Below are 71,875 nucleotides of genomic sequence, written 5' to 3'. Positions count from 1 at the left end.
CTTATGATATTTGACTTTGGTATCAGAGTAACACTGGAATAATAGCAAGAGCAGGGGAGTCTTACTCCTATTCTGCTTTTTAGAAGATTATTTAAAGGACTAGTGTTAATTATTTTGTAAAGGTTTAGTAGAATTCATCAAATCACTGGTGAAGCTAACTTGTTCTGGGCTTTTCTTTGCAGGAAGTTTGTTTTTGTTTTTGTTTTGTGACTAATACAATCTCTTGACTTGTTATAAGTCTATTTCTTTGTGAGTCCATTTTGGAGGTTTGTATCTTGCTAGGAATTTGTCCATTTTATGTGAATGTCTAATATATTGTCACACAGTTTGTCATGGTATTCCTTTATAATCTTTTTTCTTTTTGAATGGTCTGTGTTAATGCCCCCCCCCCAACTTTTATTCCTGATTTAGTAATTTGAGTCTTCTCTCTTTCTCTCCTGGTCAGCCTAGTTACAGATGTGTCGATTTTGTTAATCTTTTCAAGAAGCAATTTTTATTGTGTTCATTTTCTCCGTTGTTTTTCTGTTCTCTATTTTATTTATTTCTTCTCTATTGTTTACTTCCTGCAGCTGCTTTGGCTGTAGTGTTCTTCCTTCTCTAGTTGCTTAAGGTGGATGGTTTAGTTATGGACTTCAAATATTTCTCCTTTTTAAATGTAGACACTGATGGCTGTATATTTCTCTCTGAGCACCACTTTCATTTTATCCCGTAAATTCAGGTATGTTGCATTTTAATTTCCATTCATCTCAAAGAATTTCCCAATTTCTTGTGATTTATCTTTGACCTATTGGTCATTTTTTAATGTACTGTTTACTTTCCATATATTTGGAGTTTTCAAATTTCCTTTTGTTACCAATTTCTATTTTTTTTTCTATTGTGGTCAGAGAACATACTTGGCATGAGTTTCACCACTGCAAATTTATTGGGACCAATTTTGTGACTTAACATATGCTCTACCATGGAAAATATTCTATGTGCATTTAAGAGGAATGTGTATTCTGTTGTTGGGTAGAGTGCTCTGTAGGTGACTGTTGTCATTGTTTCATATTGTTCAAGTTATCCATTATTTTGTGATCTTCTGTCTAATTGTTCTAATCATTATTTAGAATGGAGTGTTGAACTATTATTGTTGAATTGTCAGTTTCTCCCTTTAATTCTGTCATTTTTCTTCATGTATTTTGGGTCTCTGTTGTTATTTGTACAATTGTTACATCTTCGTGATGGAGTTTCTATTTATCATTATAAAATGTCCTTTGTCTCAAGTAGCAGTTTTTGTCTTTAAGTCTGTTTTGTCTGACATTAGTATAAGCACTCTGGCTCTCTATAGGTTACTGTTTGTATGCAATGTATTTTCCATACTTTTATTTTCAAACCATTCGTTTCTTTGAATCTAAAGTGTGTCTCTTTTTGTTATTATATCACTGGATCATGTTTTGATCCACTCTTCCATTCTCTATCTTTTAATTGGAGAGTTAAATCCATTTACAAACCTGCCTTCCCCACTGGAGATGACAAGAGTGGAGCTCTGGTTTTCCCTTTTCTCTACACAGTGTGAACCACTACTCACTTCACTTCTTGCCAGGGCAACTTAAATAAAACTGGCAACCAGCTAGTTATGTAATTTGACTGTCACATTCTCTCTCTGGGACTCAGCTTTCTTATTTGAAAATAACTTGGGACAGACTTTTAACATTCTTTCGACCAATGTGCAAATGACACACTGCACACCTGTGCAGAGAATGGCCTGACTCTAGACGTCTCCCACTGGTCCTGTGAGTAGAATTGAGTGGAGAGACTGAAAAGCTTATAGTTTCCTGATGGGCAAAATAATAGCAATTCATTTTCACTAGGCCCAAAATAGTCCAATGTATCATCTAATGACCTCAGGTTGCTTCCAGTATCTCCCACAATGTTTGTACCCAGAGCATCAGGTAGAAACCTGAGACTGGGTCTTTTCCTTCATGCAGGCCCCCGATGTGAGTCACCAGCACCTGTCACTTCTACTTGCCAAACACTGGCCCTCCCGCCTCCCTGCTGCCACCTCTGCCTCATTCCTGCCTTTCTCATTTCTCACGCTCCTGCTTCCTGTCCCTCTGCCCTCTCCATATGCCAATTGATGCACTGTCACAGCACCCCAAAAATCCTTCCAAAATGGCCTTCGTCATCGCTGCCCGCTGCTGAATACTCTCTGCAAACTCCAGACCCTCCTCGGCTTCCTACCCAAGGCCTCCATGATTAGACACCTTCCCACCTGCCGGGCTCATTGCTTCTCCTCCGCATTCAGTTCCTCCACCAATCTATCGCAGTTTCCTAGAAACAGTGGGCTCTGTCCAGCTTCTCTCCCTCTGCACCAGCTGCTCCTCATCAAGAGCCCCACTCCCCAGGCTGCAGTTCTTCAACCACTGTGCTTGCTCCTTAAAAGAATTTTGACAAAGTCATGAAACTTCTCTCACATATATTTGAGGTAACATTTAACTTTCTCACACAAACATATAATTTTTCAGATATTATAAAAACTGCCATTTTAAAATAAAACTATTACCTCTCTCTAGAATTTATGCAATAGAAAATAAATACTGGCCAGTTGCAGTGGCTCATGCCTGTAATCCCAGCACTTTGGGAGGCAGAGGAGGATGTATCACGAGGTCAGATGTTTCAGAGCAGCCTGGCCAACATGGTGAAACCCTGTCTCTACTGAAAATACAAAAATTAGCCAGGTGTTGTAGTGTGCACCTGTAATACCAGCTACTCAGGAGGCTGAGGCAGAAGAATCACTTGAACCTGGGAGGCAGAGGTCACAGTGAGCCGAGATCACACCACTGCACTCCAGCCTGGGCAACAGAGTGAGACTCCATCTCAAAAAAAAAAAAAAAAAAAAAAGAAAGAAAGAAAGAAAATAAATACCACAGCAATTTAAAACTTACCATTATCCATTTTAAAAAAATATATGAGCAGTATGTAATCCCAGCACTTTGGGAAGCCAAGGCAGGTGGATCACAAGGTCAGGAGTTTGAGACCAGCTTGACCACCATGGTGAAACCCCCTCTCTACTAAAAATACAAAAATTAGGCAGGCATGGTGGTGCACGCCTGTAATTCCAGCTACTTGGGAGGCTGAGACAGGAGACTTGCTTGCCAGGAGGTGGAGGTTGCAGAAAAGAAAAAAAAAAAAAGAATACATGAGAAATCTCCACCTTAACAGTCAGAAATTTTACCCCTTCTTTTCTTCTACTGGAACTCACAGTTCAATTCTACTTCTGTCGTTGAATTTTATTCTAATGTCATAGAATTTTATGCTTGAAACTACCTTATTATCATCTCATAAAATTCTGGAAGAGTAACATGGATATCAATTGAAATTATTTTGTTTCCTATGACCAAAAGGCTCTAGATGTTCAATTTTTTAATTGAGTTATCATGACAATGATCATTAATTGAACAATTCAAGATATATAATAAAAAATTGATAAATTATTATATTAAAAAATAAGATTGCATTGGGCATGTTTCTTGTAATGAGATGATTTTGTGGTTGTTGCTCTGTTTCTTGAGTAACCCACGTATATGTCCCCTGGATCAAGAAGTGGACAGCAGGGATAGCAGGTGCCCATGACTGGTGCAGTTGTCTGGAGAGAGCTCAGGGTTCCCCCAACCCACCCCTGTGGTTCATATTGATATTGACCTTTACTGGGGACCTATAAATTGTATTTTTGTCTAGGGCCTTGCTGTAGATGATTAGTGCTTATTTTGAGAATTAAGCAAGGGAGACCTCATATCAATTTTATTCTCACCTTTGTTTTTGTGGTTTTGTTTTACAGCGGAATACACTGAGAAACTTTATTCACATCTAAGAGTAGGTGAAAATTTTGTTATACCAATGGCATTCAGTTCTGAGGCTCTTTCTCAGTTATAGCCATTAGATCTGCCCTTAATTTTGTTGATAGCAAAGAATTAGAAACCACCTCCCTTAGAAAGGGATTTGTTTTCCAATCATTCAAATCATCATTGCTCAGTCTCTTGGAAGTCTATGCAAAGGGCACTATTACAAGACTCTCAGAGGACCGTATACCAGCGTTTCCCTTGTAGGCACTTGGTTCAACCTGCTAAGAGAAAGCGCTGGATATTATCTTATCATATGCTTTGAATATATTTTCCTGAAGACCTTGAGGCTGAGGCTTAGCCAGCCTGAATGATGGAGACGCCACCCTGATGACATGCTTGGAAAGCCAGCACTGCAGCTTCTGTTGGCACAATTCAACTGCCAGATGGGACTCCCTCCCGGGTGAAGGCATATGGCGTTTCTCAGCTCAAGCAAATGTGTGAATTGCGTGTTTCAAGAAATAGCATAAAAATCACTGAGAAATAAATTGCAAAATGTATCTTATAAGAAAGTTGACTAAAATCAGTCAATATTAAACTGATAAAAATTGAATATAATAATTCATATTTATTTTATAATAAGTTGTAAAAAAAAACAAAGTAAATCTAAATACTATTTGTTATTATTGAATGTGGTATAATGCCATCATGTTGTAAAATTATTATGTATGATATAAAATGTGCGATAAAAGCTTTAGTAAGCCTGTGGCAAAGGTACATTTCTGGACATTTTGGGTTGTTTTGCTAATTTTGAGAATAATCAAAATCATCTACTAAAGTCATAAACAACTTCAAAAATTTTATGGGACATAATCAAAGTTTTTCTTTATACTTAAGAAAACAGAAGGTAAAAGTGTCAAAGTACTAAGGGCTTGAACTTTTATGTATAATTTTATTTTTGTTAATGAGAAGAATACAGTAAATGTTTATTTTGATAAAGATGAGGATTGACTATAATTAGAATAAATATTTCAATCTATGGTGTGATAAAATGGGTTTTCACTTACTTTGGAATAATGCACACACAATTTTAATCAGTGAATTTTACCTTGTATATCTTGAAAACATTTAGTGATCTCCCCTCACCAAAATTCCAGTGACACTTAACATCATAATCTTCATTAAACTGTGACCCCTACTGCTCTGGCTGTTCAAAGACACTTTTCTTTCTGGCCAATGGCGTATCCAGATGACAAACGTGGCCAAGAGCAGGGGAAAGCTGCTCCCTTTAAATTAGTCAGGGGAGCAATTGAGCCAATGTTTTTTACTGAGGTTTTCTCTGCTATGCTCCCACAGCCTCTCCCCCAAGGGCACAGTAGTCTTTGGCAATTGTCTGGGCATGGAAGGGGCACGCTCACTAAAGGACGACTTCATCAAGCCCTCTGCTCTGCTCTGCTCTGTGATGTGTCCAAATTCAGAACATCCCCACACTGGCCCCTCATGGATAAGGTTTAAGGCAGGAAGGGCCCAGCTGGGCTGGAGTCCCTAAGTTAATCTGCAGCCCTCAAATGGCCCTGCTCTCCAGACGGGCAGAGTGAGGGATTTGAGGCAGCATTAATATGGAGCAGGAGAGGAGCCTTTGTGTCTCCTGGTGTGATCATGAGGCAGGTCAGATTCAGGAAGACCAGCCTGTGGAAGCCCAGGCTCTGGTGAGTTGCCAAGAAAAGCCTGAGAAGCCTGTGTACCCGGGGAGTCAAGTAGCCAGATGACAGTTCACATCTCCTGCTTGTTTTCAAATTAACATGGAATCCCTGTTTCCCTCCAGGCCAACATTGTCTCAGTATCTTACCTAGAACCCAGTCAACACTCAAGAAATGTGTGTTGAGTTGAAAAGTGTTAAGTGAGCTACCACTTGCTAAGAGAAAGCCCCACCCAGCCTTTGGCAGGGGTCTGGGTTTGGAGCCTGAAATAGTCTCAGCTCTGGGGAAGAAAGAATGACATATCCTCTCTCCGGTAGGTTCTAAGACCAGCCCAGACTTTCCCAGGCACAAGCTCAGAGCCCTCGAACACAACCTCTGGTCTCTAGACTGTGCGTCTCCAGGGCAGCTAGAAGCATCCCCCCTCCTCCCTGGAGGCTGATCAGCGCCTGGGGACATCTTCTCTCTTGCCACCAAGCAGCAGGCTCCAGACTTGTCAAACTTGGCTTTTCTGATAAATCATTCACAAACTTTCATCCCCACTGGTATCTGCTATTTGCTAATTGAATAATTAGATATAATTAATAACATCATACATTACCATAATTTTACATTATAGGTGTCAAGAGGACATAATTTAATTAGAGGTTAATGTTTTGGGCTTGGAATCAGATGCTTAAGTGAACTACATGTAGCTTGTGCTTCTGCCAGCTGGAGAAGCATGAACTGTGCCCTTTTGATTCATTCTGCTGCGTTTCTAAGGTCTGGAAAAGCAGAGAGGGAAACACATTGATTTCTTGAAATTTGGTGGCTGAAGAGAAATTCCCAGAAAACAGCATTGATGTTTGTGTATGTGTCTGAACATCTGTTGCAGCTCTGCCTCATAGAGGATATATGCTAGCTACTCTGGGGGACACAAAAGACCCCATCTTTATGTCCACAGCCAAGAAGGTCAAATAAGGCTTGCACAGAAGTCCCTGCAGCAGGAAGTAACAAGTGACAACCTCCATTGTCACATGGCTGAGTTATGACAGATTTGCAGGATGCATGCAATCAGGAAATCATGTGCTTTCTGATAAGAATGACTCTGGAATATACTGCTAAGTGTAATTTCTAAAATTTATAACTTGCTAAGACTTCTCCTGTAATAAAATTTACAGGTCAGAAAAGAGAAACTGTCAAGACATTAATCATGATGTCAGACTTAGAAAAGATGGCTGTTAGAGAGATCACGATAGATCAGTGGTGTGGGAATTGAAAGGATGGGGAGGCTGCCCCTGCGTGAAGGTGGGAACTCACAATAGCAAATGAGGGAGCCCCAAGTCAAGAAACCCCTTTTATTTCCAATGCATCTCGGAGCATGTCTGCTGTCTGTGTATGAGTTTACTCTCTGGGTTTGATGAATTGACGTCTCTGGTGAGTATGGTCAGTGCTGCTATCTGGGCTGACCTGATCGTGATAGAGGACTGTATTCTGAAGGAGCCTTAGATTCCCGGTTAGCACTGCCTGCTGCTTGATCACCTCCAGGTTCAGTTGTGAGGCACAATCCATCATGTTAGGTCAGGGTTCTTGATGGCGTCTCAAAATCTGAGTGTGGTGCAGAGGGCTCCCCAGCTCAGGAATGACCATCAAGAGGTGCCTGTCCCCGGGCTGGGGCAGGAGAGTGGCAGGTTCAGGGTGTTGCCGCGGTGAACGCTAAAGTGAGAGGGAGTCATGGAATTTCCTAAGAGGTTGGTGGGCCGGCTGAGAAGTGAAGTGGTGTCTGTGCTGCATGAGGAGCTATGAGGTCAGGCAGGGAGCCTAGAGCTAGTTCAGAGGAAACACCAGCAGTGCCAGTTCCTGCCCCGAGGCAAGAGGGATAACCTTTATCACTGAATCCAGGCTACAGAGTCCACAACAGGCTTTTGCTAGAGTGGAGACAAAAGAGACTCCATCCTGGATGCTGGTTACATGCTGACTTCTGGTCAGCCCCAGTCCCAGGAATAAGTCCCGATTCTACTGTATTCAATTTCCCTTGCGTAAGAGCATGTCAACCTTGATGCTACCATACAAATGGCAGGCTCTGACACACACAGCATTCTTTCCTGTTCTAGGGGGCTGCCTTTCATCATCTCAATAGAGCACATACACTCTTTCCCTATGGTATATAAGCCCTGGGTCTGAGGAGTGACAGCAGGGAGGTCTACTTGTCTTGTAGCCTCTCAAGACTCTGCTTCTGTTCGAAGGTTCTAATGAATCACCCTATACCCACAAACTGGATTTGCCTGCCTCATCTTTTGGTTTCCTGGCACTTCTGGCATTTTGGGGCTGCTTGGCATATTCAGCCCTTCCATGAAGTTGATTCAGAACCTTAAGGGCATGTCCAGATGTCTCATGCACAAATAGATGAATGGCTTTGCTAGTTAGGAACGCACCTGGAAGGAGGCCACTGAGGAGCCTTCTTCAGGTCCCACAAGGCCTGCTCATGTTGGAACTCCCACAGCAGAGGGTCTTTCTGAGAACTGAGTTCATAAAGAGGTATCATAACCTCAGAAAAACTTGGCACCCATTGTCTGCAATATCCAGTTAACCTAGAAACCCTCTCCATTGTTGCTGTGAGGGTTCTAGGACAAGTCTGCATAGTCTTTTGTCTATTGGGAGGGAATGCCTTTCCCTCTTCTGGTAGGCCGTGCACTAAATATCGGAATGTGCTCTGACCATTTTGTAAAGTCTTGACTGTGGACCTGGGAAAGGCGGGAGGGACTTCAGTGAAGCCCTGGGGTGCACCCGGTCAGGTACACTGTTGTCCTCCAGGTGAAGGAAGAAAAACTTGACTGATCTGGGGCACACTGAGAAGAGCCGACCAAAGCTCCACTGCAGTGAAGCAGGTAGCTGCAGGAGGAACCGATGGCGGGATGGTGTTTGGGTTAGGAATTACTGGGAAGTGAGAAATGACAAACGTGTCAATGCCCTGAAGTTTTGAACACATCGATTTCTCATCCATTCAGTTTCTTGGCAGGACAGGAGGGTTGTAAGGGTGAATGCAGGGCATGGGAAGGCCTCTGGCCACAAGGCTTTTAACTCTAGTTTGAGCCTTTCCTTCATTCCCAGCTTCATGGGATAATGGAGAAATTTTGGTAACCATTTGGCAGGATCTATCTAAATTTTAATAGGTTCTACTCAAATTAATTCTGTATGTTGGTGGAAGTTTTAGCCCATAGAGTATCAGATACAGTGTCAAAGTCTTTATCTAGGGCCCACATCTGATGTGATAGAAGGGGCAAAAGTAGAATGAGAACAGACACAGCTTGATGATGAACAAAAGAGTCCTCTGGGACTGCAGGAAATTGTCCCTCTGGTGTGCAAATGTTCTGTTTGCAATGTGAATGTCTTGCTATTAAATTTGCATAGATGGGATCACAGAACAGGAAAGAGTGTTTTTAGCCAAGGACCCAAAGGTTATACAGTTCAGGGCCAGGAGCTCAGGAAAATCCATGGGTTATTTGAAACATCAGTCACTTGTGTGGTGTGTTTGCTCTGAGATGAAGGTTAAGCAAAGGTGGCAAATGTAGCTTAGAAAGAGCAGCTCCTGCATCAACCAGGAATAATGAAATGGACCATCTATATGTGTCAACTCACCTTGAGTATTTAAGGTAAGAGCAAGATTTTGGGTGCACCCTCATCTAACTAGATTTTCTGATTTTTCTTTGTCTTGCCTTTTCTTTTCCAAGATGGGATGATCTTTATTCCAGATTCTCTTTTGTTTACATATCTACAAGTATCCTTATCAGTTTGTCAGTTGGCTGGGAGTGGGTCACCCTGCTGTTTGATCTGTAGGGCCATGCATTTATTTTGGGTCCTGTCTTGCTTTTGTTCTAAAGCCTTTTCAACATGCTCTGCCAACTGTTGTAGTTCAGGTGAAAAAACTGCCTTTCTGTTCTAATTTCTGTTTTTGAATTACATATACAAATTGACAAAATGAGATGAAAGAGCTGCTTTCCCATCGCCATCTTCTTTAACTCCCAAATGTAGCCTCAATATATTTTCTAGTTTAGTCTTAACATTGCCTATATTTTTATATTTTATATATTTGCATGATATAATTATGGTCCAATAGATTTTACTGGAAATGTTTCAGGCATAGCATGTAGGAGACCTAACCCTAATTTATAGGCCCTTTTTGGACCCTCGAGCTTATTGTGGAAAGAGGGATCCTATAGGTCCATTTCCAGTTCAGTCCAATCAGCTCTTACCATCTAAGATTTAGCATCTGAGACTCTGACCAATATGTGAACAACCTGACATAGGTTGGGTCACTGCACCAACCAGGCTTCTCCAGGGAAACAGAACCAATATGGTGAGTGGTGAGTGAGTGTGTGTGTCTGTGTGCATGTGTGTGTGAGAGAGACAGAGAGAGAGAGAGAGAGAGATTTTAAAGAATTGACCTGATAGATGATGGAAGCTGGCAAGTCCAAAATCTGCAGGGTGGGCTGGCAGGCTGGAGACCCACGCAAGAGGCAATTTTGCAGTTCAGTCCAAAGGCCATCAGCTGCATCATCCATCTTGCTGAGGAGGTCAGTTTCACATTCCATTTAGGCCTTCAACTGATTGGAAAAGGTGCACCCACATTAGGGAATACAATCTGCTTCACTAGAAGTACACCAATTTGAATGTTGATTTCATCCATAACAACCTCACAGAGACAGCTAAAATAATGTTTGACCACATAAATTGGGAACCATGGCACAGTCAGGTGGACTCATAACATTAACCATCACAGTGGCCCTGGGTCCTATGCACCCAAAAGTTTCTCTAGGAATAGTTGCTGGCTTTGTCTAGGTTTAGGGGAATCCTCAATTAGAGCTGTCAATTCAGCCTGGTTCCCAGGTTTACATTCTACAGCTGTCAGCATACCCGGCTTCTGGGAGCAATAAGACTTTGGAGACAACAATTATTTGGGGGGGTCATACAAGAGTCATTGGTAAAAGCTAGACAGACAAGGACAAGAGGAAGGAGGAGCTGATGGGGGTGCAGAGGAGAGGGGCCAGAAGGAAAGTAAACAACGAGATATTCATACAAGGGACTGCCACACAGCAACCAAAAGAAATGAACCATGCTACACACAATGACAGTGAATCCCACAGATACCAGCAGGGCAAGAGGTCAGAAACAAGAGATAACACACTATATTATACCACTGATATGAGGCAAAGGTCAGGAAATCCTACACGTTAGGGAGAGGCTTTAGAATAGTGGTTACCCTGTGGCAAGGGGGTGCTGTGGACTAGGAAGAGACATGACTGGTTCCCAGGGGACTGTGTGCTCTATGTCTCAAGCAGGTGGTAGCTACATGGAGTGGCAGTTATGTGGGGTGGTAGTTGGGGGGGGTGGTAGTTATTCAAGGTGGTAATTACACAGAATGGTAGTTACATGGGGTGGTAGTTACATGGGTTGGTAGTTATTCAAGGTGGTAGTTGCAGGGTCATAGTTACATGAGATGGTAGTTGTTTGAGGTGTAGTTACATGGGGTGGTAGATCTTTGGGGTGGTAGTTACAGCGGTTAGTAAATATACAAGGTGGTTGTTACATGTGGTGGTAGTTACATGGGATAGTAGTTACACAGAGTGATAGTTACATGAGGTGTTAGTTATTTGGGGTAGTGGTTACGTAGTTGGTAGTTACTTGGGGTGGTAGTTACATAAGTGGTAGTTACATGGCATGGTAGTTACATGGGGTGGTAGTTATTCAGGGTGGTAGATACATTGAGTGGCAGTTATGTGAGGTGGTAGTTTTTTGGGGTGGTAGTTACATGGAGTGGTAGCTATGTGAGGTGGTAGTTATTTGGGGTGGTAGTTACACAGGGTAGTAGTCACATGGGGTGGTAGTTATTTGGGTTGGTAGTTGTTACATGGGGTGATAGTTATATGCAGTGGTAGTTGTCTAGGGTGGTAGTTACGTAACGTGGTAGTTATGTGGGATGGTATTTACACGGGGCGGTAGTAACATGGGGTGGCAGTTACAAGGGGTGGTAGTGTGAACCCAGAAAATCTGAGACAGGCCTCAGTTAATTTAAAAGGTTTATTTTGCCAAGGCTGAGGATGCGCACCTGTGACACAGCCCCAGGAGGTCCTAATGATCTGTGCCTAAAGTGGTCAGAGCACAGTTTGGTTTTACACATTCTAGGGAGACATGAGACATCAATTAATATATGCAAGATGAACACTGGTTCAGTCTGGAAAGGCGGGGCGACTCGGAGCAAAGACGGGAAGACTCAAAGTGGGGAGTGGGCTCCCAGGTCGTAGGTAGATAAGAGACAAATGGTTGCATTCTTTTGAGTTTCTGATTAGGCTCTTCAAAGGAAGCAATTGAGCATTTATCTCAGTGGAGCGGAGGGGCGACTTTGAATAGAATGGGAGGCAGGTTGGCTCTAAGCAGTTCCCAGCTTGACTTCCCTTTAGCTTAGTGATTTGAAGGCCCCCAGAATCATTTTTCCTTTCACTGTAGTTACATGGGGTAGTAATTACAAGGGGTGGTAGCTACATGGGATGGTAATAACTCAGGATGCTGGTTACATGGGGTGGTAGTTACATAGGGTGGTAGTTGTCAGAGTTGTAATTATATGGATTGGTAGTTATTCAGGGTGATAATTACAATGGGTGGTAATTATGCAGGATGTTAGTTACGTGGGGTGGTGGTTATTGTGGGTAGTACTTACACAGGGTGGTAGTTATTCGGGGTGGTAGTGACACAGGGTGGTTATTCTGGGTGGTACTTATTCAAGGTGGTAGTTACACTGGGCTATAGTTAGAAGGGTTGGTGATTATTTGAGGTGGTAGTGACACAGGGTGGTAGGTAGTTATTCTGGGTGATAGTGACACAGGATGGTAGCTAGGTGGGTTGGTGGTTATACAGGGTGGTAGTTATTAGGAGTGGTAGTCACACGGGTGGTGGTTATAGGAGTGATAGTGACACAGGGTGGTGGATATGCGGGGTGGTAGTCACACGGAGAGTGGTAGTTACTCGAGGTGGTATTCGGAGTGGTAGTGACACAGGATGGTAGTTAGGCGGGTTGGTGTTTATTCGGGGTGGTAGTCAGTTATGGGGGTGGTACTCACACAGGGTGGTGGCCATGCAGGGTGGCAGGCGGGGTGGCAGTCACACAGGGTGGTAATCAGTTATTGGGGTGGTAGTCGGTTATTGGGGTGGTGGCTATGCGGAGTGGCAGTCACATGGGGTGGTAGTCAGTTATTGGACTGGTAGTTATTTGGGGTGGTGACTATACGAGGTGGCAGGTGGGGTGGCAGTCACATGAAGTGGTAATCAGTTATTGGGGTAGTAGTCGGTTATTGGTGTGGTGGCTATGCGGGGTGGCAGTCACATGGGGTGGTAGTCAGTTATTGGACTGGTAGTTATTTGGGGTGGTGGCTATGCGAGGTGGCAGGTGGGGTGGCAGTCACACGAGGTGGTAGTTATTGGGGTGGTGGCAGGCGAGGTGGCAGGCAGAGTGACAGTCACACGAGGTGGTAGTCAGTTATTGGGGTGGTGACTATGCGGGGTGGCAGTCACATGGGGTTGTAGTTGGTTACTGGGGTGGTGGCAGGCGGGGTGGTGGTTGTGCAGGGTGGTAGTTATTGGGGTGGTGACTATGCGGGGTGGCTGGCAGGGTGGCAGTCACATGGGGTGGTAGTCAGTTACTGGGGTGGTGGCTATGCAGGGTGGCAGGAGGGGTGGCGGTCACATGGGGTAGTAGTTATTGGGGTGATGACTATGCGGGGTGGCTGGCAGGGTGGCAGTCACATAGGGTGGTAGTCAGTTACTGGGGTGGTGGCTATGCGGGGTGGCAGGCTGGGTGGCGGTGGCGCGGGTGCAGCTCTCCAGTTCTGTGCACTTTGTCATTCCCACTGGTGCGCTTGTAAATGTTTAATAAGCAGCTATCTGGGCAGGAAAGCTCTAGTTTGCAGTGTCTGCCCCTTCTGAGGTGTGACTCCTCTCACCCGTGGCTGCTTCCAGGCTGCACATGTGAGGTCCATGAACACAGTTAGGGAGGGCCGTGGATCCACCTCACCTCGCGAGTACAGATGCAGTCAAATGTCAATGAACCGGAAGTGACAAGTTTGAGTACTTTCCCTTCATTTTAATACAATTCATTTAATTGTAAGTTTTTAACATTTAATTTTTAATGATGCCTGTGTTAACTGGCTCCCAAGACCCCTGAAAATTTAGCACTTAGGTTTCAGGAGCTGGAGCAAGCTGGCTCCAGCATCCACTGGTGATATCTCAAGGCAATTACTTAAGAAACAGAATTTTTCCTGCTTAAGAGTTGAAGGAACAAAGGCAAGTGCAGAGTGAAGAAATGAGCAGGTGACCAGCTCTTGTGAGGAAAGGAGAGGAAGAGAGTGCCCTGAAGAATCTGAGCACTGGAGTGGACACGGGGGTCTCAATGCCACACCTGGTTCGCACCTGGTTGAACTGTGTCTGCCCGCTGCCGGCTTGAGCTCGCGGGCCTGCACAGCCAGAGGCACGCACCCCTCAGAGCTGCCTGAGATGGGGGTACGTCCCTCCAACCAGTTACCCAGCCCCGCGGGCCTACCATGCTGAATCAATACTGGTATCGAGTTTACTAATTATGTATAGCAATAATAAGGACAAAACATTCATCGATAGCAGCAGTTCACCCAGAATTTTTTATACATACACAGTATCAAGTATTCTGCTTTACTGTGTCAGAAATTTTAACCCAGTATTTTTGAAATCCAAAGAGCATCTTTCAGACAGGCCTTTGAAGTGGGAAACAATATAAAAATCCCCTGTAAAGCACAGGTGCCAAGGTTAGTATCAGAGACATGGCAGAAGATGATTCCATTCCTCCAGGTGGTGGTTGCCTTTGGGATGTGGCTGCTGTGGCTGTTGATACTGGCAGAGGCTGTGCTCTGAGGAGTCCAGGAGGCCCCTTTGAGGGCTCAATCGATTGGAAATACCCCCAGCATGGATGGCCCAAAAATGGCAGCATGGAAACCAATGCCCTTGGTAGAGGAGGTCTGGCTGAGCCAGAGATTCATGTTCCCGAGGAAGCCCCGCGGCTCACAGGAGCTGATTCTCCATATCACCCCACTGTGCCACCCTCCACTGGGCCTCCTGCCCCACCCGCCGCCTCCCTCATCTCGCAGACGTGGCAAGCATAATACAGCCTCTTTTCCGCTGCTCATCTTCTTAAGAGAGGACTTCTTCGCTGCAACATGACTGTTTAATGACTGTCTACAGGAGAGAAACAGCATCACGGCTGGGTAGGGCTGAACTTCGGGGGAGTCCGGGCATTTGGTGGAATTCTGCACGTTATCCTGTGTGCAGGCAGTGGGTACCAGGGTTTGAAATACAGGGATTTTCCTGTCTGTGATAAAATACCTCTGACTCTACAGGAAAGCAGGCACACTTCACTCAATCAACATACTAAAAAGTATAGGCTCTGGCCAGGAAAATTAAGCCTCTTTACTCTGAGTAGCCGTCCTCCTAGTCAGCTCCCAAAGGCAGGCACTGGCTTGCTCTGAAGGCAGCAGATAAACAGACAGTACATTTGGGTACCATCCGAAAGATAACTGGCCATTTGCTTAATGCTCTCAATTTCTATTTCTGGCTCATGGATGTTTTCTCTCATTTTTTCTCGGCTGAGAACCCAACAAGGGCTCCACACTGAGCTTCAGTAGGGCAGGGCACTGAAGCCATTTCCACCCAACACCAGCCAGCCAGGGGGAGCTGCCTGCAGCACTGTAAGGAGGGATTGGGGGCTGGCCACAAATATGGCCTCAGTCTACCCTCAAACCCCCTCCCAGCATCCTGTCCATTGTTGTTGCCACCCTCAGACCCTTAGAGGACCACTTGAGGTCACTGCAAGCATGATGATGGCCCAGACACTTCCAAGACAGGCTGAATCAGAATATCTGAGCAACTGTGACACAGAAACCTGCATTGTAACAAACCCTGGATAGATCTGAAGTTTGAGGGCCACTGGGCACCCCACTAGAATGCAAGCTTCCAGAAGGGAGGGACTTCGCTTTGTTCATTGCTATCTCCTCAGCACCTCGGGGATAGCAATTAAACATTTTCAACAATTAAACACTTCTGGAAGGCACCTCTCCAGGGGAGAGTTCCCTAACCTTAACCATGAAGGGCCGCTGATCAGGTTAGAGTTGGCAATGTGACACTCATCCTCCCACTCCCCAGTCCTGCTCAGGGCAGACATCACCAATCAGTTACAGCAGTCTTAATGCCTACAGCCCGAACACCACCACCCTGCATTCCAGGCTGCCACAGCAAACCCAGCAAAGTCAGTTTTGAGAGAGCTCATCCTTGCCGTCTGGGAGTCACCGTCTTCCTGATCCTTCCCAGTTCGGAGACCCTGTAGACATTGTGATGAGGCTTCCAAACTGGCCCCACCACATGGGGACACCTGCCAGTGGGCGTCTTGATGCTGCTCTGAGGAGGGCAGGGCCTGGGCCTTCCCTGTGAGAAGGAGGCTTTCTGGTCATCACAACAGAACGCAAACAGTGAGGGGCGAAGCCTGTGGCCCCAGAGAGCCACTTGCCTGGCCTTAGGAGGCCTCCACGTTCCCATGAGTTTACATCACGGAGAATGAGAATCTCTGGCCACATATTTAAAGTGGAAAGCACAAACGATTATTGTGGGCATTTGCTCAACATGATTTACCAGCCCCGGCCTATTTTGTGCCTGCCAGGCGCTGTTCTAGAAGCTGGGGACACAGGGTGAAGGTGGTAGGAAAGCTGCAGCCTACAGAGGAGCAATGCACTCAACAGACTTCTCCCTGAGCCACAGGGACCTCATCGGTGAGCCCGGCAAGGATGCCATCCATTGGCCTCTGTCGGCCATGGAACTCACGAATTATTTATATTTTTTCTTAGAATTGTAACTGCATTCTTAATAGTAACTCACATGAGGAAGAAAATATTCTAGACTTTGCTTTAACATCTGATTCTCCCTTTAACCTGTCCCATGAAAACTGAGCCTGTTATTGGATTCTCCAGACTGTTTTCTTCATGGGAAATGGGGATAAGAATTTCTGCCTGCTGGGGAACCGAGCACAATGTAACTATGAAAATGCTAAAAATATACCGTGTTTCCCAAAGGAGTTGAGATCACCTAAAACAAATGACATAACCACAGTATAGTCAGAAAGCAGAACTAGAGTGTGGAAAATCAGGACCTGGGGAAGAAAGACAGAGACACTAATGGGCTTTAAGAGGTTGAGCAGCAAAACCCAAACATCCTTGACATCAAGTGATGTCCAATTAATGAAAAGAGGGAGATCCTGACAATATACCCGACACAGAAAGTTCTTTTTCCTTCCAAAAGATAGGTTTGGCATAAGAGGAACATATTTCACAGAGTTTATGAAGGATAATTTGTCTCCAGAAGTTTCTGCATGTGCTCAGCCCTCTGTGGCAGCAAATAGCAGTTGGAATATTTGTAATTCTCTGCAGAGATCTTCAGAAGACTCAGCCCTCTGTAGTATGAACTGTGAATAGTGATAGAGAGAGATTCTGTTTGTCAAAACCAACCAAGGGCAGGGACTAGCCCCAGATGAGCTGGTGTGGAGGTGCAGAGAAATGGAGTTTCACTGTGGCCATCAGAGGGATTTCTATTTCAGAAGTACTTAGAAGAAGAATTCAATCTAGGTCAGAGGGCAGACTCTGGAGAGGGGCTTTCTGGAGAGGTGGGGGAAAGGCAAAGACTTTGTTCAGGGACCCGTGAGTACCAGCAGTGCTTTCTCTCACCTCCCCTTCCAGGTCTGGGGTTTGCTTTTAGAACAGGGAGGACCAGAAGCAGGTAGACATCCAACATTCCCATACACAGCCACGTAACGTGGTCAACAGCACTGTCCTGCTGAGCCGCCCCCGCCCCCATGTGCTGGGCTTTGGGATGTCCCTACCATGGGCACATCCCGTCAGTCCGCTCAGGTGGGCCACTGACCAAACTGCTGGCCTGCTCTCTTCAGAAGTGTCCAGGCAACGAAGGACAGTGAAGGCTGAGAAGGCACACTCCAGAGGCAACATGGACAGAGCCGCACGGCAAGCAAAGGTAATACTCCAGGCACGCAGGGCTCCCAGACAGGGGAGAAAGGCTGATCATTGGCATCTCTGAGAAAACTGACAAAGAATGATTAAATGGTAGTATTAACACTAAGTTTCCTGAGTTTTGATCATTATACTGTGACTATGTGATAGGAAGGGCTCTTGCTCTCAGGCCATATTGTGAAATATTTAGGAATAAATAGCATGAGGACTCCAACTCTCTCTCAAGTGCATCAGAAAAAAAAATGACATTAGCTACGCACACAGAAAGTGATGCTGGGCTGGAATGCACACGGTGGGTGAATGAAGCTAAAGGGTATAGAGGTAAATTGTCTTAAACTTACCGAAAAGTTGCAGATTTAGGACAAAGAGCTCCTACACTCTCTTTACCCTCATTCTCCAGTTGTGTACTTTTTGCCCCACCATTTTCTGTGTGCACATATGTAGTATTATTTCACATACAATTCTTATTTGTCAATTATATCTCAATAAAACTGGAAAAAATTGTTGAGAAGGCAGATCTCATGTGATCTCTTACCCCTCTCCCCAAAAAAATGACAGAGAAACTACAGCCCTCACCCAGGCACAGGGTGCGCTAGGCTCACCAGACGCTCTGGCAGAGAAGCACACCACCAAAGTACAGGCAGGAAGGGCCGAGTCAGGCAGGCCCAATTCCTTCCCAACACTCCCCAGCCTAATAACTCAGCCTGACTCCCTGGGGAGGAAGGAAGACACCAGTGTGTTACTTCCAAAAGTCACGAGGGAGGGAGAAAGGCCATGACGATGTCTGCAGCCATCACCAAGGCTCCATTTCTAACAGACAGCTCTGTCTCCGCCAGCTGGCACATCGGTGGCTCTCTATAGCCTAGAGCCAAGCTGTCTGAGGTCTCTCCTTATCTCCTTAGGAATGCATGCTTTACAGTGAGATGACCAAGTCTAATCCTTAGCTTTAATCAAGTTCATCCAGTGCCCCAGGGGATAGGGACAGCGTGGGAACCATTTAAATCACACAGGCTGCTGTCCCTTGGAGAGAGTGGGGATGGGGGAATGGGTTCATTCACGAAGGTAATGCTTTCCCGCTTCATCCATGCTGCTGCAAATAGAAACCATCATGTATATAGGCCACATTTTCCTTATTCACCGTGAAATAAGCCAGACACAGAAAGACAAGTATCACATGATCTCATTACACGTGCAATCTAAACAGACTGAACTCACAGAATGGAGGAGAATGGCGGTTAGCAGGGGCTGGGCTGAGGCGGCGGAGGCGGAAAGGGGAGCTGTTGGTCAAAAGGTACAAAGTCAACAGTTAAGCGGGAGGAATGGGTTTCACTGACCTAGTGCACAGACAGGTAATCTTAGCGAATAAAAATGTATTACACATTTTTAAATTGCTAAAAGAGTAGATTTTAAACGTTCTCAACACACACACACAATACTCATGTGAGGAGGTGGCTCCGCTAAGGCACCCGCAAGCACATGCACACCTCGCCATAGCACACGCCCCACAAACTTACACGATTACTATTTTCCCACTTACTTTTTAAAAAGAGAGGAGAGGGCTTATGATCCTGATAGCATGCACATTTTGTGATTCTGAATGTGATTATACTGATGAAGCATAAAGCACTGTTTACTCCGTAATAATCCACACACGCCTTGTCCCTTGGACACCCCAGTGGTATGGGTGAAAAAGGCTCTGAACACCCAGGCCCATCCAGACTTGCCTCTTGCGGTAAGGGTCATGGCTTATCTTCCCAGGAAGCAATGCCACAGCATCCAAAAGTTCGTTAGCAAACAGCAAACGATGCTGAGTCAGGGAGGTAGGGGGCTCCTCCTTCTGAAATGAATAAAAGACTTCCTGCAATTGCTGTGCTTCAAACGTCAGGTACTGTCTCTGTTTACCAAGGTGCTTAAAGATTGCTCATTTTCTCCAAGTTTCTAATAGCATAAATTATCTTACTGCTCTAAATAGATTATAATGTATTATTTCAGATTTTCAGCAACCACATGCATTTAGCAGTTACACATATTAGTGCTGCCAAGTGACTTTGAAAGATAAATACTGGTGGTTAGAATAATGCCACGCTCGCATTTGTTTTATTAAACAGAAATCCAGATCGCAATGGCTCTATTCCAGTCCTCTACTCCCTGAGTGTCCAATTAACTAGAAAAATACACTTTTCCTCATTTAAATAGAGTCTGCTCCATATTAATTCCAAGGGGGTATACATTGGTCACTATTTTCAAATCCTGTAATAAATATGGTGGAGCCGCTGTTTCTGCTGGTGCCCTGGTGACTCCCCAGGCTCATGGCTCCCAGCGCTGCACAGGCCTCCTGCAGCCCCTGGAGAATCTGCCTGAGGGCTTTCCCAGCAATGTGGGGTCGGGACACAAGCAGCCCTTAGCTGATTACAAGTGGGAATTGGAGGGTGAACAGCCCCACTTCCTGCCCCTTGGGCTGGGAGGACCCTGGGGTATTATCTACCCCTCTCCCCATGGCTGAACCCTAGCTGCCCACAGCTTTGTCCTGGCTCCTTCCCACTCCCCCTACCCTCAGGAAGGTTGGAGCGTCCTGAGATCAGCTCCCAGAAAAGCTACTGAGAGGTGACAATGTGCTAGCAACCCTCACTCTCAGCGCCTCCTCGGCCTCGGCGTCCACTCTGGCGGCGCTCGAGGAGCCCTTCAGCCCGCCACGGCACCTTGGGAGCCCCTCTCTGGGATGGCTGAGGCCGGAGCCGCCTCCCTCTGCTTGCGGGGTGATATGGATGGAGAAGCGCGAGCGGGAACCGGGGCTACGTGGCGATTGCGGGCCAGTGCGAATTCCGGCACGGCAGGCGCGGGCGCGGGCTCCGCGGTCCCCGCACACCGAGCGGCCGGCCGATGCCGCCGGCCCAGGACAGTGAGGGGTTTAGCACCCGGGCCAGCAGCTGCGGAGGTTGCGCCGGGTCCCCCAGCAGTGCCGGCCCGCCGGCGCTGCACTCAAAACTTCTCGCCGGGTTTAGCTGCCTCCCAGCGGAGTAGGGCTCGAGACCTGCAGCCCGCCATGTCTGAGCTCCCTCTCTGTGGTGGGCTCCCTCCTCGGCCCAAGCCTCCCCGACGGGCGCCGCCCCCTGCTCCGTGGCGCCTGGTCCCACCGACAGCCCGAGAGCTGAGGAGTGCAGGCTCGGCTCAGGACTGGCGGGTAGCTCCGCCTGCAGTCCCGGTGCAGGATCCACGAGGTGAAGCCAGCTGGGCTCCTGAGCCGGATGGGGACTTGGAGAACTTTTATATCTAGCGGGAGGATTAGATGTGCACCAATCAGCACTCTGTATCTAGCTAATCTTGTGGGGACTTGGAGAAATTTTATGTCTAGCTAGAGGATGGTAAATACACCAATCAGTACTCTGTGTCTAGCTCAAGGATGGTAAATACACCAATCAGTACTCTGTGTCTAGCTCAAGGTTTGTAAATACACCAATTGGTACTCTGTATCTAGCTAACCTAGTGGGGACTTGGAGAACTTTTTTGTCTAGCACTCTGTCTAGCTCAAGGATTGTAAACGCACCAATCAGCACTCTGTCAAAATGGACCAATCAGCTCTCTGTAAAATAGACCAATCAGCTCTCTGTAAAATGGACCAATCAGCAGGATGTGGGTGGGGTCAGATAAGGGAATAAAAGCAGCCGCTTGGGTCACTTTCAAGACCGTGGAGGGTTTGTTTTTTCAGCTTTTAGGTGCATGTTGCCTTTTTGGGCTGTAACACTCACTATGAAATAGGTCTGCAGCTTCATTCCTGGCAGCAAGACCACGAACTCACCAGAAGGAGAAAGCACCAGACACATCTGAATGTCTGAAGAAACAAGGTAGGACACACCATCTTGAAGAACTCTAACACTCACCGCGAGAGTTTGTGACTTCATTCTTGAAATCGGTGAGACCAAAAACCCACCAATTCTGGACACATTACCATTCTCCAACCTTGTTACCCACTTTTGTGGGAGACTCACCTGAGTTATCCACCAATTCCCCAAAAACGATCTTTGTTTTCTTGTAGTCAGCAGGCAAAGAGGAGGCTCCCAGTGTGGGGGAAGGGAGGAAGAAGAGAGCACAGGGTTTTGAGCCCTGAAGGTAGAAGCAAATCTTTCCACGGGAGCAGGAAGGAGGGAGCTGCCATGCGCAGGGCTGGGATTCCCGGGTCCCTGGAGCTGCAGAACTTTGTGTCGTGGGCCAGGAGCTGCTCTCGAGGGTGAGTAGACAACTGACAAGTCTCAGTAGAAGCCCTGAGAAACTTACCGCTTCTCTTCCAACTTTTTTTTCCAGGCTTTCAGCAAATACCTCCCGCGCAGACACTTCTGGCAGCCAGGGTCTGTGTAGGACAAACAGTGGTGGATGAGGCAATACCGCCCTCTTTGTGGGGGTAATGAGGTCTCTGCCCCCACCCTTGCTCTCCTTGAAGCCCATCATCACTCCCTGGACAGAGGCAGCATGGAGTGAGGGTGCTTTGCAACCGGGCTCCTGGGCTTGCTACACCAGCCTGCTCAGCAGGTGCTTTTCACCTGCCTCCTGTTCAGAGCCCCAGGATCACGCGGTTGGTCCTGGGAAGACTCCCACCAAGAGGCAGGGTAGTACCGTCCAGCCAAGATAGAGAAGGGTCCTCAGCCAGAGAGCCGGGCAGAGGCCTTGTCCTCGCTGAGGCTGCCTCAGCAGCTGGCCCCGAGATAAGGATTTGGTTTATCTGAGAGGGGATTCCCGGAAGGACCTGAAGGGGAGTGAGGAAGGAAGGGAAGTGTCGCAAGGAGGGGACCAAAGTTAAAACCCAGGAGCAGGAAATCAGTAACACCAAAACCAGTGGGAGAGTGAGTCTGGGGTGGTCACCTTTGGGAGACTTGAGGTCTGTGTCTCAGAGTCTGTGCCTCCAAGTGTCCTTTCTAGAGAGCCAGGCACCCGGGCTGGATCCAGCAGCTCTAGTAGGTCTGCAGCTGTGGGCAGCTTCCTGGGGCCTGACTTCCCAGCCTTTCAGGAGAGAACCCTGAGAAGGAGCAGATGGTAAGAGGCGATGGGCACGTGCCAGACCCGCAGCGCTGTGGATGTGGGGACAGAGACCTTAGGTCTGGAGTGCGGGTGCATGTGCACTACACTGGCCCTCCCGGCCCCAGAAGTGAGATCAGGAAGCGAGAACCTCAGGGAACTGAGGTGTCCCTGCATCCCTTCTCCTGCCTGTAGGGTCAATGCGGGGTGAACTGCATGGACCATCATTGCTTTCTACAGTAGCACCGGGCTTAGGGATTCACCCATCAGTAGGAAATCAAGCATCAGCTGTGTGCCAGGAAGCCAGGGTGCTGTGGTCTGCATGTTTGTGTGTCTATGTCCCTCCAAATCCAGGTGCTGAAAACTAATCACCAAAGTTATGGTATGAGGAGGTGGGGCCTTTAGCAGGTACTTAGATCATGATGGGGAGACCTCATGAGTGGCACTGGTGCTCTTATGAAAGAGCACTGAAGGGGCTGTTGGCCCTTTTTGGTGTTTCCACCATGTGAGGACACATGGAAGGCCTCATCCAGGAGGAACAGGCCCTCACCAGCCCCTGAATCTGCTGGTGCCTTGACCTGGGACTTCCCAGACTCCAAAACTGTGAGCAATATATGTTGCTGCTTATAAATCCCCCAGTCTCGGGTATTTCGATACAGCAGCAGGAGCAGATTAACACACAAGGAAAAGTCCCAGCGTCTGACTTTAGACAACTGACCTGGTCAGCAGTTCTCAAAGTGGGCTCCCAGGACCAACAAGGCGTTACCTGGAAACTTCTTGGAAATGAAGCTCTCGGTCCCCACCTCCCAGATCTCTAAACTCCAAAGGAACTGCGACACCTGTTCACAGGCCCTCGGGGTACTCTGAGGCAAGCTGGCGTTGGAGAGCCACTGAACCAGGGAGATTGGGGAGGTCTTCATTAACTGTGGGAGGAAACCAAGGGGAGGGCAGGCTTGCTACTGAGGCAGCCTTTTCACATCGCTCCCCAGGAGATAACCCTGCCGCCCCAATGGTCGGTTGGACATGGAGACACTCACTGGGTGTTAAGGTGCCTAGGACAAGAACAAGAGAAGATTACATCTGAACACCGCACAGGGAAGGATTGAAGCAATCTCTTACACCTTGGGGAAGTGGAAAGAAGAACATTAAAAAGGAAAGTAAAGCATGCATATAGCCCAAAACTTCAAAGATTGCTGAACATTTTCAAATAAAAAGTGAAAGCCTTTCTCTTGTTTTCTAGGCTCATTCACTTCTTAGATGTCCTTTTGAGAAAGTTCTGTGCATGTGCCAACATAGGTATTTTATAGAGTTAGTTATTTGTGATTGTTTTTACACTGTTCTGCGTTTTGTTATTCTCTTAAACATGTGTCTTGGAAATATTTCTGTATTGGTAGAGAGAGGGTCATTTCATTCTTTGTGTGTGTTAATAACTTGTTACTGAATTGTACACATAAAGAAAAGTGAACAAATTGTAGTTTTACCATCTGTAGAATTGTCATAATCTAAGTAATCTGTTTCGTAATGATAGATTATTTAATTTTTCTGTTCTGGTTTCATTTTTGCAACAATATTTGTAAGTGTTTTTTTCCTGGCTAACTTATGAGTACAGCCACGAGGTCAATTCCTGGCAGGGGCACTGCTAAGTCAAAGGGTAGCTGCATTTTTAACTTAGATGGATATGGCCCATTAACTTTCCAGGGCAGCCTTTTGCAACTTACACTCCTGTTGACAATTTACAAATGCGACCTTTTCCCTATGCTCACAGCAGGCACCAGTGCCATTGCATTTTTAATTTTTGTTACTTTGAAATTATATCTTTTTGTTATTTTTATGTGTTTCTGTAACTTTGAGAGAAATTGAGCAAGCCTGTTAAAAAATACATTTATTCACCAATTTCATTTATAGTCCTGTGGGCTTTTCAGTTGGGTTTGTAAATGTTTCTCTTACTGACTGATGAGCACTCTTTGTAAAATGTGTTGCTCAATGAAGCCTACAAGCCTTTTCCCACTTGGGTTTCAAATATTTTCTTCAGTTAGTTATCCCCTTTTTCTTTAATTGTGGGTTTTTGTGTCCTCGATGATGATTTTTATTTCTAGTTAAATATCTCAACATTTCCCATTAAAGTTTTCAAATATATGTCCTGCTTACGCATTTCCCATTCACAATTATAAATAAACTCACCTTTTAAACTTCAGAATGTTTTCATTTCACTCTTGTACACTCACATTTCTGATACTTCTGGAACTTACTTTGGAACAGTAAGGCAGTGGGTCAGAATTCTGTACGGTTTTCCAAATACCACATTGTCTCTAAGCCATTTATTCAATATTTCCTCCTTGCCCTCTGATTTAAAATGCTTCCTATCACACACACTCAATTTGAGTATATATTTGTGTATATCCTGGGGCCTCTTTCTGCTGCACACAAACGTTCATGTTGATCTGGTTTCATTCTTGAACCTTCACGGTGCATTTGACAGTTCATAGGACTACTTCCCAATTCCCTTCTTTCTCCTGACACTTCCTGTTTATTTTCCCGCATCAATTTCCCTTCACATAGCATGTTAGTGTTTCAACTGGGATTGCACTGATCCTATGAGTAGTTTAGGGTTAACAGTCAACTTCATAATATTGATTCATTCTAGCAGATAGCAAGTTATCTCTCACAGTTTCATTTTATCCCTTAGCAGGATTTTCAGGTTTTGTTTATATAGGTCCTACATGTTTCTTTTAAAGTTTGTATTTTGCTATTGTCTCAACTAAATGCTATCTTAAATGCAATATTTTTTCATAATTTTTTTGACAGAGTCTCACTGTGTTGCCCAGACTGGAGTGCAGCACTGCAATCTCGGCTTACTGCAAACACCCCCTCTCGGGCTGAAGTGATTCTCCTGCCTCAGCCTCCCAAGTAGCTAGGACTACAGGTTCACACCTGTATGCTTGGCTAGTTTTTCATATTTTTTGTAGATACAGGGTTTTGCCATGTTGCCCAGGCTAGTCTTCAACTCTTGAACTCCAGCGATTCGCCCACTTCAGCCTCCCAAAGTGCTGGGATTTTAGGTGTGAGCCATCGAGCCCGGCCTTTTTTCATATTTTAACAAGTTATTTGTACATAGAAAAGTTATTTATTATGCATAATAATTTTCCTACCTGAGTTATTGTTTTCCATAGGTTTCGCCGTTATTCTGGATATTCTAAGCACAAAATCATGTTATCTGTGAACGGTGGTAACTTCACTTTGACATCTCACTATTTTACTGGCACTCCTGACTCTCCTCTGATTTTATTGTATAGCCTTCTGTAATCAGCCTACATAAGATCATGGTGAATCCTTGTTTGTTCCTGGCCTTACTTAAAGCTTCTGATGTTTCAAGCCTCATAATAGCAAAACTAACTGTATACTTGATGGAAAAAAACAGTAGCAACATGAAGGATGTATAAATGGGGTGAAAAAAAGAGAACCTGAAGCAGGAACTGAGGCTGGTGTGAACCCACAACTGGGCCTGGTCTGTTTTAGGAGCAGCAGGGCCATCGTGTGGACCCCTCACCCAGTGCCCTTCTGATGGTGCTAGGATGCCTTCATGTAGCGAGAGGAATAGCCTTTGCTGCAGAGTCTCCACGGTGGTGGGGACAGACAGATGGGAAAGACAGAGCTGTTCTGGACTAGAAGCCATGGAATTGGCAGATGGCATGAGAAAAGGGAGGAGAGTTTGCTGCTGAGGGCCAGGCTGAGGCAGTTGGCTTCCAGGAACAGGTGGGTGGCGTGGTCTGTGGAGGAGGCAGGATGTGAGTGATCGGGGTCAGGGTGCCGAGAATGCCAGTGTGACTTGACAGGTTGTACACATAAGGTGCCGGTGGAGGATGGTGGAGAACCAAACAGGCAGGTGAGGGGAAAGGGGTCAGTCAAGGAATTGAAGACAGTCATTAGAGAGGAAAGCCGTAACCATTAGGGAAAACTGCAGGCCCATGTGCTGCATTCACGAGAGAATCACATTTTACCCCTGCCAGTATGGTCTGGGTCCTTGCCCAGCAACGTTGGTCTCTTGGGGATACTGGGCACCTGGAAATGACCAGACAAAACCAGTGCACAGTGACCAGAGAAGCTTTATTAGCCCCAGAAATCTAGAAAGTTCACCAGGGAGCCATGCGCCTCACCCCTGGAACCTGTGAATGTGGTTCAGGTGGCAAAAAAAAAGGACTTTGTAGATGTAATCACATTGAGGAGAGATGTATTTTCCACATGGGTCCTAAGTGCAATCTACACATCCTTGTAACAGGAAGACAGAGATTTGACACACAGCAGAGGAGATGGTGATGGGAAGATAAAGGTGGAGACTGGAGCCATGTGGCCACAAGCCAAGGAATGCAGGCAGCCACCAGTGGTTGGTAGAGGCCAGGAGGGTCCACCCCTGGAGCCTCCGGAGGGGGCTTCTGCTGACACCTGATTTGGGTCCAGAGATTCTGGCCTCTAGAGCTGTAAGAGAGTAAATTTCTGTTGTTTCAGGTAATATAGATAGTTTATTTCAGCAACCGGAGGAAAGTAACATCACTGATAGATACAGTTTATCTCAGCAATCCAAGGAAACTAACACTGCTGGGAAGGATGTCATGCCTGGGCAGGGAAACCGCCCAGAGGCAGGAGTCTCTGTGCGGCCAGTGTCCTCTCACCCAACTTCTCCCTACACCTCTCCCGACCCTCCCGCCCATGCCGTGACGATGACAGAGCCTGGAGCCCAGCATGGAACGCTCCTCCCACCTCTCTGGTCTCCACCATGGACCTCGTTACTCCAGGGCACATCTGGCTCAGGTGTAGACAGAGCAAGTGCAGGGGCACAGCGGGGATTCCAGCCCCATGAGAGGCCTCAAAGGAGCCAGCGCAGATCAGATGCAAAACCAACTGTGGTCTACATGGACAAGGAAGCCCTCTGTGTACAGCGCCCATGTGACAAAGATGAGGAGGAGATGCACCTGGCTCCAGGTCCTCCCTCCTGCAGCAGGCACATGACCCAGTTTGGCTCTCACTGTCCAGCGGCTCCCGGAGAAGTGAGAGTTTCTGTGGGTCGGCAGTTCCCACCAGGCTTGGAAGCGGAACACTAGGAGCTGCAGCTGCAGGTCTTGCTCAGGGACCTGTGTGTCCTTCCCAACCAGGACCTGGGCCAGCCTCAGGGCTAGGCTCTCCTACATGTGCCCAGGGTCTGCCAGGCTCCTGGGCACCCTTCCTTCCCATGCACTGCTCCACTCTTTCTTCCCCAACCCCAAGCTGAGGCGTAGCCATAGCCAGCCAGTCTTGCACATCCCCCACACCCTGGACCCCACCCCGATTCCTTCTCCGCAGGCTGGATGGATACAGGGTCTGGTGGGAAAGCTACCATTGGGGCCTAACGAGGGCACCCGTACCCCAAGTTCTCTCTCTGAGAAGAAGGAAAGGAAACCACCAGTTAATGTGCGCCAGCCATGGGTTCTGCACTTGGCCAAGGTCAGTTTTTCAGCATCATCCCTCACTAGAACTCTGGAATAGAAGTTGTTCTCTGTTTCACAGAAGAGAAAATGAGTCCCCAGCAGAGAAGAAATCCCACCACTATGGCTGGCCTCAGCCCTGTGGTGTTGGCTGCCTGCTGTCAAGAGCCTCAGCAGGAGGGAGAAGCTCATTTGCATGTTTATGGGAGAGCGCTTTTCTTTCCTGCCTCCCTTCCCAGAGACCCAGCCTCACCCTTCTGTCTTTAGCGTCCTTAACGAAGCTTGTGGATTATTGAGAAAGACCACCAAGCAGGGAACACTGCTCAGCTCACCTGACTTAGGGCCCCATCAGAGGGAAAGATGGTCCAAGAAAGCAGCCCTCCTCCCTCCTGGGCTGGGGTCCAGGACAGCCAATCTCAGTGGAGTGAAATTGTGGGGTGCCCCAGTCCAAGGGGGATACCTGCAGCCTTGACAATTAAAATTCCAAAAACCCAGACCCCGTGACTTCAAGGGCACCTTGTAGGCCATGACAGCTCCTGGGTCTGTGTTTCTGCAGCTGCGCATTGTCCTCCTCTGGAAAGTGATAAGCTGAGGGGCACTGGCTTGCAGGGGAGCCATCTCTGGGATAATCAACTTTTCACCACCGATCCTGTGTGGAGTATGAAGTTGGGAGCAGCAAGTTATGTAAAACAAAGTGTGGATTCTAAATGGATTCAAGAGATGGATGCAGGGGCAGAGGTCAGGGCCAGGGTGTCAGAGGGCAGCCTCCTAATCTGCATGCTGTGAACTCCAGTGAGTCCTCTCTGGGTACTAATCTCAAGATGAAAAGCCCAGATATGTGGTCAAGCCAGGAAGCCATCCCTGGCCTGTTCCTCCTGGCCTGGGTTTGCAGCTTGGTGCTGGGCCTGGTACAGGAGTAAGGAGCTAGCCCACCAGTGTAAACACAGACTTTAGGAGGCATAGGAGCCTGGCAAGGGCCTCCCCTCTTCCCACTTCCAGGCCCACAATCCCCTGCAGAAAGCACTGAGCACAGAGGGCCAGGCCTGGTGCTCTGCTCCAGCTCCTTCCTGGGAGTGTCTTTCTTTCACAGCTGCTTCTCCACCACCATTACCTTGACCTCCTGCACCCCAGCTCCATAACCCTGACTGTATTAGAACTGCTCCTCTGCAGGACACCACCTCATTAGCAAACAAACACATCAATTTCACCTCCAAAATGATATTGTCTAACTGCATCACCACAGCCCTAAATTACTTTGTGCTTCCAAAAGTCAGTATCACTCTCCAGACACGCACATTCACACCCCCAAGAAGCAGGTTTGCTAAGGACGCAGGGAATGTGTTGGGGCCAGGATATTACTGCTCAACAGAGATGTCCCAGCCATGTGGGGAGATGCAGAGGCCTCCGCCCCCAATGGAACATGTGGGAGGGGCACTGCCCATCTGACACGGACTCTCTCACTGCCTGGAAAGTGGCTTGTCATTCAACCTCACCTTCCTGTTACATTGCACGTGGCCCCTCTCCCACCCTGGACCTCAGTCTCCCCAGGAGTTCTGCCGTATGTGGGTGTTCTGGTTCCGTCCTGATTTCTGTGGTCAGTGGATCACATTTCCAGTAATTTACACACATTCTCTTTCTCTCATCGGATGCATCCAATGCCTGAATGTGACTTAACAGTCTTCAGTCTGTATTCACAGAAATAAATTCCCAAGCTTGAGAATGTTCCTTTTATTTGCGCAAGTTACTTGATGTGGGCTCAGAAGTAGGCCACTGTGGTGAGAGGGAGTGTCCCAGGGCCAACAGAAGGTGGCTCACGTGGGTGAAGGCCAGGGAAGCAGAGCCTGAGCGAGGGGCCAACCCCTCTGCCCCTCCCCAGAGTCCATGCCCAGTGGGCCGTGGGGGACACAGATCCTGCCAAGGCCCTCAGGCAGGAGCTGTGCGGTTCCAGCCTCTTTACTTTGTGGTTGACAGGCCCGGGCGTCTCTCTCCACCTGTTTTGTCTCCTCTTTGCCCTGTTGGAACCCCAGCCTCTCCATTTCTGAAAAGAGCAGAGAAAGGACAACATTGGTGAATGACAGCAATAAGAGAAGGTAGCCTTCACCTGCAGAGGATGAGTGGCCCCAGCCTGGGCCTGCCCAGAGGAGGAGGCCACGGGGACACCGACAAGGGGCTGGTTCGGCAAGATCAGAACCCTCGGTCTCCAGGAAGCAAGATGCCAACAGCATCCGCGGCTGGGAGTCAGTCATTAGCGTCCCCTCAGACCCCACATCTGCCCCTCCCAGCTCTTTCCCATGGCAGCTTCCTGGGATGACCTTCCTCCAGGCACAGCAGGGGCTGCCATGGGAGGACAGCAAGTCTACAGGGTGGGCTCCATGCACCCACCGAGGGGCCTTGCCTCCCTAGCTGTGCCACAGCCAGCTCTACGCCCACGCTCACCGGCCTGACAGGGACCTGGGATTTATTGGCCGTGAGCCTCAGACATATTTGAAGGAGAAAATGTATTTTGGTTTTCTGCCAACCATGTAGTCTTTTATCAAAGAGAAGGCACTGGAAGGCACTTCTCAGAGGGAGGGTTCGGCAGAGCTCCCTGCCCTGAGGTGGAGTCGCTGACCCCTTCCACTTCCCAGTTCTGCTGCTGTAGCTCCTGAGGCTGGCTGAAGGCTGATGGCCCATTGCAAGGTGTGTGTGGCTGCTGTCCTTGTATTTTTAAAAAGTCACTCAAGCCTGACAGCTGGGGATGGGTAGGCAGCCAGTGGTAAGACCTGCCCAGGGCTCTATCTCCAGCTGCCTGTCCCACCCATGTCCCCCGCCCATCAGCTCACATAGACACACAGCACGGAGTGGAGTGTGTTCCTAGAAGCAGCCCCCTTGGAAGAGGGGTCCCCTGCTCCTGAGAACTCCAAGGCATTCCACTCCCACCCTTCACAGGGCACAGGTGGCTGCTCGCGGACCTGATGGTGCTTGGTATCCTGTCCTGAAACCATGGCCGCTCACTCATCTATAACCGGGTTACAGTCTATCAGTTTAAAATAAAAAAACTCAAAATAATAATGACGTATTATACTGGCCTTGGCTCCACTGCACCCACCAGTTCAGCATCACAGGGTGGGCTGTGCATGCCATGGGCTGCCGGAGACCAGGAGGCCACCTGAAATGCAGTGTGACCATCAGGCCGCCTCCGCCCCTGGGACCCCAGTGTTGGGCCACGCTCTCACTGTAGGATGAAGTGTTTCTGCACGTTTCTCTGTCCTCCATCCATCCAGATCTCAGCAGGACCTCCTGCCCATCCTCCGTGTGATTCAAAGTCCCCGGATGCACTCCATGCAGCAGCGAGGTGGTTCTTCCATAAACAGTTTTGTGCCTGCCACATGCCAGGCACCATACCAGGTGCTGGGACACCCCCTACCATCACCACCTCTATGCACTGAAGACCCTAATACCTTTAAATCTGTTTGCTGCACATTAGAATCACCCACAGAGCCTTTAAACTCCCCTTGTCCAGATTACTTCCATTCCAATTAAATTAGAATTGGGGGCAGGGCAGTTGCGTATTTTTAAAGCTTCCTGGGTGATTTCAAAGTGCAGACAGGGTTGGGAACCAACCCTTTAACATATTGCTTTTATTTTAATTTCTGTTTACTTGAAAAACAGTGCCTTTTCAAACTCGAATGTGCCTCTACACTCCTGGGAGTCTCACTCCAGGACAGGTTCCAGCTCAGCGGGTCTGGAGCAAGCCTGGGATTCTGTGTGGGCCACAAGCTCCCAGGCGGTGCTGATGCTGCCTGCTTTGAGCCATGCAGCTTTGAACTCATTACTTCATTTGGTTTTAATGCCAACTCTCCCAGGCAGTAAGCCACAAGACCAGGAGTTGAGGCCACGTGGTAGATATTTTGAATCTCTGATGCTCCACAGAGAAGCAGGCCTAAACTCCTGTGGATGAAGGAGGGCGTCTGCGAATAACAAGGGAGCAAGTGTGTCTTGGGAACTGGGCATGGACAGGGCCTCTCCCCCAGGAGACACTTGTTTACCTGCCTGCGTCCTCTAGGAGGCTTCGACTCCGTGGGGCCTCACAGACCACTGAGGATCTGCTCTCTGAGACCAGGAAGACTCGATCTCTTCTTTCCCCTCCTCCTGGACTGTGGTATCTGTGTACATCTCCCACACTGCTATCTCATGGAGAGTGAGTTCCTGGAGAACTCAATAGTAGAAATGCTGAGAACGTGGTTCATGCTCAAACAAGTTATGGAAGGCACCAGTTTCCGTATGTTAAGCAAGTTTCTTCACTGCAGGCCTACTCGGGGCCTTTAACATGCTAAACCACAAGACGATGATGCAATGTAGAACTTTTCCCAGACTTTTTCAGGCCATTCTTACAAATATTACCTCCAAGAGTCTTGCCCAGGGTACAGGTTGGGAACACTGCAGTTGGCCACAGTTAAGCGTTTGATGAATCCCTGTGGGTTGCAAGCCTTGAGCGCCATGGGGCTGTGTGAGCTCTGAGGCAAGCTGGGACCACACCAGCGCAGGAGGTCATTTATCTGGGGAAATCTCAGGTGCGACCTTAGTCTAGGCTGCCAGGGTCTCAGACCTTAAGCACCAGCTCTGGCCAGGATGAAAGCAGGCAACATTCACACAGCGCTTCCTAGATTAGAGAAAATTAGAGATTGCCTTGAATTTGCATCTTGGGACCCACTCCAGAAACCCTGGGTTTCAGTCATAGCAAGTGCCAATGTCTGAATACAGAAAACTGCTGCTGCAAGCAGGCCCAGGTACAGGGGAATTAGAATCAAAGGAATCGAATAGTCCATATGGGGGGTTTTAGCCAAAAGTACCTTTGTTTCTTTTCTGTTTTCTCACTGACTTTCTCTGAAGTTGCTTTATCTTGGTCATTTGACCAGGGTTAACATGTTCAAGGACCCCCAGAAACATCCACACCGCCTGGAAACTTGTTGGAAATGCAGGATGTCAGACCCCTCCCTGGACTCAGGGAGTCAGCGTCTCTGAGGGTGAGGACTGCAGCCTTTGAACACACCCTCTGGGGGACTCTGTGGGCACTGAAGCTGAAAAATTGCTGTGTTAAACCAAAATGCCCGCTATTCCAGCAACTACAAAGGCCCCAGCGTGGCCACCTTTGTTTCTTCAATGCTTTTATATTTCTTTGCAAGCTTTTTTGCTTTATCTTTCTAACTATTCGCCCCTCATTATGAAGAACTTGGTGCCGGCCAAGCACGCGCCAGGCCCTGTGAGTGGGACACGGTGCATCCTGAGATCCTGAAGAGCCTGTCCAGGTTTCCAAAACCTCTTAGCAAGTCCTATTCTGCGCCATATTCCTCCTGGTTTTCACCTTGCTGTTGGCTAGGGGAACAATTGGTTTATGCCTCAAATCCCCAGAGAGGGCTGTTTTAACCCATGCTCAGTCCTCTCTCGTGCTAGCTCTGAAACCTGGTGGCAAATGTGCCTTTTCTTTGGGGCAGTGGCACCACTTGGCTGTACATTAGAATCCCCTGGGGGATGCAGGTAGAGACTCACACCAGGACCTCCAGGGCAGGCACCTGGCTGTCAACATCGTTTAAGGCCCCCTGTGATTCTAATATGCACCAGGCTTGAGACCCTGGCATGGGGTTAAATGCTGAGGAAAACAAAACCAAGAGTTTTACAGGAGAGCCTGCAAAACTGCTGACACGGGTCACAGCTCTGAGAAACGTGGAACTGAAGCAAAGAAGGCCGATCCCACAGTGGGATGGGAATGGAAACCCTCCAGCTCCTACTGGATGGTGTTTGGCGACAGAGAGGCAGCCTGCAGTCCTACCGTGCCCACGTGGTCCTTTACGGGAAGTTCAGGGTTTGCTGGCCATTCTTAGGGGCCAGGTGGTGTCTACCTCCAAGTGCACTAGCCCCAATCACCTGGCCCAGGGCTGGGGGTGGGGACCGAGGAGGCCACTCCCAGTCACAGTCCTACGTGTGATCCCTCAGGAGGGGGCCCCAGACACTGACAAGGCTTTGCCCGGCAGGCTCAACAGGGAAAGCTGCCCTCCCACCCAAGACCTATGCCAAGCCCATGCCAGGAAACCTCTGCAGGGAGTCAAGGACTCAGCCATGATGCTGTAAGCATCTGCATTCCTCACCCAGGCACCTCCCTTCAGGCCTCCTCACTGGGGTTAGGCGCATTCTGCAGTCTGACTCAGCATTTTTCCCGTGCCAGTCTGTGCCATGCCCCAGCCTCCTAAGTTCCTTTTGTTCAGGGCTCTTGGGCAGTGAGGATTCCCCAACCTGCACTGCAGACCCTGGCCCAGGGCCAAATCCCAGAAGGGCAAGGAAACTTGGGGTCTGACACCTTGCTCCTTCTCCCACCTGCACAGTCCTGGGGAGGGAGCACTCCAGAGCAGGGCTCTGCAGGCCGTGGCCACAGCTCTGAACGTGTCACCATTGAGCTCGGGCTCCAAGCTCTTGGACTCAGCTCCCAATGTAGCCACAGCGAAGATTCCCTCTCTTTTTTTTAACAAATTAGCCTTAAAATGAACTGAAATTCATTGATCCTGATTTAAGTTTCTTTATAATAAGGTCATGGATGAATTTCACAGATGGAGATGTGAGGGCAACCACACAGGTATGTGGCGAGGGCCAGAAAACAGCTGCGGTGATAAATAAATGGTGGGTGCAAGCAAAAATCAAATAAATGGTGGGGAAAAGACTAGTACTCTTTCTCTCATCTTTCCAGTCAACGATTTTAGTCCTCAGCTGCCTCCCTAGGATCTGTGTCTTACAAGAGCTCCATTCTTTCCTGAAAACTGTATTTCTCTAAAATACTGCCAAAGCCCTTATCACAGCCAAGGCCTCTTTCCCAGTCAGTGGCCTGAGAGTAAGGCAGTGCCCTTGTCAGAAGCTGTTGATGCTGGTAAGAAGCAGTGACCTCTGACCCTTCTGGATGCTGCTGACTCCTGCTGTCACTTTTAATTGCAGAGAAAGTAAAAGAGATTTTTACTTTGTGGACTGTGCTACTTCAGCAGTCCCTCTTCAGGCAGCATGCACATATGCCCCCAGTGAGGTAAGGAACATGAGCCCAGAGGTAAGGAATATGACCCCTCTCATCCCCTCAGCCTTCACAGGTGGTGGGAAAAGACTTCAGTGATTCACTCAAAGGCACAAACCCGAGTCCAGGCAGAGCTGGACTTGAACACACGGCTCCTATCTCTCAGGCTGTGTTTGTTGCTCTGCACACACTCTCCCTGCATGTTTACTCCTTGGCAATGTGTCGAGCACCTGCCATGAACCAGCTACTGGTGCTGTGGATGCGGCGACAACGGGACAGGCAGAGTCCAGGCTGCAGAGGCTCTGTGCTTTAGTGTGGCAGGCAGCTCTGCAACATCAGGCACTCCAGCTGTCAAGGGCAGGTGCTACAAAGGGACCCACGTCCGGGAGTGGTGAGTGTCCCTTTTCTGGCTCACTGGGGCACAAGAAAGGGAAATTCTGGGAAAAAGTGGCAGCAGTGACAGAGTGCTTACCCTCCCCAGACCTCACCCTAAAAATACATGGCATGCTATGGGTTGAATGGCCTCCCCGCAACATTCCTATGTTTAAGCTCTAACTCCCAGTACCTCAGAATGGGCTCTGTATTTGGAGATAGAGCCTTTAAAGTGGTGAATGAGTTAATGTGAGGTCATTAGAGTGGGTCCTAATCCAACCTGTTGGTGTCCTCATAAGAAGAGGAACTTTGGCCAGGCGGGGTGGCTCACGCCTGTAATCCCAGCACTTTGAGAGGCCAAGGCGGGGGGATCACGAGGTCAGGAGATCGAGACCACGGTGAAACCCCGTCTCTACTAAAAAAAAAAAAAATACAAAAAATTAGCCAGGCATGGTGGCGGGTGCCCATAGTCCTAGCTACTCCGGAGGCTGAGGCAGGAGAATGGCATGAACCAACCTGGGAGGCGGAGCTTGCAGTGAGCCAAGATCAGGCCGCTGCACTCCAGCCTGGGTGACAGAGCGAGACTCCGTCTCAAAAAAAAAAAAAAAAAAAAAAGAGGAACTTTGGGCACAGAAAGATACTCAGATGCGCATGTACAGAGGGGAGGCCACGGGAAGTGCAGCAAACCAAGGAGAGAGTCCTCATGAGAAACCAGCCCTGCCCACACCTGGACCTGGGACTTGAGCCTCCAGAACTGTGAGACAATAGATCTCCGTCGCTTTTGCTACCAGGCCTGTGTCATTTTGTTATGGAAGCCTTAACGCCCAGAACAAACTTGACAGCAAAATCCGAAACTCGTGGATAGCAACCCAACATACAAGTGGGTGGAACAAACACCCAAGAGCCCCCGACCAGACGGGGTGGGAGCAGCAGAGGGAAACAGGAGACAAGCCTCACACCTGGAAACAGAGCCTCCACAAGGCAGAGGGCATGGGAGCTATTTGGAAACAGCAGTTGAAGCCGAGTATTTGTCTGATGCGTCAGCAAGTACAAGGGTGAGCCTGCTGGGCCGTGGATCCTTCAAACTGGCCTGTCTGGGCTCCCAGCCAGGACAGAGCCCACACTGAGGAGAGATTTGGGTGAGAAAAATCAAAATTGAGCAAGATAACCATATCAGACCTGAAGTGGGGAAGGAGAACCCCCCCAGGAAACCTCAGAGGGGAGACCACCATGTTTTTAACACTACAAGGAAAGTGTGGAAGAGAGAGCTCTGCAGAGTTACAAATTCTCCCTTGCATTCAGTCTCCTTCTAAAATATCAGAAAACCATTTCACAGAAAAACTGAGCAACAGAAGTGCATTGCAGTTCAATACCACACAAAATAAAAAATTAACACGAAAAAAGAGATGAAGGAGCAGAAAAGCTTTCCTACTAACAGTCAAAACTTGCCAGACGAATGCAACCACAAAAATCAGAGCTACCATCTATTATTTCAATATAAACTAAAAGACATTAGGAACACATGATATGAACAGTCTTAAATGACTTTGGAAGAATTCATAAACAAGGTAACAAAACTCTAGAGAATTTGAAATAAAAGAAAATTACTGCAGAGGTAATGATTAAAACGAAAGGAACAAAACGCCAAATAAACACAAGGGATAATGTCATAAAGAACTAGAAGACAAAAAGAGGAAATTTGTAAAAACTGAAAAACACGAGTCAAGAGATGAAAAGACTTGAAAGTGGCAAATATGAAAGATAGAAAAAGGAAATCTAATATAAAGAAAATAGGAGCCTAAGAAAGAAAATCAAAGCAGGAGAAATGAATATCAGCCAAGAACAAGCAATGCCAAAACATATCCTAGTAAAATTATTAAACTATAAAGAAAAGAAAAAAAAATCTTTTGAGCATCCAGGCAAAAACAGCAAATTTGTAATGAGAAGAAAGCAAATTATCATCATACTTTTCAACAGCAACACTCTGTACCAGAAAATAAATAAGTAAATAAATAAATGCATTAGAATACTCAAGGAAAGAAAATGTTAGCCAAGGATTTCATATCCAGCAAGACTGACTTCAATGATAAAGGCCATGTATAAACTATTATCGGTATGTCACAACTCAGGAAAGATTGTTCTCATGGACATTTCCTGAGGAATCTACTAAACACTAGCCTCAGACAAGTGAGCTTATGAGAGAGACACCCACTCGGGGACTGGTAGTTGCCCCTGGAACCCAGCCTGGGTGATGGCCTGTGGGAGGGTCCGGAGCTCAGGCAGCATAGGTCCCACACAATCAAAAAAGTGGGGGAGGGAGGGAGGAGTGGTAGTATTGTTATTCTTTTTTCGTTGACTTTAATTTGGGATAAAACAAATAATTATGTTATATTCTATCAATCACTGTGGCCTTGAGAATCAGGGTTCTTATTGTGGAAGAAAGAAGATACAGATGGAATAGAAGAGGGTTCCCCCTTTTCTAAAACCTTGTAAGTTCTAAATTTGTGTAGAGAATAAAACTCATTAGGTATTTTTACCTTTAAAGTAGATAGATAGATAGACAGCCAGTCAGACAGACAGACAGAGAGAGAGAGAGATGCATACATACATACACATGCATGGAAGGAATGACCATCCCAATAGCAATGAGTGCATCCAGCATCCAGACTGTGGGCTTGAAATGTCATTTCCCACCAAAAAAAAAAAAAAAAGAAAGAAAAATAAGGAGGGTTTCTTGGGCTTCAAGCCTTGTCCCATGTCTGAGAGAAGAAATACATGAGATGAACCTGGAGCACCCTAGCAGATGCCAAGATACCCTCAAAGACTACGAGGGTCACATCAGAAGCCTCAGGTGCCAGCATGGGGAGGCTCTCATGATGAGGTCAATCTTCAAGAAGGAGAATAATTGCAATATGTTGAAAACCCATCAACTATAAATTCATGAATTCATGGTATTTTTTAAATATTAATTGGGCACCTTTTGAAGATGATGTAAAACCAATTCAATGTTTTAAATAAAGAGAAAGTATGCAGCGTTTGTCCTCCTTTTCCTGTATGAACTCCTGGATAATCCAGGCATAGGTGAGGAAAAGTGTCTCTTAGAGAAACTATCCCAGCCAACAAGTGAAAAAGAAATGATGGAAACAGACAATCACCATTTTGCAGGCATGCAAGCCCAGCAGCTACTGATGTTACGCAAAGAGAACCACCTGGACATCCGATGCCTCCTGATGAGAGAACGCACCTGTCTGGTCCAGAAGATGGAATGGCACCTGGGTCTGATCCGGCTCTGGGTCCAGCTGTGAGAAACAGAGGGTAGCACAGGCCTTGGTCTACACCATGTGGGCACAGCCTGCAAAACCCAGACAGGAAAACTGCAGGCCAATGAGCCTGTGTCCCTCAACAGAAAGGGAAAGAGAGAGGTGTACAGGGAACCTATAAATTGAGACATCACAGTTCAAAAGAGGAAGATGAAACTCTAGGATCCAAGGACTGTGTTTGGATGCTAAGCTGTCGAGAAGTGCAAAGACCTGGTCTAGTCAGGGCAGGCATAGGAGAGGTTGCAGGTCTGCTTCTTCACCTGTGTGGTGGCTGTAAGGGTGTTGACCCAAAATAAATCACTGAGCCATATGTTTTATGGGGTTTTCTGTATCTGTGTTTTATTGTATAATAGAAAAATTTACCAATCCCAGTACTTTGGGAGGCCAAGGCAGGAGGATCACTTGAGACCAGGAGTTCAAGACCAGCCTAGGCAACATAGTGAGACCTTGTCTTTACAAAATTTAATATTAAAAAAGTAGCCAGGCCGGGCATGGTGGCTCACACCTGTAATCCCAGCACCTTGGGAAGCCAAAGCGGGTGGATCACCTGAGGTCAGGAGTTCGAGACCAGCCTGGCCAACATGGTGAAACCTCGTCTCTACTAAAAATACAAAAAATTAGCAAGGCATGGTGGCATGCGCCTATAGTTCCAGCTACTCAGGAGGCTGAGTCAGGAGAATCGCTTGAACCCGGGAGGCAGAAGTTGCAGCGGGCCAAGACTGTGCCATTGCACTCCAGCCTGGGTGACAGAGCAAGACTCCATCTTAAAAGAGAAAAAAAATTAGTCAGGTATGGTGGTACACATCTGCAATCTAGTTACTCAGGAGACTAAGGCAGGAGAATTGCTTGAGCCCAGAAACTCAAGGTTGCTGTGAGCTATGATCGGGTCATTGCACTCCAGCCTGGGTGACAGAGCGAGATCCTGTCACTGAAAGATAGATGAATACAAGAAAGGAGCAGAATCACCCACAGAGCTTTGTGTTTCGGGGCCCTGCAGCCAGGGCTTCTGATGCAGTCGGTGTGAGCTGGGGCTCCCAGGCGGTGCTGGTGCTGCTGTTCCGTGAAGCACACTTCGAGCAACAGAGGGAGGGAGCAATGGCTCCTGTGCTCAGTGTGCAGCTCATATTCAATAACAATAACAACATGTCGCATCGCCACTCTGTGTCAGGTCCCGCACTAAAGACCTCATTCTACTTAATTCTCAAATTAGCCCTGAAGTCGATATTCTCTTTTTTTTTTTTTTTTTTTTTTGACAGAGTCTTGCTCTGTCACTACGCTGGAGTGCAGTAGTGCAATCTTGGCTCACCACAACCTCCACCTCCCAGGTTCAGGTGATTCTCCTGCCTCAGCCTCCCGAGTAGCTGGGACTACAGGTGTGCACCACCACGCCCAGCTAATTTTTGTATTTTTAGTAGAAGATGGAGTTTCACCGTGTTAGCCAGGGTGGTCTCAATCTCTTGACTTTGTGAACCACCTGCCTCGGCCTCCCAAAGTGTTGGGATTACAGGTGTGAGCCACCACACCCGGCCGCTATTCTTACATGCCTTGGAAACACAAAGCCACGGAAGCTGAGAGAACAGAGTGTGGCTGCAAGGGAACCAGAAGGGGGGTCAGCCCCAGGCCACCCTGGAGCCTCCAGCTCGAGACCCAGCATCCCCAAGGGCTTTGCCATGAGCCTTCCTTTTGACAGAAGCAATGATTGAAAAATTAAAGGCAAGTGTGGGACTGCAAAGCTGGTTTCTTTCTTGAGGCATCCAAATGTCAGGAGTTAGCCCATGTGTGACAAGCCCTCAAAATAGAACGGTAGGGAGGTCCCAGCTCAGGCCTTGCACTGGGTGTTTCAGTTATCCTGTGCTGTGTAACAAAACACCAGGGCATGGTGGCCTAAGACAATAGCGAGAGGTATTGCTTCTCGCAGTTCTATGACTGGGTAGTTCTGTGGATGGTCAGTCCTGTGGCTGCATTCTGTTGGGAGCTCAGCTGGGGCTAGAAGCCTGAGATGGCCTCAAACCTGTGCCCAGGCCCTAACATTGGCCATGATCTGGGTCCCTTGCCTGTTGTCTGCTTGTCATCCAACGGTCTAACCTGGGCTTCTATCCCCAAGTGGCAGGGGGAGCAGTGGAAGCCCCAACATGCAAGCCCTGACCAAGCCTGGCCAAGCCTCTGCAGGCAGGCGCTCAGTCCAGCCTCGTCTCCCACAAAGGACAAGTGATAGGAGGCTGTCAGGGCCAAAGCCTCCAACTACAGGCTTATCGTGGACTATGGGTTGGTGTCTCCAAGAATTCACATGTTGAAACCCTAACTCTCAACAAGGGTGGTAATAGGAGGTGGGGCTTTGAAGGGAGGGTAATTGGGTTGTGAAGGCAGAGCCGTTAGGGGAGAGGTTGGGGGAGGGGAGAGGATGCCTCCTCCCTCTTTCCCCTCCACCATGTGAAGACATGTGGAGAAGGCCACCTGCAAGCCAGGGCAGGCCCTCACCACACACCAGACACGTGGGCTCTTTGATCTTGGACTGCCTGGCCTCCAGAACTGTGAGGACTAAACGTTGCTGTTTCAGCCACCCAGCGCACGGCAGCCCAAATAGTAGACAGGGCTACAGACGGCGAGAGCCAGAACTGTGAGGACTAAATGTTGCTGTTTCAGTCACCCAGCGCACGGCAGCCCAAACAGTAGACAGGGCTACAGATGGCGAGAGCTGGGCCTGGGATTCTGCATTTCTAACCAGATCCCCTGTGATGCTGAGGCTGCTGGTCCTCAGACCACATGCAGTGGGTGAGGCTGCTGAATGAAGAGTACGGAGGTCCAAGCACCATCTGCCTTCCCTTCTCTATACAGGGGGTTAGACACAGGCCCTGGTCAGACCCAAGTTTGCCACAGGGCAAGCATGCTCTCACTGCAGCTTGGCAGTGAGAACCTCGCATGGCTGGAAGTCTGCACAGAGTCAGGGGTGCAGCCCATGAGGCGGCTGGTCTCCAGGTTCTCCCCAACTCTCGCCGTCTGTAGCCCTGTCTACTGTTTGGGCTGCCGTGCGCTGGGTGGCTGAAACAGCAATGTTTAGTCCTCACAGTTCTGGAGGCCAGGCAGTCCAAGATCAAAGAGCCCGCATGTCTGGCATGTGATGAGGGCCCGCCCTGGCTTGCAGGTGGCCTTCTCCACATGTCTCACAGCTGCAGTGAGAGCATGCTTGCCCCGCAGCGAACTTGGGTCTGACCAGGGTCTGTGTCTGACCCCCTGTACAGAGAAGGGAAGGCGGATGGTGCTTGGACCTCCATACTCTTCATTCAGCAGCCTCACCCACTGCATGTGGTCTGAGGACCAGCAGCCTCAGCATCACAGGGGACCCGGTTAGAAATGCAGGATCCCAGACCCAGCTCCAGAGCTGCAGAATCAGACGCTGCATTTTAACACAATCTGCATGTGATGTGTGCACATAAGAAAATTTGAGAAGCTCTAAGAGATCGTGGACCTGGTTCCTCCACAAATCAATTTCAAAGGAAAAAAAGGAGGGGGCAGAAATCTCTGGGTTAAAAGAAAGAAAACATGCCAATACCATGCAACAGGTGGACCTGGTTTGGATGCGGGATTTGTATGAACCAATGGTAAACACTGATATTTGATGCTGAGGATTGTTGATGATTAGGTATCTACGTTACATTAAAAGCATCCATCTTTTAAAAACGCATACTGAAATGCCTAATGACAACACCATAGGATGCCTGGGATAGGCTTCAGAACAACCCAGTGTGCAGGCAGAGGGGGCGCACGGGAGGGCTGTATCTCAATTTTGAAAAAACACCTTGCATCCATCAGCTGGAGATAAGTGTATGTGGGCCCAATAAACTATTCTTTCTGCTGTTGTCTGGATTGTAAATTCCAATAAAGAAATGATTATTTAAACTCCTGGCTGTTTTTAAAAAGATAAACAGATTCCTAGGTGTTACTCGGACTTATTGAATCTCTGAAAGTTTAGCCCCAGAAAGGTTATTATTGTTGTTGTTGTTGCTTGTTTGTTTTAATCTTTCTGGGAAATCTTGATGCATTTGGTACCAGGGCTGTGGTTTGGGAATCACTGATTGCATTCAAATGTTATATCTAGAAAGCATTAAATTTCCAGAAACTCAACCCTATTCTTGACGGGGCGCCCCAGACAGGCAGGAACTGGGCTCAAGATGGATGAGGAAAACAACCACAAGTTTCTCAAAGACAGAAGTAAATCGGCTTCTTCTGAGCAATTGCTTCGGAACACCTTCTCCTCTGCCCTGAGCACCCTCTTGTCAGGTGCAAAGCCTCGAGGAGTGTGTGAAGAGGAAACAGCCCCTGGCATGCTGTAGCCGGCTTCCGTCCAGCAAGCTGGGTGGTGCCCAGGACCACAGTGCAGCACAGGAGGAAGAGTCCCAACCTAGGATACTGCAGGCAGCACAGCCGGCTCAAAAATCTCTGCCCCAGCCACCATCTCTAAAATTCAGCCATTGGAGAGTCATTGTTTTTGAGTTCACAAGTGTTCTCATTTAAGATGCAAATGACTGTGGGAGGATTAGCACAGATATTGTACTCTGAACAATGTTTTGCATAAGGTCATGCAGGATTCTGGCAATCACAAATGCCCACAGAGGACAGGCCAGTTAAGTAACTGCGCAAATCTGGCCACATTAAAGATTATAGAGTCAGCAGGGGCAGAAGAACTATGAGCAAATGCCCTGCTTAAAGGCCTTCAAGTTAATAACAATGATACTAATAATGCACGGTGCTTAACAATGGCAAAACAGACACAGCTGCTGGCCTGTTTTATATCCCCTCAAAGACGAAGAGGTCTAGGTTTATGCTTCTGGTGAGAAGGTCAAGAAACCCTTCTGCACCTCAGTTTCCCCCTCTGAACACAGGGGCAAAACAATCCTGGAATACAACCGTTAACTTAAAAATCACACAATTTATACATTTGGAAAGGAAATCATACTTCTTATAAAGGGTTATGAGCACAGCCAGAAGGTAGTCATCCTGCAGACTGGGAAGCACAGCCTCGGGCAAAGAACAAAGTCAAGCACTTTGAAGAAAAATAGGTGGGGGGAGGAGCTTTGTGCCAAATGAGTTGGTTAAACATACATATTCAACAGGTTACAGAAGGAGCTGTGAATATTCATAACGAGGGTCCTGATGCACACATATAGAACAAACATGTATGTCACATACAACCCATGTTCGCCTTGGGGTGGAGACTTAACATTTAAATGCATGACTGTTAGGACCTATATGTCAAAAGGTCTTTTCAGGACACAAAGGTGCTCAAATGTGAACCTCTCTAAACCATCCAGAACCAGTCCACGGTCAGTGGTCTCTTCTCTGGAGAAAGTTATCGAAATCAGCCTGCTGTTCAATCAAAGCTGTAATTACAGTTTGTGAAACTTAGGGTCAATGTCCAGTGGAGCTGCAATTGCTTCAGCATTGTTTACCTCAAAGCCACTGCTTGTTCAGCTACTAAAGAAAAAGAAAACCCTCACAACAGTTAGAACATGGTTTATTCTTGCAGTGTAGGGGTGAGTGACTTAAGCTTTGACTCTCACGGCCTTAGGTCCTGATTATACTTCAGCAATTTATTGCCACACAGTCTGTCCCATCAGTCTTATGATCTCTATTTCAACATTCGCGCTGGTCAGTTGTGTCTAAACCACAAGAGGGAGGGGAGAAACTAAGCGTGTCTGACCTCCTGCCCCGTCATGGCTGGGAACTTGGTTTTTATGTTTTTTTCTGGGGTCCTTTGGCCGAGAGAAGGTCTGTTCAGTTGGTGAGAAGGTCTGTTCAGTTGGTGAGAAGTCTAGGACTTTATTTTTAGTTTACACAACAAAGGGTGATTGGAGACCGTGTTTGGGAAACTACAACATGCCGCACAGGAGTAAGAGAGAATGCTTTTCTCATTTCTGCCTTAATTCAGTTTTGTCTTCTTAAATATCTAAACTCTATTATCATCTTGAATGTTAATCATCCCAACTCCTTTAAAAAGTTTATCTCAACTTGTGCTTTCCTGTCCAGCAGGTAAGGAGTTTGCAGGTCATTCCATCATCCTAGAAACAACCAAAAAAAAACTGAACAAACCAAAAAATCAACAGTTCTTTTTGGATTCATCAGAGAATTGAGGTCACAGTGAAACGGGAAAGAGTCCCTTGTCCCCCTCACAGGGCATGCGACGGGGGAGTGGCTCGCTTCTTCAGTGTCCCACTGCTCAAACCTCTAGGGGAGCATACAGATGGGCAGGCAGTGAGGCTCCGACCCCACGGCAGTGTCCCGGGGTGGATGTTTACAGCTCCTGAAGCCCCAGTGGGTGTGTGTTACAGAGTGTTCTTTTAGTTCGCCATCTATAGGTGGCTTGTGTTAACCAGCTCAATTAGACCTGCGTCCATATTACAAGGACAGAGGGATTTCTGTGTTCCAGGTTCTTGCCCTGGCGTACCAGAAGAATCAGATCACACATGGGCTGGAAAATGAGTGCAAAGTTTTACCGAGTGGAAGCAGCTCTCAGCAGATGGGGGAGCCACAGGGGAGACAGCTTTCCCCTGGAGTTGGGCTGCTCGGTGACCCAGGTTCGCTTTCAACTGCCCCCAGCCAAACTCCACCTCATCCCACAATCGAGATATGACAGAGATGTTAGAATTACCAGACGCTGAATTAGAACAACTATGACTAATATACTAAGGGCTGTAACGGACAAAGCAGACAGCATGTACTAACAGACGTGCAGTGTAAGCAGAGAGATGGGAATTCTAAGAAACAACCCCCAAAAAAGTTGCAGATCAAAAACACTGCCACTGAAGTAAAGAGTGCGTTTTATGGGCTTATTAGGAGACTGGACATCGCTGAGGAAAGAATCTCTGAGCTTGAGGATATCTCAACAGAAACTTCTAAAACTAAAACACAAACATAAAGACTGAAAAAAAGACCTGTGGGACAATTAGAAACAACACAATATACATGCGATGGGAACAGTAGAAGGAGAAGAAAGAAAAGAAATAAATATTTAAAACAATAATGCCTAAGAATTTCCCTAAATGATTGACAGACACCAAACCATAGATCAGGAAGCTCAGAGAATATACCAAGCAGGATAAATCCCCCCAAAAAGCTACACCTAGGCATACCCCATTCAAATGAGGAAAATGAAAGATAAAGAAACCATAATTAAAGAAGCCAGAGGAAAAAGAATCTTACCTATAGAGAAATAAAAATAAGAATTACATCCACCTTATCCTCAAAAACCGTGCAAACAAGAAGAGAATGGAGTAAAGTATTTAAAGTGTTGAGAGGGTGGAAAAAAAAAAACAAATAACAAAAAATCAGCAACAACTAACAATTCTGTACCCTAAGAATTTATTCTTCAGGAATGAAGGAGAAATAGTCTTTCTCAGAAAAACAAAAATTGAGGGAATTTGTTGCCAGTAAGCCTGCCTTGCAAAAAAACATTAAAAGAAGTTCTTCAGAGAAAAGGAAAAGGATACAACCTAGAAACTCAGATTTACATAAAGGAAGAGCATTGGAGAAGGAATAAGCAAAGATAAAAACTTTCCGTTCTTACTCTTAATTGATCTAACAGATAATACTTTGTTCAAAATAATAACAATATATTCGAGTATGTATGTTTACATATGTATGTATTATATATTATACATGTGCTTATAAGTGAAATGAATGACGACAATGACACAAAGGACAAGGGGGGGAATTAGGATTATTTTGCTATTATATGGTACTTGCACTACCTGTGAAATGGTATGATGTTATTTGAAAGTGGACCTGGACTATATTGCAAACTCTAGGGCAACCACTAAAAAACAGTTTTAAAAATTATAACTGGCGGGATGCGGTGGCTCAAGCCTGTAATCCCATTTTGGGAGGCCAAGACAGGCAGATCACGAGGTCAGGAGTTTGAGACCAGCCTGACCAACATGGTGAAACCTGTCTCTACTAAAAATACAGAAAGCTAGCCAGGCCTGGTGGCGGGCACCTGTAGTCTCAGCTACTCAGAAGGCTGAAGCAGGAGAATAGCTTAAACCCAGGAGGCGGAGATTGCAGTGAGTCAAGATCACACCACTGCACTCCAGCCTGGGTGTCAGAGCAAGACTCCATCTCAAAAAAATAATAGTAATAACTGATATGACAAAAAGAAGAGTAAATAAAATGATATGAAATACCCAAATGAAACAACAAAAGGTAGAAAGATAACACAAAAATAGGAATAAATAACAAGGGCAATGAATAGTAAACAAGTAACAAGCATGCTAGATATTATTCCAACTATGTGGATAACTACTTTAAATGTTAATAGTCCACCTACACCAATTAAAAGATGAAGAGTGTCAGAGTGGATCAAAAAACAACACCCAATTACATATTCTCTAAAAGAAACTCATTTGGATAAAAAGATACATATAGGTTAAAGGTAAATTGACAGAGAAAGATATACCATGCTAACACTAATAAAAAGAAAGTTGGAATAGCTATATTAATTTTAGACAGAGCAGACCTGAGAGCAAAGAAAGTTATTAGGAATACAAAGTGCATTATATAATAATAAAGGAGTCAATTCTTCTAGAAGACAATATCATCTTTAATGTATATGTCCCTAATGACAGAGCATCAACATACATGAGGCAAAAACTGACAGAAATGCAAGGAGAAATAGAAGAACTCACTCTTGTAGTTGGATACATCAACACCCCTCTATCAGCAATGGACAGATACAGCAGGCAGAAAATTAGTAAGGAAATAATTGAACTAAACAGCACCATCAATCAACTGGATATAATTGACATCAATCTATTTCATTCAACGACAACAGAATACACCTTCTTCTCAAGCTCACATGGAACATTAACCAAAAGAGACCATATTCTGGGCCAGAAGACACACATTAACAAACTTACAATAGAACTCACACAACGCCTTTTCTCAGAACACAATGGAATTAAAATTAGAAATCGATAACAGAAAGGGAGCTGTAAAATCCCGAAACAATTAGATATTAAACAACACATTTCTAAATAACACATGAATCAAAAAGTAAATCTTAAGAGATTTTAAAAAATATTTTGAAAACGAAAATACAACTGATCAAATTTTGTGTGATGCAGTGAAAGCAATGCATAGAGAGAAATTTATAGCGTTGAATGCACATATTAGAAAAGAAGAAAGGTCTAAAATCAATAACCTAAGTTTCCACCTTAGGAAACTAAAATAAGAAGAGCAAATTAAATTCAAATTAAACAGAAAAAATAAACAATACAAATTAGAGTAGAAATCAATGAAATTAAAGAATCAATACAGAAAATCAACCAAAGAAAAATTTGATTTTTTGAAAAGATAAATAAAACTGATAAGCCTCTAGCCAGGATTAACTAAAGAAAAAAAGAGGACACAAATTTCTAACATCAGAAATGAAAGAGAGGACAACACTACAGATCCCATAGACATTAAAAGGGATAATAAAGAACTATTATGAAAAGCTCTAGTCATCAAACTTAATAATGTGGATGAAATGGAACAATTCCTGCAAGAAAACAATCTGTTGAAACTTACATGAGGAAAAATAGAGAATTTGAATGGAGCTATATCTATTAAAGAAACGGAATCAATAACGAACAACCTTGCAAAACCAAAAGCAACAGATCCAGGTAAATTATACCAAGCATTTAAGGAAGAAATTGTACAATCTCTTTTAGAACATAGAAGTAGAGGGAATACTTTCTAATTCATCCTATGAAGTCAGCATTACCTTAATACCAGAACTGCACAAATAATTCACAAGAAAAACACACAGACCAACATCTCTCATGAACATAGAAGCAAAAATGCCAAAACAAAACAAAACAAAACAAAACAAATCCAATCCAACAATATATGAAAAGAATTCTATACTATGACCAATAGGATTTATTCCAGGTATGCAAGGCTGATTCAACACTGAAACATCAATTAAAGTAATTCTAATTCATCATATCAACAGGCTAAAGAAGAAAAAAAAAACCACAGTATTATATCAACAGATGTAGAAAATCATTTTACAAAAATTCCAACACCTATTCATAATAAAAAGTCTCAGAAAACTTGTAATATAGTGAACTTCATGAACTGGACAAAGAACATCTACAAAAATCCTACAGCTAACATAATATCTAATGGTGAAGAACTCAAAAGTTTTCCTCTAACATCAGGAACAAGGCAAGATGTCCCCTCTCACCACTGTTTTCAGCATTGGACTAGAAGTCCTAGCTAATACAGTAAGACAAGAAAAGAAGTAGCCAGGCCTGGTGGCATATGCCTGTAGTCCTAGCTACTCAATAGGCTGAGACAGGAAGATCCCTTGAGCCCAAGAGTTTGAGGCTGCAGTGAGCTGTGCCCGCACCACTGCACTCCAGCCTGGGTGACACAGCAAGACCCTGTCTAAAAATAAAAAGGAAATAAAAGATACAAAGATTAAGAAGAAAAGATAAAACTGCCTTTGTTTGCAAATGACAAAATTATTTTTTAGAAAATCTAAAATAACTGACCCAAAAAACCTCCTGGAACTAATAAGCGATTATAGCAAGGTTGCAAGATATAAGGTGAATATACAGAAGTCAATCACTTTCCTATATACCAGCAATGAACAAGTGGAATTTAAATTAAAAACACAAGAGCACTTACATTAGCACCAATACTTAGATACAAATCCAATAACATATATACATGATCTGTAAGAGAAAAACTATAAAATTCTGATGAAAGAAATCAAATGTACCACTCTAGTGTGGGATGCTGATAGTAGGGCAGGTTGGGGGAACACAGGTTATATGGGAAATTTCTATACCTTCTGATGACTTTTTCTGTGATCCTGAAACTACTCTAAAAAATAAAATCTATTTTTTAAACCAAATCTTTAAAGAATGCATCTCTGGACTGACTCAGCATGAGACATCTGCTTGTATTTCAGGATCACATGGTGCCCAGCAAACCTGCTCAGTTATTTCCACCAAGATCAACACAGAGGGGTGGGTGGTGTGTAGGTGTCTGCACTGATATTCAGTCCTGCTGGGAGCTCTCTGTGCACTCCAGCCCTGTTAGGACAGGTATGGGTAAGTCAGATAAGACTGTGAGCTGCCCAAGGCACTAAACTGGAGGCCAGTGAGGCCCAGGCCAGCCCTGACAACCGTTTCTCATTTTGCATCCCACAGCCGCAACAGGGGCACCTTGACCCCTCTTTGTGAAGAGCCTCTTGGCCTCCTCTGTGAATCTTTACTTAAATCCCCCTTGCCTCAACTGTCAGCTGCAGGAGGGCAGGGGCAGCCTGTCTGGTTTAGCTGCTTCTCCAGTGCCTAGCACAGCAGAGACTCAGCAGGCTTGTTGCCAGCCCAGGTGCTGCCTCTGACAGAGCTTATGAGGATGCCTCACTGGAGGGAGGCAGAAGCCTGCGTCAGGGCTTCTGTCCTGTGCGTGGACCTCCAGAGGAGCATCCAAGTCTCAGGGAAAGGCCCCACCAGCCTGTGCACTCACACACACATGCTCTCAGACGAAATTAGCCTTTCCTCCTGGATGCCTACATCAAGCGTGACATCTGCCAGCACCCTAGTGAAGGAGCTCTGAAGGTATGTGCTGAAGAGGCCTGTGCCTGGTATTCAGCAAGAGTGCAATATAAGCATGCTAAGTTCAGTGGCGAAGTGGTCTTCTCAGTATCTCTCGGACTGCAGCAAAACTGAACATTCTTCTTCTATGTGTGTGTGTGTGTGTATGTGTATATACATTCATATTTACTATAACAACCAAAGTGTGTTTGTACTATACATACTGTAAATGCGAGACTGAAATAAATGTAGATTGGCATGAGAAGTATTTGCAGAATATGTGTGTATAAGTAGATAGATATAGATACAGATAGAATAAAAACTTAAGTTATTATAAGAAGCAAAGAGAGATGGGAAGAGGCATGCTGGCTGCAGACCCCATGCTCAACAAAGCGGTGACACACACATAGTTCCAGGTCTACTTTCAAGGACGGGCAACCCTGCTGTGTATTTGAGGAAGGCCCAACTTACATCTTCACTCACAGTAAGATGCTGCTCTCCATGGGAACTCAGTTCTCCCCCGTTCCTCCATTGTCCCCCCACTGCCTGAGCCCCACGAAGCTCCTTCCCTTGTGCCCTCCCCTGCTGTGTATACATGTGGGAGGGTCCCCCTGCCTTGCCAACTGACCCACTCACCAGGACCTCTCCAGACCTCCAATGGCCATCTCTGCATGGCCCTGCCTAGGGGAAGCCTCTATGCAGAAGATCCCTGATGCTCCAAGGGGTCAGGAGGGTGGCTGGCAGGTGCTCACTGCCTTGAAAAGTTAGTAAGTCTCCCACCTGGAAGACAGCGAATCCCATGTTCTGCCCCAAGGCCTTTCCAGAAAACAAGGAAAGCAGCTTCTGAGCCACAGGAGAAAACATGGAACTCCTTGATCACCACTGCCCTTGCCCATCCTCGACCAAGCAGCCCTGACCTTGGTGCCAAATATTCTGGGATTGTCCCCTCAAACCCACTCTACATGTAGGTGAGACAGCCAGCTCTCTCAGTGCAGTCCCCAGAGGCAAACCCTGGGCACGGATTCCAGGCAAGAGGCTGAGCTGGGAGAAGAGGTGCACAACCTGGCAGAGGAGGGGAAGGCGGGCCGGGGAAGGGAAAGGGAGTGAGGATTGACCTCACACGGAGCTTTGGGTGCTGGCAGCCCCACCTGGGCTTTCCCCCAGATAGAGAAGCTGGGGCACTTGGGCAGCCCCCCAGCCCTAGTTGAGGGCTGTTCCCTCTGGGTGGCCAGGGGGGATCCAGCCCACCCAGCCCTGCCTGCCCCCAGCCAGAAAGAGCCTTGGTAGAGTCTCAGGCCCTTGGCAGCTGGAACTCAGACGATAGTTACATGTGGCTGGCTCTGAAGGCAGCATCTACAGCAGAGCTTGGGGACATTTAAGTGACAGCAAATCTCTAGGGTTCCCTTGACCCATGGGGGAACCTAAGTCTGCCAGCCTCAGACTCAGACCTGAGCATGCCCCAGCGGCTTCTCAGTTCAAGTGTCGGCACTGCACACACAGCAAAAGCAGCACGAAGAGAAAGACTTGCAAACCACCCCAAAAACACCGCTCCCTTCAGCTGCGAGGCTCCCACTCCTCCACGCTGCTGCTGGTTGGAGAAGGGGCTGGGAGTGGGAAGGCCTCCGAGACGTGGGGCTCCAACAGCAGCAGCTCCCTCCCCACATTCAGAGCGAAGGTCACAGCCTGCTGAAAACCGTGGCTGGCAGGAGGGGCCTCCGGTGCACCTCCCGCACCTGGGGTGCTGGCGGTCAGGGAGCAAGTACAGCAGTCAAGAACATCAAACCAAAATAATTCTTCTTTGAAAAGAAAACCTCAGGCATCAAACGTCTAGCCAAGTCTCACTGGTTCAAACGACAGAGTGAAGGAAACGCCCAAGGCATGCACTGCTTCCCTGTTGCCCTTACTGACCATGGGAATGGGAAGCTGCCCAGCACACGTTCGCGGTGGGATTGGAGAAGCACTCACAGGGTTGACGGTAAAATAGGGACTTGCCCAGATGACCCTCCCTGCAGAATTCACCCCCGAGGCTCCTTGATTAACTTCCAGATGACCCTGAGGTGGAGGCTGCCTTCCCATTTTATAGAGAAACTGGAGACTCACCCAGGGCAGGCTGGGTGGGTGGGCCCAGGGCACATCGCAGACACAGCTGGCACCCAAGACTTTGCTTGGGAAGGATGACTTGGGGACTAAAGTAAGGAGCGGGGTGGAGGACAGCAGCACCAGGCCATGGCAGCTGAGCAGCAGGATCTGCCCTGGCCTCCAAGGAGGCTTCCTCATTTGGCGGCTGCAGAGAAGACAGCCCAGGCTTCCTGGCACATACCTGAGATGGACGCGGCTAGATCCCCAACCCGCACTCTTTCCCTTGCCTGTTTGACACCAAACTGGAGCGAGCAGCTTCAACCACCGCACGTGCGCTCATATCGCAATGGTGTGGTCAGCAATCGCTCACTGGGCAGCTCCAGCCTGTGGGTTTGGGGGCCAGCGGGGCTGGGAGCTGGCTTGTCTCTGCTCTGCACAGCGTGTCATCCCCCAGCAGCCCCGCCAGACTTGCCATCAAGGCAGCGGGACTCTAGAGTGAGCAGAAGGACACTCCTGTTTGTCTGAAAGCCGCAAGAGTTTTTTCTTTGTGGGCAGCGACCCAGCCTTCAGACCTCCCTGTGATGCTCTGGCCTTTCTGCCAGGACTCTCATCCCCTCCTCACTACATCCACCTCATTCAATTTTCTGCTCCCAGGAGCACTGCCCAGAGTGGCAGCCTCTTGTCCCCTTCATTAGCCACAGTGCCCATCACCCGCTCAGAGCCCTGGACTCTGCTGATGACAAAGGACATAAATGGTGACAGGTACCATGTCCCTTCCCCATCACTTGCTTTAGATATGGTTTTAATGCTGAGTGCTACTTACACGGGAGACTGACAGCTCCCTCAGGCTTCTCTGAAACAATGCTGGAATCACTGGCTGAGCACCACGGACTCAGCATGTGACCTGCTGAAATTCTGGGCCAGGAGAGACAGCTGTGTGTCATCTCCATCTCCAGGGTGGCCAAACTCTGGGAGGGAAAGGATGTGATTCCAGAACAAGGCTCCCGACACCAATGGGCCTCATGATGCCGAAGGGCATCAGCGGTCGGGGTTGTGTGTCCGCAGGCCACCACCCCTCCTGCCCAGGCCAGTCCTGCCTCCTCTCCACAGACCTTGTCATGTAACCTGGAAAGAGGAATGAAGAGGAAAAGGCTAATGTTAAATTTTAACACAGACACAGGAGAACACACACACACATGCATACACATGCACACAAGCCCATTGTTCAAATCTCAGTTGCCCAACCTACTCTTCATTTGGAAAAATCACATCCAGCCTTGTCTTGTGGGATGTCTTCTGGCTTTGGTCATATTATTTGTCTGTTACAAGTTCTTCTTGGAAGATTAGGAAGAAACCTTGTGTGAAAATAACTGCACCCAGTCAGCTGCCCCGAGATGCCCTGAGGTTCTATATCTGCTCCCAGGGCCTTCAGTCCATGATCCCTGCTGGGCCCCTCGTCTACCTCCACACATTCTGATTTTGCAGGTGTGGGGATCTGAGCCTGCCTAGCTCCCCTGGGACTCTGCATCTGAGTCCTAGAACACCCTGGTGGGCTTGGCAGCAGCCCTGGCTTGCTGCTGGCTCTTTTTGTGTTTGAATCAGTCAACACCAGCTCAGGCTGGAAAGCCCTACATGGGAGGCCCAGCCAGTCCCACATCACCAGGACTCACACAGCACCAACTCTGCGCAGGTGCTGGGCTGGGGCTGGGGGAGAGATCCAGGCTTCACCACCGGTAGGGTGTTTTCTGCAACCATCTGGTCTTTGGCTGCCAACCCCAGACCCTGCTGACAAGCAAAGAAGTAGGGATGTTGGAAGGGGCTCAGGAGGTTAGGACCAGGGACTCAGGGACTCGAGAGTCCAAGTCACTCTGAATGGCTCAGTGAGACCCCACTGCCTCCCCTGCTGGCTGCCACTGCCATTAGTAAGCCCAGGTCTGCCAAGCCCTGCTAACAGGCCCATCCCTGTGCCAGATGCTGGGTTGGGGAGATGGTGTCCCTAGCTACCTTTGACCATCGTCAGGGTTCCCCAAAATAGAAAGGGGGCCTAGTTTCAGAAAAGTGATACATGCCCCCCAAACACATCCTGGGGCTGGTCACCTAGTTTCCCTGGACCTCAGATCCCTTGCATCAAACAGAAGAGGTGAGGAATCAATAGTTGCAACGCACAGTCAGTAAAGTAAAGGCTGGTTTAAAGATACAAATAGGAATTGAGGAAAGATGTTTGAATGTTCTTTTGTATGGCAACAAACACAGCACACAAAGCTTTTACCACCTCAGTGATTAGTTTAAGGACAGGCCCATGACCCAGCTGAAGTCACATGGGGACAGTGAGACTTGATTCTGGGGCTTGCTTTGAGATCTCAGGGGCATACTCTCTCCTATGGATTGGAGGTGGCCACAAGGTGAGGCTAGAATTGTGGGAGACCTCCCTGTCAAGCTTGAGAATGAACCAACAGGGTGGAAGATAGAAGTAAGTGATGGAGAAAAGCCAAGTCCAAGAAGATTAAGAGTTCCCTGCTTTTTCTCCTCCTCCCTCCTTGTACAAAGTCTACAATCATAGGGTCACCTCACCGTCCAAAATGGCTGCTCCAGCTCCAGCCATCTCATCCGCTTACAGCCAGCAGAAGAGAGGAACTGACAGAGGTTGAAAGGCAGCTGACTTCTAAGAAAGGCATCTGAAGCTGCCGTATGAGACACTTTGACTTATGTCCCACTCACTTGAATTTAGTTCTGTGACCACACCTGGTTATAAAGCAGTCTCAGAAGCATCATCTTTACACCTGGTGCCCTTCTCAAATCAGACTACAATGTGGGCCCTCGATTGTGGAAGAATGCAGATGAGGAGCGACCTGCCTCTGGCCCTATCATCAAGCCGGCCAGGGGGCCCAGGAGGGGCCTCCTCTGGGCCTGAGGCCCACCAGGTGTGCACTCGCCCTGGACTGGGAGACCCACCCCCAATAGGTGCTTTCAGAAAACCTGTGTCTCATGCTTCCCCAGAGCTGAAGTCAGTCTGCGACTCGTCTCCTTGGGATCCTGGAGATAAGATACTTACAGGTAGAGGGCTGCTTCCAGCCACTCGGGTTCATGCCTCAGTCTGCAAGGCTGACTGCTGGGCCAGTCACTGAAATTTATCCTTGGCCGCAGGCACCATGACCCCCAGTCAGATAGACTGAATCCAAATGCCTGCACCCAGGCTACAGAACCCCAAACAGCCCCTCGAGCCACCATCACTGGGAGAAGGTAGAACCCACAGTATTTGGCAGCACTAGCCAAAACAATGGCTCAGTTATCCAGATTCCAGAGGAAATTTTCATCTGGATTTTTGTCTTTTGCTATTGAGAGTAAGTAGCAAAGCCAGGTGGCAGGGTGCTCAGCAGGAGGGGTATCTGGCCTCTCCTCTGCCCACAGCTGGGACAGCTTGATCCCATGCAGACTGAGTTCCTCTGGGCTCTGGAGCCCATCAGAAAGAATGGGATATAAGGGTTCTTGCCCAAAATGTAGCGAGCCGGGTCGCTGTCCAGGGAGTCACGTGATGTAGAATAGGGTTTTCAATGTGGAGACTCCAGGAATCCAGGCTCAGGGATGACAAAATCCCAGGGCACGGGGGCCCTGGCCTCCCAGCACCCGCTGCAGCCAAGCTCTGCGTGGACTGTGTCATCTGTGCATTCTGCCAGCTTTTATGGTGTCAAGGAGATGGCATCAGCTAGACCTGAGTCCAAACCCGATTCTTTTGCTCGTCTGCCAAGGGCCCCTGCACAAGTCCTTCTCCCCCTGAGCCCCAGGGCTGGTGTAAGGGTCACACACAGGCAGGGATGCATCAGCGGTAGGAAAGTCACAGGCCATGTCCTTGTGGCTCTGACAACTGGCTTCGGTGTCATTGCCAGTGCTGGCGCCTCTCAGTGCCTGCCTCCCTGTGACCTATCCCCCCAACTGCCATGGTTCCTGATGACCTCCCAGGAAAGAAGATGAATAAGTGGGTGCCCTGGGCCTGCTGATGGCCATCCCTAGTGTTACCTGATGGCCTGAAGTCTTGGTGGTCTCCAGCCCCAGGACCACCCATTTCCATTCAAGGTTTACCTCCTGTGGGGAGATCTCCTGCCCCTTTGTGCAGATCCCCCAGAACAGTCACTCTGAGAGTTCCCCCTCACCCCACCTGGACTCTCCTCCATCAGACCAGCCTACCTGACCCTGGTGCTGGAGGCGGCTCCCATGCTGCCAAGTAGCCCCATCCAGAGAAGTGGAAGCCCCGAGGAGCAGAGAATCACAGGGACCACCCTGAAAGCCACAGATGGTAGGTGGCAGGAGCCCCCCACCAGCAGGCACAAGCTTCCCCCTTCTCGCTCAGCAATGTGTGTCAGCATGAATAGCTCCCAGCAAGATTCCAAGAAGCCTGCATTTGCACTGTACTTCTTGTTAAACCTGCAAGAGAGGCCCCTTATCTCCAAGTCAGTCTCTCAACCTCTGAGTAATGACTCCAGGCTGGATCCAGTGCAGCAGAGAGAATGGAACCAAGCCAGGAGTGCAATAGCAATCAGCAAACAGCAGGCAGTCCCGTTTCCTATCTGCCTCTGCCTTCCCTTCTTTCTCTCTTCCCAAAGGCAAAAATATTTCCCAAGTCCCTCCTTGGAGAACTTCTTAACATAAAATTAGCAAAGTCTTAAGGGGTTGTTTATGGAATTTTTGTTTGGAGACCTAATGTTTCCACCTAAGTCACTGCATTTCCCACAGATGGGAAATTCAAATCAATTACCTTGAATAGAAATTCTAATTACCAGGACTATATGCACTTAGAAGACTATATGCACTTAGAAGATGCATATTTCAGGATGCACTTACTCCACCCAGGAACCGCAGGCTGCACGGCTGGCTGTTCTGTGTAATACACAGCATGTCCACTGTGGCTCTTCTGCTTTCCTCTCCAATTATGTACCCCCTCTTCCCTCTCCCAGCATCTGGTGCATGTGAGTGAGAATGGCATTAGACATCCCTGTTAATTTCATCTGGGAGGTCAGATAAGCAATCCCACCCACCCAGAACACAGCAGAATGTAAGGATGTCTTTCTTCCTGGCACCCAGTGAAATGGCAGGGTTGTCAGTGTAGAAGCCAGAACTCTGAAACAGTGGAAAATGCAGGCCGGCCTCATGAGCTGGGTCCAGCAAAGCATGAGGAATGCCAGGCCCCTCCGCAAGCACCTGCCCTGAGAGACACTCCCCGCACCACCAAGCTGGCCACATGTGGGAAGTGACATGATGTGGCATCTGGAGCTGTTTTAGAGCTGCAGTTTCTTGGTAACGATGGGGGGTCCCCTCTTGCCTCTGGGACCCAGGACACTCAATCATCTGATTAAGCCCAGCCCTCTGGGAGCTCAAGCTGTGAGCCCCATCTCCGCCACAGGCTTCCCTCTCACTGTTAGGTTCAGCTTCACAACCACATCCAGGGGGCTACAGATTCTCTGCTGCACTGAAGAAGTAACTAAAGCCCAGAGAGGTTCTGTGCCAGGGCGCCTGTCATGAGCACTGCAGGGCCGATCTGCAATGCCTGCCTCCCCTGCACAGCTACTGCCGGATTCCAGGCGGCAGCTCCATGCTGAAGCTCTCTGGCAGCAAGGAGCCAGTGGTCCTAACCAGAATGTTCCAGAATGGGCACCATCAGAGCCTCAGACTCCTGTGGTTGTGAGGACAGAGGTTCAAGATGAGGCTCCTTAGGTGAGGGCAGAGCAGCACCTGAGCCCCTCCCCAGATTTCCTCTTCCTTCAGGGGTTTTGCTCCACTTTCCTCTGCTGCTGCCGGACCTGCCTCCAGGGGAGCAGGTCTGCAAAGAACCTGACAGGCAGGCCCCACGGCCTCCCCTGGCCAGAGCCCTGGCACCAGGCAACATGGTCAGGCCCCACCACTGGCTGGGTGGCCGCCCCCACCCCAGCATGGTAGAGCTCAGTCCCCTTGAGCAGGGACTTAGGGTGGTCACTTTGGGCCATGGCTGGGGCTTTGGCCAGCACGTGCTGGGGACTGGGGTGCCAGTACCAGTGGGAAATAAGGGGAACCTCTGCTGGGAGGCCCTGACTGAGAAGGCAACAGGGAGCCATTGAGGGCTTCTGAGCAGAGTGGCTCCACGCCCCACGCAGAGTTTGGCCAAGACAGATCTGCTGGCAGTGCACGGGGATGCCAGAGGAGAGAGATGGGGCTGGGAAACCTGTTGGAGGGCCACGATCCTAGCACGGGCCAGAGACCAGCAGGACGACGAGTAGGGTGTGGTGCTGAATAGCTAGGGAAGTGCAAGCCGAGGTGCTCTGAGGGGCAGTTGGTGGCCTGTGGGCGACGGGAGGCAGACTGAGAGTTGGTCCCCGGCCCTGCATTGCTCAGACTAGGAAGCAGGAGGGAGAATGTGACCCTTTTCCCAGGCACAGATAGGGAAGCTGGGCAAATCCCCCTCATTGTAGGAATGGTGAGTTTAAGGCAGACGTTGGGCCTTCCCAGTGGACACTTTGAGCAGCAGGTGGAGATGTGGAGTCGGGTGGCTTCGTTCGGTCAGCTTCCCGCAGGGCCTCCTCGGCCGAGTCACATTTTTATTCTGCACCCTTCACTTCTATTGAGGGTTTAAGCAACAAAATGCCACGGGACTTTCTTTGTGCCTCAGCAGCAAGCCTTCCGGGGCAGCTAAGTCCGCAAGGCTGTCCGCATCCCCGGCACAGACCCTTGGGTGAATCCGCCAGCACTTCCCCTCCCTCAAGGGCTACCCCACGGGCACCCTCCAGGAGGATGCATGTGGGGAGACGTGCTGGGACTGGGGCGTTGCCCTCACACTAGGATGCCCATGGGAGGAATCAACATCTCCCACCATGACCGCCCAGAGCCCGGCCTTGGCGGTAATTCCTTCCCCTTCCTTCTCCATGGTAGACAAGGTTCTTCCATTTCCACACGGATGGTGTAACTGTGTCTCAGGTCTTTTGGAAGCGGGCTGAGCATCCATGGCAGATTCTCTGGTTCCTTGTTTCTTGAGTGAGGAGGCTGCAATCCCAGCCCAGCGGGGCCCTGGCTGTGCTGCTCAACTTCATACCCACTGACTCTGGGAAACGTGGCCACGGTGAAGGGCGGGGCATCAGGGAACCCCGATTTAGGAAAGTGCATTTACAAAACAGGTTGTCTCTTGGAAGAACACATATTCTTTTTAGAAATTTTCTGGTGTCCTTTCGTGTTTAATGTTGGTGTATTCCAGTGCTGTGGAGGATAAGGGTAATTCATTTCTGTGGGGTACCTGACGGCTTCCCTAGCAGGTTTCCTTCTCAGTTGACCACCTCGACATCTCTCTGAAGCGGCCTCTGCAGGTGTCATTTCCCCATTTTATAGGCACGGAGGAGTAAAGTGGCCTAGCTGCAGTCATGGGTAAAAGGCAACCGACCTCGACCCTAAATCTCTAAGCAGCTGCACTGCCTCTCCGACTCCCTTTGGCTTCATGTGCTTTGTTTCCACAATTTTGGAAGTATTAGCAAAGGGGTGAAGAAAACAGGATTTGGGGCACAGGAGCCTCCTTCATGTCTCAATTCTGCAGTGGATGATGTGTGTGACCATGAGCAAGCTAATTAACCTCTCCGAGCCTGGGTGTACTAATCAGTAAAACAGAAATGAAGGTGTTCCTCGCAGGATAATTCCGGGGCAGTGCCCATGCCTTCACATAGGAAATAATGGCTTCCTGCAAGGAGAAGGGAGAACGGCCCTGGCAGGGTGAGCAGGAGCAACTCCTCCAGATCTGCAGATCTCGGCACTTGCACACCCAGGCTGCTCCAAGCCCAGGAGCAGAGGGGACACTCGGGGCTACAGTGAGGCAAGTCCTGTCCCCAGGATTGTAAGGATGTGGTTTTCAGTCTGTCTTGCATTCGCTTTCACTAGGTAAGATGCTGAGAGCCAGGAGGAGGCTGCCAGAGGTGCAGGAAGGGAAAGCAGAGTCGGCAGGAAGGAGCCCTGGCTGGCCAGGATGGAGCTGGAGGCTGGAGGCAGCAGCAGCCCTACCTGGGCACTCGAAAGCTGGCCCTGCTCCTAGGACCAGACAGTGCCCCTCAGGGCAGGGGAAGGGCGAGGTGAAGCAAGGAGGGGATGAGATTTTGCCGGAAATGTTTCAAAACTTCTCTGTAGGACCTAGATTACGGTCTCCAGGTCTGATGTGTGTGTGCATATGTATGTGTGTGCGCGTGTGTGTGTGTGTGTGTCTGTTGGTGTCTCTGTGTTTGTGTGTTTCTCTGTGCCTGTGTGTGTCTCTGTGTGTGTCCATGTGTACCTGTGTGTGTTCACAGTAACACCCCTTGACCTCATTAGCTCTCCTTGAAGGTCCACATCTGTGTCTTTATCTATGTCTCCATCTACATATCTGATCCAACTACACCACACACATATAATGCAGAATGGATCTAAAGTGTGCTGCAATTCTTCAAGGCAAAGAAAAGCAACCTTTGGGTGGCCTGCCAAGAGAAGGAGCCTGAAAGCATCTGATGTGAAATGTTCAGACCAGGCACGTGTTGCAGGCGGGAAGCGCTCTCTGCCACCACACCTCGCCCGCCCCCCAGCCACTCCTCCTTCATCCCACAAAGACATGATAGTAGTAGTAATAATAATAATAATAGCAACAGACACTGATGCGGTGCTTGCTGTGAGCCTGGCACTGTTGGAAGCACTTAGTGCACACTAGAAAGTACACAATGCAACCAAATAGGTGTGCACCCTGCTGAGGGCTCACAGACGTGTGGGCAGGACGGCACCGACCTTCAGCAGCAGGTCAGTGATGTCGTCATCCCTGATGACAGATGAGGAGGGCCAAGGACACAGACAACCAGAGGACATGCTGTGTTGAGAGAAGAAAGGGCAGGTGCCAAGGCCCTGAGGCGGGAGCCAGGTGGCTGTTCAAAAACGCAAAGATGCTCTGTGGCTGGGGGCCTGGGGGGAGGACACGCACTCCTAATTCATCAAGAAAAGGCTCATTTCGGCTTTTTTCTCCAAGTGGTTTTGAGTGATTTCTAAAGGGAGAAAGGAGAAATGCCTCCTATATGTCCCCAGAAATGCAAGGAATTGGAATGCACAGTGTCCACGATGTTCCAGAGAGAGCCCAGTACTTTTCCTGTAATAACTCACTAAATTTATGCTTCAGTTCTGTGAGGATCCGTTATCCTAATTTCACACAAGAGGCAATGGGGCTGGAGCCAGCTGCTTCAGCAAGTTCACAAAGCCAGGGGAGGACCCCAAGGATCCGCACTGTGCTGTGCTGCTGAGTGAGTGGTGACTGTGCAAACTGGGAGGACCCCAAGGATCCGCACTGTGCTGTGCTGCTGAGTGAGTGGGTGACTGTGCAAACTGGGAGGACTCCAAGGATCTGCACTGCGCTGTGCTGCTGAGTGAGTGGTGATGTGCAAACTGGGAGGACCCAAGGATCCTCACTGCATTGTGCTGCTGAGTGAGTGGTGACTGTGCAAACTGGGAGAACCCCAAGGATCCACACTGCGCTGTGCTGCTGAGTGAGTGGTGACTATGCAAACTGGGAGGCCCCAAAGGATCCGCACTGCACTGTGCTGCTGAGTGAGTGGTGACTGTGCAAACTGGGAGGACACCAAGGATCCGCACTGCGCTGTGTTGCTGAGTGAGTGGGTGACTGCAAACTGGGAGGACCCCAAGGATCCGCACTGCGCTGTGCTGCTGAGTGAGTGGGTGACTGTGCAACACCCAGGTTGCTTTTTCTATGAAATTGCTTGGACAGGCTTTCTCTAACGACTTGGAAAAGTTTCAGAACTCCTACCCAGGAAAATCCCAATCAGGTTCTCTCCAAGGCAATCCCCCAACCACAGACGTTGTATTGCTTGGAGGAAAGTTGTTTCCACCCCTTCCAGGAGCATCTTCTAACCCTGGTGCAGTTAAGAGGCCCGACCTGTGGCTCAGTTGGGACCACCAGCCCAATTCCAGCGATCACCACAGAAACCATTCTCCAGGTGACCCTGGAGGGGTAGCCCTGGTGGTTCTGGGCTCAATTCTGGTTCAGAACCAAAAGTAGAAATAACTTCATAGTGTGTGCAAAACGCCACAGTCCAGCTTTGAGCACCTCCTTGAATATGAGCTGGTGTTTTCCATCCAGATGTAAGAAAGATGGGGAAAGGCTCACAGATTTGTAATTCTCTTCAACCCCACCAGCTTAGAGTATGAAAACCCTTTTTTAAAAATGAGTCACAAGTATCTGCTGGTGAAACATGACTCACCTCTTCAAAAGAGAGAATAAACCTTGAATCAGCTTTTTAAGGGGCTTTCAGACACCACATCCCCCTTGGACGGCTAGACCACAATCTGTCTCAGGCAAATGCCTAGAAACAGATGGGTTACATTTTGCTGAAATGCAGACACTCAGCATCCCCTGGTCTCATACTGGGGCCGAGTCTGACATGACACCGTGGTGTTCATTATAAACCTGTGCCGACCAGCTTGAGGGGTCAGTAGCAGACAGGGGTCACCTTGTTACCTGTCAAGAACCTGCAGATCCATCTTGGGAGGCACTGAAGCCCCAAACCCTGCATAGTGTTGGTGACCAGTAGCTCTGGCCAGGGTCCCAGATTGAGCCAGAGTCACTGGGAATGTTCACCGATCTTCAGCATCTCCAGCCTCATGATGATCACATTTGCAGCTTCCTCCAGCAGGCTGCTTCTGGGTCCACTCCTAGCTCCAATTGTCTCCCTGGCAGCATCAATTGGGAAATAACAGCATCATTCTCTCTTGCAATCATTAAGGAGAGAAACATCAAGAAGCTGCATTCATTATTTAACAAAGATGACAAACTTTGGAGAATGTAAAGAAGATGAGGCCATCGAAGTCAATATTTCACCCAGAGGGAGCTGCACAGTTGGGCAGGGAGGTGAATGGCATTTCTGAAGCACCATGGTATGAATAAAGGTCATGAGTTTTGATGAGCAGGAGATGGGGACACTGCACAGTGCATGCTTTGGGGGAAGGGGGCAGAAGTGGAAAGGATGAGAAGAAGAAAACAACAAAGAAAAAATGCTAGCATGTGAAAAAGCCATATTCACTGACTTTTTAAAAAAGGGAGCCACTACACTTGAAAGAAATATTTACCCAGAAGACTCATCCTGTGTGGTGGAGGTCAAATGCCATCCTGAAGAAGTTCAGCATAGGGTGAGGCGTGGGGTGCAGGCTCCTGACAGAGCCTCTGAGCATGGGGTGGTGCCTGCAGTCACCCATCCTCCAAGGAGTCAAGCAGGACAGGGATAAGAATGGCAGGGGTGGAGGGTTTTGATATTTTTATTAAGATGGTCGAGGGAGCTTCAGTAAAAAGACACGCTTTAAGCCAAACCAGAAGGGGTAAAGAAGTGAGAACTCCTCATAGGTATTTGAGGAAAAAGCATAACAGACCCTGTAGGGAAATGGGGGGATATCTGAGAAGCACCAAGGAAGCCAGTCTATAAAACCATTCAGATGTTTATTCAAACAGATAGGTTGAGAAATAGGAAATAGAAAAACATGCAATTAATCTCTGCCATAAAATTGAGATATGAGTTAGAAATGCCACTTGGGGATTTTCATAGTCCACAGTGGAGAGGTTGAAAGAATACAGTCTTTGGTGTTAGAGAAATCTGAGTTCAAAAACTGTCTTTGCCATTTTTTCCCAAAAAGGGAAAGAATGGAGGAGGAAGGAACAAAACTAATAAAAGATGTAAAATACGATTTGGGGGCAAAAACACATCAATAGTCACAGGTAAATGGATTAAAGGTAAATGGATTAAAAACTCTTTCATGAAGATACAAATATGGTCAGTCTGGATTAGAAACAAAATATCATTATATGCGTTTTAAAGAGAAACGTCTAAAACTTTAAAATATATACAGCATAAAGAAAATAACAGTAAAAAGATACACTAGGCAATTATTAATCACAAAAACTACTGCAGCTATATATAGACTTTAGGACAAAAAACATCATATGGGAGAAAAAGATCACTACACAGGAAGATACAGTTTTTCTAAACTTGTGTGCAACTAATAACTTCCAAATATGTAAAGCAAAGATTGGCAGGATTGCAATAAGAGGTTGATAAAGCCACTGTCACCGATAGGTCAAGCAGACAAAAATGGTTACCAAGGACACAAATGACACAACTAACAAACATGATCTGACAAGTATGTGCAGAATATGCACCCATTAATTGGTGGGATTTATTTCTTATAAGATCACAGACAACATTTACAAATATTGCTTATGCATTGGACTAAATAACAAGTCTCAAAAGATCGCAAAACTTAGATCTGTACACCATATTTTCTAAACGCAATACAATTAAGTGAAAAATCGATGATAAAAAGATTTTTAAAATATATTTGGAAAAGAGGGTGCCCATATACAAAATCACCAATTAACATCAGACTTTGATAAGTGAGGAATGCAGTCTGTAAATGTTAGCCTCTGTCAAAGAATACAGAGGCATAACCTCTAAAACAGGAAAAAGGAGGTAACAATGAATCACCATGTATTTCTAAATAATTTATAAGTAACAGTACCTAATATTGAATAATCATTAAGAGTACCTGTCAAAACCTGCAGAGTACACTGCAGAGTACAACAAAAAGGTTCTAAGAGTGGTTACATGATACTAGGGCTGTTTTAGAAAAGCAGGAAGTCTGAGGATGAATGAACTTAAGAAAACCTATTTTTTTCAAACAGAATAAACCTTAGGAAAACAGAATATACAAGATAATAAGGACAGAAGCAGAAATACATGAAATGGACAAAGCTGTGCTGGATGTCTGCTGAAGAATGCTGCCATTTGTCAGTTTTATTTGAACTGAGAAGATGCAACAAACCCAAATGCACACATCATGCTCCACCTGAGCCAAAGCAGGGCAGACTGCTGAGTGCTCAGGATGTTGGGGAGCAAAACTGGCAATGACTCACAAACAACAACAGAATAGGAGTAAACAGCTTGCATGTTACACGACTGTAAGTATGGGAAGGAAAGAAAGCAGTCAGACACGTGGGTCCTGCGTGTGGGCTGGAGAGGGAGAGACTCTGTGGTGTTAAATAAGGTAGTTGGGTGTGCCAAAGAGAAGGTGCCAAGGACATTGGCCAAGCAGATGTCTGGGTAAAGAGTGCTCCAGGCAAACCACACAGCCAAAGGCCCTGAGGCCTGGCTGTGACTGGGTGCTGGAGGGACAGCGAGGTCAGGCTGGACGGGCAAGAGGAAAGCAGAGAGTGGACAGAAGTGAGACTGGAAGGTCGAGGCAGGTCCTGCTGGGTCTTGGCACCCTTGGGGGCCACTGCAGGGATGGTGGATCCCACTGCAGGCTCTGAGCAAGAGCGTACCAGGACTCACTGTGGGAAAAGAGTGTGAGGGCAAAGGGGAGAACCAGGACACCCTGTCAGGACACACAGCACAGTCCCCAGAGAAAGGAGCAAGTGCTCCTTACTCTCCCAGACTCTGTCCCCAGCCTGGAGGGTGTCACCTCGGCCAAGGGAGGATGCTGCCTTCGCACCCATCTGCCCTGGGAACATTTTCTGACAAACACTCCAAGCACAAAGCAACTGCACAATCATGTGGCACAATGATGGCACAGCCCACAGGCAAAGGAGTCACGGGACCTGACTATGGGGCTGGAAGGTGATGCACCTGCCTCCTACCTCAGAGGCTCTGAGGGGCTGGTCATATGTGCTCCTGAGTGAGTAGTACTGGATGCCCAGGTCCCATTGTGCTTCCGTTCTTGGATTCAGAAGATGAAAGTGCACCTGGTCAATACAACATGAGAAGTAACGTTAAAATACAAAAGAATGTGACATGTTAGAGGCAAGCATAGAAGCAACATTGTTTCCACGGAATCATGTTTCTACAGAATCATGTCTTTAAGCTCCTTAAGCCCCATACATACAGGGTCTTTAAATAGCTTGTCCTCAGTGTGGCACAGAAATTAACAGTCCTGCAATGATTAAGCAAAATGTTTGAGCTCCCACTATGTGCTAAATTTCCAAGAGACCAGACATAAAAATAGGCTACATGGAGAACTGTGACTATCTGACTCAGGTTTCTGAGAGAATTGGTGCATAAAGGGATTTCAGCACGGAATTTCCAAGAGGTTTGTTGTTCTAATATAAGGCCTTGTAGCTGATTGAATTTTGAAGAGTTGGCGAGACGCACCACTTGATGTAGAACTGAATTCCAAAAAAGCGCTGCACATGCAGAGGGAATTGGATGGTTCTCTGCCGCCTGTCCTCCTGGAGAAAATGGAAGCTTTCAGACACAGCCACGGGGTAGGTGCAAAGGAGGCAGTGTGCATCTGTTCTTGTGGGATTCCACCCCCTCCCCAAGCCTAAAACTATCTCCAGAAGCAGAGAGGAAAGACGCCCATGAGTCATCATTCAAACGTGGAAGATGCCACGGAGACAGCCCGAGGACTCAGGAGAGGAGGGGAACCTTCTGGCAAATGCAGAGACGACGATGAATGCCTGCCTGCCATGAGCTAGGATCTGCCCACCCCGCACCCCAGACCCCAGGAGACCCCTGTCAACACAGGCAAAGTTCCCAGCCCCTTCCTCAAGCAAACATAGAAGAGGGGCCCCTTCAGACAAATTGAGGGACTCAGGGGAACCCTCTGTAGGTTCTCTTCCAGCTTTACATGTCACTGGCTGCCTGGCTTCCCTTCACATTAAGCAACCATTCATTCTTTCCTCTGTGCATTCCATCCATCTGTGCGTGCAAGGCTGTGGGGCAGGGGAACAAAGACAGGGCAGGTCAGATGCTGCCTGGGGCATGGCCTAGAGATCAGGACAGAGGGAGAGGAGAGAGAGAGCTGGGAACTGAAGCTCCTTGGAGCCAGGGCACAAATTCGCTGAATTCCCAGGACTAGAGCCGCCTTCCTCCTGGGGGCTCAGCATGCTGGGTGCCTCATCACTGCTTCCCACACACTGCCAGGCCAAGGCAGGACGCCGGCGCAGGGCACAGGAGGCCTGCCAGGCAGAGGCAGCATCCACATCAGCCTTCCCATTGGGCCGGTGAGGTTTGAGGCCAGGTTTTCCTCTCCATGCATCCACCTTTCAGAAAGGCTCCCGGGCTCCTAGATTGTCCTCCAGGGTCAGGGTAGGAGGGCCTGCTGACAGCAGGTGCATGAGGACGCCCCAGATGAAGACAGCTGTGCTGCCCTGACCACAGTGGCTGCCGCCTGCCAGCTTCTGTGAATCAGCAGAGCACCTGGGGACTGGGGCCAGCCAAAAACACCTGTGCACCAGAACCAAGGGAAGGAAAAGCGGGACTAGACTGCCAATGACAGAGCTGGACTGGGGCTGAAAGTCCAAGCTCAGCTCCAGAAGGCAGGATCTAACCACCCCTTCATGCCACACCCAGGAGCCTTTCCTCAGGTCCACAGCACCTCCTGCTTCCAGCGTCCTACCCAGACAGACCTTCATCTGATTATTTCTGTAGGTGTGGGATTAATCACAGGCCCTAACTGTGCATCTACTTACCGTTTTCTCAGTTGGGAACACACCTGTTACTCCGGCCTTGGCTGGGATGCAGCTGTTTCCTCTGAACACAATGCTCAGTGCCCAGGGCTCTGCTCGCTGTGCCTCCTGCACCTCATAAGGGCCTTTAGCTCCAGGGCCACCTCTCCTGGCATTTCCTCTGTGGAAGCATAACCATCCTAAGTACTGCAGCCCCCGAGGTTCCTTGCTCTTTGGCCCTTCCCTCTCCTGTCTTTGGATGAGAGCCCAGTGAGGGGTGGATGTCTGGGCCCAACAAGACACCGAGGTGCAAACGATGGCAGAAAGCCAAGAGGGCTGGGCCAGGCAAGACTGCTTTCCAGCATGAGACCCACAGCTTCCATTCCATACCTTCACAGGAGAAAAAGCAACAGCTCTATCTTAATTAATAAGTGCACAAGTATGAGCTGCATGTGATTCCTAATCAAGCAAAGTGCAGGACGGAAGAGGTGCTGGACCTTTCCTGGAGGGAATGATGCATGTCCGCCTTGCAGGCACCAGAAAGAAACTAGAGATGGGAAAGTGGGGTCTGCAGAGCCAGAACAAATCAGAAGGAACAGGATGGTCCCATGGAATCACAGAGTGGCTAAATTTGGCAGTACACACACAAAGCCATCCTGGGATCTGAGTGGACCCCAGAGATAGGCACGAGGCACCAAGTCACCCCATGAGGAGGACCCCTGTTCCTCCCCTTCCTCGGAATCTTCCTTGGAGTCCTGAATGACATCCCCTGGGAGGACTGGAGAGCTAGCTTCGGGGTTTACTTTGGGTGTTTGGAGTTTCAAACCTATGCGTGATTTGAGCTGCCACCAGTGCTGCAGCACAGGCTGAGGAAGGAAGCACCTGGGCCCCCACCTGAGCTGGACCCCATGGCATGACCTCTAGTGGCATTCAGCATGGCTGTGTGTCATGAGACATCAGGGCATCCTAGCAAGAGGGAGAATAGGTGAGCATGGAGAGCCCTATGTCCCCAGGGAAACCTGTCTGGTCTTCATACTCTGCAGGGTTCCTGAGGCCCCTCTCTAAGACCCCCTGCCTCTAGGGCTTCCTGGCCCTGACACAGCTGCTGCCTGGCCTTCTGCACATCATGGTCATGTGCTGACTTCTCTGCCCCAGAAGTTCAAGCTCGCTGCAGCTCCCAGTTCTTTCTGGCAAGGCTTTTACCTGCCATATCTAATTTGACCTAGTTTTCTACTGGCTATGTCTTCTTAAAGGACATTTTCAATTATTCTGGTATCCTGTCAAACCCTAAATTCATGTTCTACTTTTATTAGACCTGTTATGAATCAAAATGAGCTCTTCCCAGCTCCTGGCCCTCCTCGGCTATGTCTACTGTGTCTCCCTAAGCAAGTCTTGAACCTGGCTTCTGTCAGAGGCCCTATGAGAATGAAAGGCTCTAGAAATCCTGGCTGTGCATCCATGCAGCCTCCAGCATAAGCCCAGGCTCCAGCTTAAGCCCAGCCTCTGCCCTAATCGGGTGCTTAGGCCCAAGCTTCTCCTTCCCAGGATGTGCACTGCACATCACCTAAGGCAGGACAATTTAATCCATCAACAAGAACCCACCCCATCTCCTCCCAGGCAAGGCAGGTGGGCCCCACCCGTGCTGGGGGAAGAACTTGCTGTTTCCTTAGCCCTGGGCAAACCACTGCAGCAGATGTTTTCCACTGGTGAGGACGACAACCGCCAGGGCTGGCCCAGGAAGAGGGGCCACAGGCAGAGGCAAAAGGAGATTTGTGGCTCTCCACGGTACTGGCTCCCAGCTCACTCCCCAAACAGCACTGCCCCCAGAGGGCAAGAAAGGAGACCTTGCATCTCCACAGTGGGGGGTGCCAAGTCCACCTGTCCTTCCCTCCAAGGTCTCTCTAAGGTCAAGCTTCAACCATCCCACAACTCTGCTTAGTTATTTAGGGGTGGACTCCATCAGTAGCTGTGTAACCCAACAAGCACTCCCTGAATAGTCAGCGTGTGGATGCACTGGTGAGTTACCTGATTCTGTCTCCCTGCCTTCACTCCTCCTCCCTCACCTAGCCCCCTGGCTTGCAGACTCACTGTACACCGGAAACCAGTGAATGAACGAATGGATGAGTGAAGTATAGGAAAGAAGACTCCATGGGACGCGTGTGGAGGGGGCTGCCTTGGAGCCACTTCACACCCTCCTTCTCCCACAAAGTCCCGAGAGGGAGTGAGTGGGAAGAAAGCTCTGAGAACAGCCCTGGCTCCTGAGCCTAGGCAGCAGCAGGGCTCTCTGCCTTGCTTTGCCAAACTCTGACATTGGGTGCCCAAGGGCACTGTTCTTTGCCATAATTACAGATAATTTCCACTATAATAAACTAAATGGTTCGAGGAGGTTGTGCAGACAAGCCGCTGTTAAAGGGACTCCGGGTGCCCTCTACTGGGTAGCAGTGGATGAGCCCTGTGGGGAGGGTGGCTGAGAGGGCAGGACTGGGGGCTGTGCAGAGTCCAGGTGAGACCTGCCTGGCAAGGGCAAGGGGAGTGGGAGGCCCCCAGACCGCTCAGGTGCTGGCCGGGTTCTGAGACAGCCGCCCTGGTTGACTTGCCCACCAGCTGTTTCCATAGAAATAAATAGAAAGCATGTTGTCATGGCTGTCTTATCCTTTCCAAAGCACTATTCACATTTCTTGTGATTTTGCCTCAAACTAAGACTCTGTGAGCTAAAGAGCATCCACCCTCGTCACACCAGTGAGGAAAGAGAGCTTGAGACTTGGAGCGACCATGTCCAACTGAAAGTCCTAATTACTCGCAAATGTGGAGGAAAATGGGTTCTGATGCCCTGGACCATGGCTACATCCTCTCTCAACAAAAGGGTAAGAGTGAATTGAAATGCATCGGCTATCTCCATCTAGTAGGAAGAAAGCTCCCGACATCCCCACCCCACTCTCAGCCTTTCCTTTCCTTACCCCTCCCACATCCCAGCACACCTTCTTTCTCCATCTTAAAAAAATCAAAACATTAACATGGCTTCTGAGCCACACCAGACTGCACAGCAAAATGGTCATTCTTCCAAAAGCCAGGTGTCCTGCCAAACCAGTGAGGAGGAGGCCAAGAGAATCTTCAAGAAAAAGACAAATTCACCGTTAAGCAATGCCTGAAATATAAAATTAATAAAAGAGAAGGAAAGTCGAAAGGAGCAGGCATCGCTGTGCAGCACTGCCAACGTCAGCAGCATGGTGTGCTTCTTTCCACCAAGCCCTAGTCTGGTCCCTTTCCCAGGTGGCCGTCTCTCCTCCTGCAGCCTCTGTAAATGCTGTGTGTGACTCAGGGCAGCCTCTAACAGAGTCTGCCTCATCCTGTTGCCAGGCCCATCGGTCTCGCTCTTTTGGTCCCTTGGTGCAACCTAATCAAAGGCTCACTGCTGGCTCAGACACACGAGCATCTATTTTTTTGTTCACGTTTGTTTATTTTCCCAGAAACGTTTTGCTCTGCTTCAGATCAGGAAGCTGGGCCACTCATGCTCCATCACTTGGCAAAGTCAAAGGGAAAAACTCCATCTCCTCTTGGCTTTAATGGATTGAAATGAAGTTCACCTATAATCGCAGCTCCGTTTTAGTGTCCTGAAAGGACTCCCCTCCCCTGCCTCACAGCCCATCTCACACTTGATTCTGGGCTAGCCTTTCTAGGAGAGGCCAGGGCTCCTGGAGAAGAGGCTGGCCTGGGCTGTAACAGGGCATGGGGCAGTGTCCCCTCGTGGCCACAGGGCCTCCCCAAGGACCAGGGACAGTCCTGGAGACAGTGACTGGACCCCATCACCCCCTGGTGGGTGCTCCAGCCCTGACGCTTGACTCACACTGGGTGGGGCCTCCCTAGGCTGTGGAGGTCAGGGTGAGACCAGGGCCAGGCTGTGAGCTCAGCAGGGCTCCCTCCTCATGCAGCTGGGACACTCTTTTTCCTCTACCCTGGGCATCCTGCTCCCTCTTAAAGGCCACGGCACA

General features: G+C 48.2%; 2 long non-coding RNA genes across 2 annotated transcripts; one reads left to right on the top strand and one right to left on the bottom strand.

Moving 5' to 3' along the window:
- Positions 1 to 21,265: 21,265 nt before the first annotated feature.
- LOC123567099 (uncharacterized) lies at positions 21,266 to 24,781 on the top strand. The gene is made up of 2 exons (XR_010578539.2): positions 21,266 to 21,422; positions 21,880 to 24,781. It is a non-coding gene; the product is annotated as an uncharacterized lncRNA (long non-coding RNA).
- A 1,389-nt stretch (positions 24,782 to 26,170) lies between these two features.
- On the bottom strand, positions 26,171 to 56,782 carry LOC123567098 (uncharacterized). The gene is made up of 3 exons (XR_010578538.2): positions 56,609 to 56,782; positions 53,250 to 53,551; positions 26,171 to 30,081 (listed from the first exon to the last, which is right to left on the bottom strand). It is a non-coding gene; the product is annotated as an uncharacterized lncRNA (long non-coding RNA).
- Positions 56,783 to 71,875: the final 15,093 nt, after the last annotated feature.

This window comes from Macaca fascicularis, chromosome 10 (assembly GCF_037993035.2).
Source record: "Macaca fascicularis isolate 582-1 chromosome 10, T2T-MFA8v1.1".
NCBI classification, from domain to species: Eukaryota; Metazoa; Chordata; class Mammalia; order Primates; family Cercopithecidae; genus Macaca; species Macaca fascicularis.
This window is presented reverse-complemented; position numbering and strand designations above follow the sequence as displayed.